General features: G+C 49.0%; 3 protein-coding genes and 1 non-coding gene across 5 annotated transcripts; 1 reads left to right on the top strand and 3 right to left on the bottom strand.

Annotated features, from left to right (window-relative positions):
- Positions 1–1,026: 1,026 nt before the first annotated feature.
- Positions 1,027–9,199, top strand: LOC100730084 (beta-1,3-N-acetylglucosaminyltransferase lunatic fringe). 2 transcript variants are annotated; one of them, XM_063234119.1, is made up of 8 exons: positions 1,027–1,497; positions 5,751–5,925; positions 6,218–6,317; positions 6,415–6,568; positions 6,648–6,733; positions 7,151–7,316; positions 7,909–7,994; positions 8,140–9,199. In XM_063234119.1, the coding sequence occupies exons 1-8, from the start codon at positions 1,084–1,086 to the stop codon at positions 8,204–8,206; spliced, it is 1,248 nt and encodes a 415-aa protein (XP_063090189.1). In that variant the 5' UTR covers positions 1,027–1,083; the 3' UTR covers positions 8,207–9,199. The 2 variants fall into 2 exon arrangements, with proteins under 2 accessions (XP_063090189.1, XP_003470093.1); XM_003470045.4 differs by having other exon boundaries at positions 5,771–5,819.
- Positions 9,200–16,192: 6,993 nt separating this feature from the next.
- Positions 16,193–24,251, bottom strand: LOC101788415 (protein tweety homolog 3-like). Its single transcript, XM_023565135.2, has 8 exons — positions 22,790–24,251; positions 21,729–21,801; positions 21,398–21,472; positions 20,395–20,450; positions 19,664–19,756; positions 18,033–18,125; positions 17,584–17,720; positions 16,193–16,491 (listed from the first exon to the last, which is right to left on the bottom strand). Exons 1-8 carry the CDS (start codon positions 22,796–22,798, stop codon positions 16,296–16,298), a joined length of 732 nt encoding a protein of 243 aa, XP_023420903.2. The 5' UTR covers positions 22,799–24,251; the 3' UTR covers positions 16,193–16,295.
- A 6,064-nt stretch (positions 24,252–30,315) lies between these two features.
- Positions 30,316–59,151, bottom strand: LOC111756912 (WD repeat domain phosphoinositide-interacting protein 2-like). The gene is made up of 7 exons (XM_063233609.1): positions 59,101–59,151; positions 58,822–58,946; positions 33,939–33,945; positions 33,666–33,884; positions 31,968–32,052; positions 31,280–31,377; positions 30,316–30,712 (listed from the first exon to the last, which is right to left on the bottom strand). The coding sequence occupies exons 1-7, from the start codon at positions 59,149–59,151 to the stop codon at positions 30,506–30,508; spliced, it is 792 nt and encodes a 263-aa protein (XP_063089679.1). The 3' UTR covers positions 30,316–30,505.
- On the bottom strand, positions 56,308–56,443 carry LOC111756948 (small nucleolar RNA SNORA2/SNORA34 family). Its single transcript, XR_002791342.1, has one exon. It is a non-coding gene; the product is annotated as a small nucleolar RNA SNORA2/SNORA34 family (small nucleolar RNA).
- Positions 59,152–69,801: the final 10,650 nt, after the last annotated feature.

The raw sequence follows: 69,801 nt of genomic DNA on the forward strand, positions 1-69,801 counted from the left end.
CCAAGAGATCGCGGCTGTCCTGCCTCTTTGACATGCAGGGGAGGGCCCATAACTGGGCAAAGGGATGAGCGCTGTGGACATATAGAGGCCAGCAGGCAGGATGATTGGGGGCTGGGCCCTGGAAGGGCCGGTGGGTGCACAGGGTCTCCTTAGTGTGGGCGCAGGACCTCGGCGCAGCCAAGCGGAGAGCCACCCCCTCTTGGAAGAGAAGGGAAGGGGGCTCAGACCCTGTGCCCGCTCAGGGGGACCCTGGGCCACTTCCGGCCCCGTAGTGCCTTACCCGCTCCAGGAGCGCATTCCTGCCGCCACCGCTCGTGCAGGGGGTCGGCCTGGGCCCGTGGGAAGCGCCAGGGTTGGGGGCCATGTGCTGGAAGGCGGGGCAGAGCGGTGCACAGCTGGGTCACATCTGACCCAAGCGAGGAGGGACCAAATGGGACAGAAGGCGGCCTTTCATCCCTCGAGGGATAGGGCGGCCTTAACTTCTTGCCACTGGGTGCTTAAGAACTTCGGGGGACACAGCACTCCAGGAAGTAGCCGGGCGAGGGGTGGAGTTTGGGACAGGTGTTCTCGCTGGAACGAGGGGATAGACTTCTGTCTGTCCCGTTGCCTTGTCCCGGGAGGAGGAAGCTGGGCTCCGGAGGGAAGTCAGGACATCCCCTGCGGGGAGCCGGAGCCGGAGCTGAGTCCCAACACCCAGCCCAGACGCGGAGGGCGCGCCCTTGCGCGTGCCAGTCGCCGAGTGCGGCCCAGGCCCGCGCTGGTCAGCCTAGGTGTCCCCTTTTGGCGCATCCGGCGCGGGCCCGACCCGAGCCCCAACCACTCCCCTGCCCCCTGGTGGCTCCCGGGGACGACCCCGGGCAGGGCGGGGCGTGCACGTGTGCCGGCTGGAGGGGCGACCGAGGTTCCCAGCCCCCCGCAGCGGCCCCACGTGGGCGATGCTCCGCCCCCTGAGGGCCAGAGCCAATCAGCATGCAGAGGCGTGACCGGGAGCGCGTTTAAGAGCGCTGGGGCCGGGTGGCGCGCTGTTAGACGGCGCGGGACCCAGAAGTTGGGTAGTTCGTGCGCTCGCCGGCCGCGCCCACCATGCTCAAGCGCTGCGGCCGGCGATTACTGCTAGGACTGGCGGGCGCGCTGCTCGCTTGCCTTCTGGTGCTCACCGCTGACCCACCACCCGCTCCGGTGCCCGCCGAGCGCGGCCGGCGCGCGCTGCACAGCTTAGTGCCCCCAGCGCTTGGTTTGGAGGCAGCGGCGGCGCCCCGAGTGCTAGCCCGCGAGGTGCACAGCCTGTCCGAGTACTTCAGCCTGCTGACTCGCGCGCGCAGGGACGCGGGGCCGCCGCCCGATGGCAACCCCCGTCCCGCCGACGGCCACCCGCGGACCCCGGCCGAGCCACTGGTCCCCCGCGATGTCTTCATCGCGGTCAAGACCACCAGGAAGTTTCATCGTGCGCGCCTAGACCTGTTGCTGGAAACTTGGATCTCGCGCCACAAGGAGATGGTGAGTCCCGGCGGTCTGGCCAGGCAGGTGGGGTTGGCGCGCGCCGCCTTGTCCAGCGGCGGGGGGAGTTCCCGCTGGGGGCCAGCTATATCCTGTCACCTACGTTGCTGCCCGGTGCCACCGATTCAGCTCCTTTGAGCCCTGTTTACCTCCTGGGGCCACTATCCCTACAGTTTTGGAAATGTTGGGTGAGGGGACATCTCCGCCAGGCTCCAGAGGCCCGGGGGCCACACCGACCCTACAGCAGTCTTTGCGTTTGGGGTTGGTGCTTGTGATGTTGCTCTCCAAACTGCAGATAGCAGTGGGCCTTTATTTTCCCCAAACGTCCCCATCATATTCTGCTCCAGCCCATTGAGAGACACCCTCTCCCCGCCCACCCCTCACCCCCACCCCCGTCAACCCTTCCGGGGAGGAAGGCACATGTCTTGGAAGTGAAGGGAGAATGTAGGACCTCTGGGTACGGGACTGGGTCCCTTACCCATTTTAGTTTGCTGTGGTGTGGGGTCAAGGCACTGCTGGCAGGTGGGCCCTGGGAAGTGTATGCTGAAAGAAAGACGGTGGGTTTGGGGGTCTGTAGAGATCTGCTCTCCTCCTGCTGGAGACCCTGAGGCCTCATCTTTGCACTTCACTCCTCCAGTTGGGCATCACGTTCCTAGACGGAATGAAGACACACCCCACTTTGAAATCGCCCCTGAGGCTACAGTAGAACGGTTGGGCTGGGGCGGGAAGGGGCAGAGGGCGGAGCCTATAGGAGCAGTGGGGAAGCCGCCCCAGGTCTGATGGCTCAGGGGTATCTGGGGTCACGATGGGAGCCCACCACCAACCCCACATCTCTAACCCCTGATCCAGGCCCCCAGACCCGGGAGTTATAGCCTCATCGAGCTCCTTTCATGGCAAAGTGGGGGTTAGGATACAAAGTGGGGGTTAGGATACAAGGAAGGTCCTACTGATCTCTGGAATGGGGCTGGGGAGCAGTGTCCTATCTGGCCCTGGCTGGAGAGGGGTCTGGGAACCCCATGGCAGCCTCCTGGGAACTATGCATCCCTTCCCAGAGGCTTAGGAGGCCGGTGGAAGGGGTGGTGGGGGGCCCACGGGTTTTGTTTGGCGACTGGGGCCGTTAGGATTCCCAGCGCTGGTCGGCTCTCACGCTGGCCCCATGGGCAAGGTAACAAAGCCCCTTTCTCCTGGGAGAAAGGCGTCGGGCCTCTTGTGCGCAGCTCTGTGCTCCATGGGAACCGCTACTGCCGTGCTGGCCACTCAGGTTGCCTGGCGATGAGGGGGCCTGCCCCCCACCCCTGAAAACTCTAGTGGGGCACCATCCCTGAGCCAGGGACACCCCCTCCCCCAGCACTTGGCCTTCCCTCTGTGTGACCTAGGACAGCATTCAGCCCTCTCGACTGCCACCAACCAGCTCTGATCACCTCTTATCCTGGAGTTTGGGGCTTTTTCCAGCAGAGAGGACGTGGTCAGGGGGTCTTAGTTCTCTCAGCTGCGTTGAATAATCTTGAGCAAACCTAGGGCTTCTCTGACTCACATTTTGAATCTCTACAATGGGAAAAACATTGCCTTCCCAACAGAGTGTTTTAAAAAGAGGGCCAGCAAAACTTGGAGGTCTTGGGGGCACCATATCCAATACCTACTAGGTATTCAGGGTCGGGGCCATCACTGCACTGGGCCTTGATGACCCTGCTGAAAGGTTGCCCCATTAGGAGAAGCTGAATCTGCTTCCACCATCAGCTCAGATGCGCACAGCAAGCATAGCCCGTCTTTTGTGGGCAGGGGTCTCTGGAACTTGTAGTGCAGAGCCTGCTTTCCTAGCCTGTGCCGTGCAACTAGGCCTAGTTTCAGTGGGGGACACTGGAGAGGCTGTGAGGTCCAACGGGCATTTGCCTGCAGGGTGGGGTAGGCAGGCTTCTTGATGGAGGTGCCCTCTGCACCCACTGAGTCAGGGGTGCCTTGGAAAGGCAATCTGGGAATCTGGGGCATGAGCCCTAGGCCCCAGTGACTGTGCTGGAAGGTTCTCACCACTGGAAAGGTGGGGGTTAGGCGGTCTGGTCAGCAAGGCCTTGAGGTCAGGGTGAAGAGCCTGGCTCCAGGCCTGCTGCTCCTCCCCCACCTCCCAGGAGCACGCCAGGCAGCAGCGGCTGCCACCACAGCAGCCACAATGGTTGGGGGAGAACTTGGCATCCTGTGTTTCTTTGAATCAAGGCTCTAGGAACAATGCTGCTTCCTGTGGGTGCCTCCCCCTCAGTCCTCATCCAGTCCTGCTGCCCTCACTACCCTGATTCTCCTCCTTCGGGAAGTTGGGGGGTATACATTCCTAGGAGGCCCTAAGTAAGGTGTGACCATGGCCTCGGTTTCCCCGATTGTGTACTTGGGGTGGTGATGATGATAGCTCGGGAAAGGACAGTCTGTCCTCAGTGCTTTGCCTAACATAGATGAGCACTATTGAGCCCATTTACAGAGGCAGAAACTGAGTCTGGGTGAAGGAGGGTGGCCTGCAGCTGCAGCCCCTGCTGTTTTTCTTCTGGTGACTGTGTTGGAGAGATGGAGGCTCCACGCCCGGGCCCTCCCAGCACTTCTCTGGGAGGCCTCCTGCTCCTGAGCTGAACAAAGGTGACTTTAATCTCCTGTAGCCCTGGGCTGGGTTTTTAGGATACCACCAAAGCGAGGGAGAACAGGCCTCGCTTGATCTCATTAAGAAAGCATTTTCCTTTTAATCCAGCAGCGCACTGGAGCGTCTGCACGGGCTGGCCTTCTCCGCCTCCCACGGCATTCCTGGACTGGAGTGCTGGGGCGCAAGTTGGGGACTGGGTGCGAGTCTGTGCCTGTCCAGGGTTGGGTTCATGGAGAAGGTATAGATGACATCCGTATATCCTTGAGCTTGTGGCCTGTGACCTGCACCCCAGGAGCTTCACCCATGGGTATGTCCAGGCCCAAGGTCCTGCTGGACCAAGAGCTGGGACTGTCCAGGTGTGCGAGGTTGCTGCCTTCTGGCCTGCAGGGATCCCTGATTGCTGGGGGTGTGATGCACTGCAGGCCCACAAGCCCTGGAGCCTCCCTTGGAGCTGTGTGTACACAAAAGGAAATTAAGGCTTGGTGGGTATGGGAGCCCCCCACTGTCTGCGCAGAGCACCCCCGCTCGCCCCAGGCTGGCGCTCAGTCCTGTGGGGCATGGCAGGCGGCACGCGCTGGGCGGGGCCCGCAGAGGAAGGCACATACCTCCCCGTGTGCCAACGGGCCCAGGCCAGCACCGGCAGCTCCTCACCCCACCCCAGCGGCCCCCTCCTCTTCTGCAGAGCAATCCTGGCAGGGTGCAGGATGGCTGTGTGCCGGCACAGGTGGAGCTTTGCTGTGGCCTTGGGTAGGGCACAGTCCTCTGCCAATGAGCCATTACCTTGCCTGAACAACAGGAGGGGGTCTGGGACCTCAACTGGGGACTGGGGTGGGGTGAGGAGGCCCTTTCCTGCCACCACCACACTGACCAACACCATCTCACAGAACCTTGGGGACAGCTTTGGCAGAGGGTAACCAATCACACTGGTCACACACTGGGGAATCTGCTCAATGGCGCAGCCTTGGGCTGCAGTGCTGGTGGCCACACCCCTGCCAAGGACCTCTTGCCCAGCCTGGCCCAGTTAACCAAGCCAGCTGTATGGTAATGACGCATGGCCACTCCTGCTTAACTCTCCTCCAAGTTAAGGCCTCCTGCACCCCTGCCACTAGGCCCAGGACAAAGCCAGCCGACAATGCCTGGTGATTCATCCTCCCTCTGGGCCCTTTGTCTGCCAGGGCTTGGCAGCCACCCAACAGAGGCCTTTGTCCCCGACCCAAGTGACTGAGACTTGGCTTCCCAAAGCTCTTGCCTGCCCCCTCCCCCCCGCCTGTCCCTTACCCACTCCTGTGACCCTGAAGCCCATAGGCAGGCACTGTGTCAATAAGGGTGTGTGCCACCAGGTGCACAGGGCGAGCTGGTGAGGAGCCGTTTACCTGGTGGGGCACCCACCTGGCTCGTGCCTCCCAGCTGCCTAGGGGACCTTGGGCCCAGCTGTCAAGGTTAGAGAGTGAGGCCCCATCCAGCTGCCACTCACCCTGGGTACTTGAGCACTGTTTCTTGCAGGAGGGGAAAGCGGTACGGGCAGAGGGGCAGAGGTGGGGAGGGGATGTCCAGAGCTGCAGCTGCAACTCCAGGGGACCCAGCACTGCCCACCACCCCACCGTGGCCCAGGGGCAGACACTAAGTTGCAGCTCAGGGTCGTGTCTTTTCTTCTAGACATTCATCTTCACCGACGGGGAGGATGAAGTGCTGGCTAGGCACACGGGTGAGCCCTGGGCTTGGGGGGCTTGGGGCAAGGAGGGGGTGCCTTCTTTCAGAGCAAATGTCCCTCCTTCCTCTTCTACAGTGGCCAAGGGGTCAGGGGCCGAGAGGTAGGAGGGCAGTTTACTCAAGGGTTTGCTCAACGCTCCGCCCCACCACTCGGGGGCCCCCAATTCTCATGCAAACAAGGCCCTTTCAGCCCCCAAGGTCCCTTTGAGCCTGGCCAGCGGCAACAGGTGGCGGGTGCTGGGAAAAAGCTGGCTGAATGGGCAGGGGCGGGGCGTCCTGGGGAGGGGGCGGGCTGAGGGAGGGTCCATGGGCCTCAGCCTTGCACTAGGGTGAGGGGGGCCCCTGGGGGACCCTGCTGGTGCCCAGGCCCTCACAGCACCCCCACCCCTGCAGGCAATGTGGTCAACACCAACTGCTCAGCTGCTCACAGCCGCCAGGCGCTGTCCTGCAAGATGGCTGTGGAGTATGACCACTTCATTGAGTCCGGGAGGAAGTGAGTTGGCCCCAGGAGCTTCTCCTGCCCTGCCCACGCCCACCAGCACCTTCCCCTGTCTGAAGGTGCCCTCCTCATAGCCTTGCCTTGCCCTCAGATGGTTCTGCCATGTGGATGATGACAACTATGTCAACCTGCGCGCCCTGCTGAGGCTGCTGGCCAGCTACCCACATACCCAAGACATCTACATTGGCAAGCCCAGCCTGGACCGGCCCATCCAGGCCACCGAGCGTGTCAGTGAGAACAGGGTGGTGAGTTCCATGAGCCTGGGGTGGGTTGGAGCTGGTCTCTATCCTGTCCTGCGACCTCATGACAATTTCCTGTCCCCAGCGTCCTGTTCACTTCTGGTTTGCCACTGGTGGGGCTGGCTTCTGCATTAGCCGAGGGCTGGCGCTGAAAATGAGCCCATGGGCCAGGTGAGTGCGCTGTGGAACTGCGGGGCCTGCCTTGGTTAGTCCTCCCTGCAGTGGGGTCCTGGCCTGTGTGTTGGCTCTGCCTGCCTCCTGCCCTCTCCTTCCCCAGGATTCAGGGGCAGCTGCACTCAGGGCCACTTCTTCCACAGCGGCCCTGCCCAGAACAGGCACCAGGGGCAGTACACGCCATGTCCCATTGGACAGGGCCTCTTCCTCTGTTAGAAACCGCCACGCACACTCAGAACCAAGGAGCCTCAGAACTGGTGTGGAGGAGGAAGTGGCACCAGGGCAGGAGACTCAGCATGTTCTTCACCCTGCCCCGCAGACGCGTCTGCCTCTTCTCTGCCCGGTCTGTGGAGCCCTCCCAGACCCCTCACAGGCAGCTGCCCCTGCTTACTGTCCCCACCCTTCCCCCTGCAGCGGAGGCCACTTCATGAGCACTGCGGAGCGCATCCGGCTGCCAGACGACTGCACTGTGGGCTACATTGTGGAAGCTCTGCTGGGCGTGCCCCTCATTCGCAGTGGCCTCTTCCACTCGCACCTGGAGAACCTGCAGCAGGTGCCTGCCTCTGAGCTCCATGAGCAGGTGTGCGTCCCTGGGCCTGGCCAGGACTGAATGAGCGCAGGAAGGGCTGAGCACAGAACCTGGAGGGACTTGGGTGAGGGGTGAGGGGTAGAGCCCAGAGGGCACGAGTTGGGATGGCTCTATTTTAAAGAAAAGATCAAGCCAGGTGGTGCATGACTACAATCCCAGCAGTCTGGAAGGCTGAAGCAGGAGTGATAGTTCATGAGTCTGAACCCAGCCCAGGCAATTTAGTGATTTAGAAAGACCTTGTCTCAAAATAAAAATTAAAAAGGGCTGGTGATGTAGTTCAGTGCTAACTAAGGTGCTGGGTTCAATCCCCAGAACCACAAGAAAAGTAAATCAAGGAAGTCAGGGAGAGCCCCATTACTGGCTGCCACTGGGCCAGGGTCTCCGCCAGTGCCATCCCTTCCTCTTCCACCTTTGGGGGATCCCATGTACTCTGGGCCTTTCATTCAGAGTCAGTAGATACTCCCCTGCAGCCCCCACTCTGGACTCCATTCCTCCATTCCTGAGCAGCCAGTCAGGGTGTCACCCTGTCTAGGGCCCAGGCACTGTTGGGCCCCTCCAGCATCACCTGACCCTTCCCACACAGGTGACCCTGAGCTATGGCATGTTTGAAAACAAGCGGAATGCTGTCCATGTGAAGGGCCCCTTCTCAGTAGAGGCTGACCCATCCAGGTGAGGAGACTGGGGTCCCAGCAGGACCACGGCTACTGTCTTCAGCTCTTTTCTTGGGGGTGGGGGGTTCTTAGGTGCTGCAGGACTGCAAGTGGCACTTGGCACCGTGCCCTACATGGACCAGCCCTCCACTCTGTCCCTGCAGGTTCCGCTCCATCCACTGTCACCTGTACCCGGACACACCCTGGTGTCCCCGCACCGCCATCTTCTAGCAGCCATGGCTGAGACCCCTGTCCCTGGGTGCCCCTGGTATCCAGAGGACCCAGGGACCTCTGTTGTGCTGCCCTGGCCTTGGCTCTAAAGCCCCCAGGGTCTCACTCCTGTGTGTGTGTCACATGCTCACCAGGCAGCAGGCTGCCGACCAGTTCTGCTCCTTGAGGTTCCCTCTGGGCAGCTCTGTGTTGTTATGAGGTTTGGATCTCTGTTGCTCAGGGCTTCTCTGCAAGGATATGGGTTCCCCTCCTAACTGAGCATGGGCCCTGGAGTCTTGAGCCATGCTTGGAGCAGAGGAAGCTGATTTGGGGGTGAGGCCTGCACCCCTTCTGGTAGTTCAGGCACTGCATGTGGCTCTGAGTAACAGGAGCCACTGCCCATCCCAGTGACCCCAGGAGTCCCCTGGTGGTTGTGCAGTTAGTGAACAGCCCTCTTGGGCTGGGGGCCTTCCCAGCCCCCTGAGATCCTGCTTTGTCTCCCCTGATTGGGGGAGTCAGAGCTGAGTATTTTATCTCCTCTCCAAAGTAGAGAGAATGTCGCCCACAGTGGGCGTGCCTGTAAATATTGTGACAGTATTTTTTTACTGTGCTGTTTTTGACAGAGGGTGGGTTAAGGGGAGGGTGTTGCATGTTTTTTCGGGGTGGGGAGGGTCTTATTTTATGTTTTCTGTGGATCAGAAAAAGCAGAAGCCAAACTTGGGATCCCTTTGTTTGTAAAGCTGACCGGGGAATGTCTAACCTGCTCTGTATTTATGTGTTCCAGTATCTGGAATCGCCCTCCCCTTTCCTCCCCAGACCACCTGGCTCAGTGTGGCTCACCTGGCCTTAGGGTGTGTCCTGCGTTCTGTGTTCTGTTTGCAAAGACATAGCTAGGAAAGTGGAGGATAAGGGAGAAGCTCTCAGGGAATTGGAGTGTTGTTGCCATGGTGATGTCCTGTTGCTGTGAATAAAGGTGCTCTTTGCAGCAGCCCAGGCTCTGGGTCCTGGCTTGAAGTTGCGTCCAGGTCCATCTGTTGGTTCCAGGGGGCCAAGAGGTAAAGGAAGGGAAGACGTGGTTTGCTTCACAGTGTGTAGGCAAGTGGAAAACCCAGCTGGGGGTGCATCTTGTAACCCTAGCACACTGGGAGCAGGGGTGAGGGCTGCAATTTCAAGCCCAGTCTGGGCCATTTATTGAGATCCTGTCTCACAAAGTAAAAAGGTCTGAGGATGTAGCTCGGCACAAAGTCCCTGGGTTCAAGCCCCAGTTCCCAAAACACAGAAGACCTACAAGCCAAGTACTTTGGAAGGAAATTTGGGATTCAAAGAGGACATGGTGGTGCACGCCTGTAATCCCAGCACTCAGAAGGCCGAGGCAGGAAAACTGCTGAGTTTGAGGCCAGTTTGTGCTACCTGAGAATTCCAGGCCATCCTGTACTGCATAGCAAAACCCTGCCTCAAACATGCACATACATGTGTACGTACGTACGCAAGTAAATATCTGCTGGCTGGACCTGACAGGATTGACCAGCCCAGTGCAGGGTGGTCACTGGTGGGCAGGCATCAGGGGCTATAGACCCCACCAAGGGAGCAGCCTTAGGCTCTGAAGTCCATTTCATTCTGTAAGAGGATCAGTGACTACCACTGTGGCTGAGCCAGGCACCTCCCTGGCCACCTTCATCACAAGCCCACAGAGTCCATTCTATAGATGAGAAAACTGAGGCCCAGTGCAGACAATGCCCAAGATCAGGCATTGGAGCTGCTGACATTTAGATCCACTCTCTCTCCTCATGTGGAGTTTGGAGAGACCCTCCTAGGATGGCAGTGCCCAAATGTCTGCTGCTGACTGACCTGCCCTGACCTTCGAAAGTCCCAGGAACTGGGCCTCATCTAAGGACAGCAGCTCTGCATCAGCCTTTCTTCCTCAAATCTAGCATTTGAGGGACATCTAGCCTCCATCTGGGGAATCCCCTCCCCACCCCCCTTCCTGCTGCCTCACTTCCTCCTCTTCAAGACTGAGCTGCCCCCTCCCCACCCTCTGCTCCCCCCACACGCAGGTGCCTACCCCCAGGGCCCCCATTTTACTGTGCTTCTGCGGCTTACTGTTCCAGGCAGAGCTCTTTGGTTTTTTTGTTTTGTTTTTTGGTATCGGGGATCGAACTCCTTACCTCATGCTTACCAGGCAAAATCCTGAGCTAAATCCTCAGCCAGGCGGAGCTCTCTGAAAGATACCTGCCCATCCCTGACACCGGAGACCTTCACTCGCCCCTTCCTCTGCCCTGCCAGACACGTGCCCATGGGCACAGCACCCTCAACTGGGCTCTTCCTCTTAGCTTCTGCTAGTGGCTGCTGTGGCTGAGGCTTGGGCATGGAGAGGCCTGAGTCAGCAACACGGTGTGGTTTCTAAAGGCTGTGGCACTGTGGGGTGTGGGCAGTGGCTAAGTCAGAGTGGAAGGAAAGCACAGCCTCACACCCCTATTGTCCTGACCTCTGGTGCAGGCACCCCCAGACTTTGCTGCTATTGTCCCTGGTAGGAAGAGTGCAGGGCCTGGCAGAGATGATGGCCATGTACTCTTGGATGGTTCAATAGTCTTTTGGACAAGGAAGTTGACACTTGGGTGGGCGGGGGTGTCACAGCGGAACAGGCTGTGGGCACAGCCCAGGGGCCTGTTTCCTGCATGGGTGAGTCAGAGGCGGGGTGCTCTCCGCCTGGTCCCCCACATGGCCTCAGCAACTTCCCTGAAAGAGCTGTAGACAGGAGGGCGATGGAGAAGCAAGGTGTGGCAGGACATAGTGGCCAAGACAGCTCTGTGGACACCTGGGACAAGTGGACTGTCAGCACTGGAACCAGTCTGTCCATCGTCGCAGCTGGCTGTATGGCCCCAAATAGGAACAGCAGTGTGCAGGGTGCCCTGCCCTCCCCAGCCTGGGCCTCATCAGAAATGGTAGCTGGTGGGGAGGGTTTTGGGAGGGACACACACCGGCAGCCTCGGGCCTTTCCTGTCCCAGGGAGAAGCTCAGTAGGGAAGTTGCTCCTGTCAGAAGGGGAAGCCAGTTAAGGAGGGGGGCCCTAGTTGGGCAGGCCCCTCAGGGTGAGGAAGGGGCTCTTGAGCCACCCAGGCATGAGAGGAACTGTGTGTCCCCTCAGGCAGGTTCCCGGGATGGCCCCCCCACCCCCACACACACTGGCATCCCAGGCTGGGGCCAGTCAGGAGTCCTGGCTGGCTCCTTCCAAAACTGCCCACCATTTGTGAAACTGGAAAGTAAAACTACAGGTTGCTGGGTCCTCAAGGAGGGGGAAAGACAGCCTCCAACCTCAGCTTCCACTTTCCAGGTGAGTTGGGTGGGAGGGGTGTGTGCCGTGGCCTGCAGTCTGGGGTACACAGACTCCCCTTGTGGTCCCCAAAGCTGACATCCTTGAGAACGCATCTCTTGGCTGCAGTGGGAAGGCTTTGTGAAGTGGGGAGAGCTGGGCATTCCCCTTGGCATGGACCAGGGAAAGGTGTAGCGGGGGCACTGGCTGGAGGCCTGGAAGGCTGGCAGGCAGGATGGCAGTGGAGCCGGGATCCCAGGTCCTCCTGCCGCACCTCCTCCACTCCAAGTAGCAAGCAGGAGGCAGACCAGGCCTGCTGGGTGGCTTCTCCAAGCCCCTTCTCTGGACCTGTCAGAGGGAAGCAGGGGTTCAGGCCTAGACCCTGCCCCTGTGAGTGAGACAAAGTGGCTAGACCCCTGCCACCCAGAGGACCATCTGCCACCCCAGACCAGCCTTACTGGCATTCTTGGAGGTGACCCCTCCTAAGTCTACTTTCTGAGCCCAGCACCAACCTCCCCAGAAGGCACTTGGGGCATTCTCAGGAGGGACTCAGGGTCCAGGAGTCCCCTCACCTGGACCCCTAGATGTTGCCTAGAATAAAGGGGGCCCAGAGTTGTAGCTGTTCCCCCCCAGATAGCCTAGCACCCAGTTTCCAGCCTCTACACCCGCACTACAACCAGTCACAGTCCTTGGGCGCCGTCTGGCGGCAACGGTGGCATCTCCCGTCTGAATCCTGCCATTTCTGAGACTGGCCTGGCCCTAGGTGTGCAGGCCAAGGGGAGGAAAGAAGTGACCACTACAGCTTGAGTTTGCTCTTCGAAGCCACTGCACACACCGTTTCAATGACACGGAGCATATTTACCTGCATCTGCCATGCGGAATGGGGAGTGCTTAGCCTTGGAGCAGAACCAGCGGCCCCAGGGAGCCCGACTCTTCCTGCTGTCTTAAACCAGAGGTGCCTGACAGCGTCCTCACAGGGGGACCGTGCCCTCCTCTCCAGCAGGCTGCCTGCCAGCTGAGCGGCACAGCACCTCTGGGTCCCTGTGGGGATGCTGATCGCCGGACTCCAGGGCTGGGACCCGGTGGAGTTCTCCCACCCCCGCTGCCAATTGCTGCCGAGGACCCAGCGCCCCCTGCTGGCACCTGCCGGTCCCTGCACCTCTCCGGTTTTCAATCCCTGCTCCCCTGGAGTATTCACAGGCTCCTTGCTCAGGGATTTCAAGTCCTGGCTCCTGGCTCCTGGCTCCTGGCTCCTGGCTCCTGGCTCCTGGCTCCTGGCTCCTGGCTCTTGCACACCTTGTCCCATCCAGCCTTGAGTCCTGGCGTAGCCGCTCTCCCCCTTCCACCCCGCCCCCACAGCCTCCGCCCTCCCTGCCGCCCCATCTGCTCTGCCTCCACCTGCTGGCCAGCCCTCCAGGTGTCCCCTGACCTTAAGGAGTCTTTCACTCCCATCACCCCTTCCACGGTTTGTTCTCGCCTGGCTGAAATCTCAGGCACTGCAGGCTTGAGCTCACCTTCCACTCCCATTGCTGCTTTTCTCTCCTGTGGGCCAGGCTAGCGCCCGGGACCTGGTCACAGGAGCCGGCCGCCTGCTCTAGGGGCTCCATGTGACTGGAGAAAAATGACTACTGCCCCTGGCTAGTCTCATTTTGTTCCAGACTCTGGACCTCACTATTGAGGGGGCCCTCAGTAGTGCTTCCCAACCCCTCTCCTGCACACCTACCCCCTCTCCAGTCTCTAACCACCTTGCTGCCTATTTCACCGGCCTGTGCCAACCCACCGCCCAGCCCCCATGCCAGGGATGGTCACATGTGTCTGTAGCCAGGCCTCCCCTGGCTCCCAGCCCTCCTTGACTACTGAAGAAATCCTGTTCGGGTGGGGTGCCACACACGTATAATCCCAGCAGGTGACAGGAGCAGGGCCACCACTTCCAGGTGAAGTGGAAGGATTGAAAAGCCTGGGCGATTTAGCAAGACCTTGTGTCAGAAGTGGATGGGGTGCGAGGGGCTGCGGAAGTAGCTCAGTGTAAAGGTCCTGAGGTCAAACCACAGTGCTGGGGAAAAAATAGTTTACCAATTACTTTTCCCCTGCTCCCGGACAGTCGCTTTCTTTTCTGTGCTGGGCGGGCCCCATCAGCCCTACCAGTGAGCACTCATCTCCCACCTTCACACACACGCACACACACACACACAGCCCCTCTCTGCCCTGCCCCGCAAACAGCGTCACTGTTTCTCTGCTTTGTAGCTCACTTCCTCAGAAGGCTGGTTGCCTCTGTCTTCCAGTTGCTCCTCTCCCCAGCTGCTACCCAGCACCCGCTGTTGGGCTTCGTCAGCCCTGTCTGGGACCACTCAGCATCCAGGTCACTGAATCTGCCATCGCTGACCATCAGTCTCATTTGACGTGTGCTTCATTCCCCTTGACGTGCTGTCCTCACGTGGCACCCAGCACACCTGCACCCGAGCTTCCTCCAGACACCAACAGGGCTCTTCCCTGAGCCCTCATCCCTGCATGCTGATGTCAGAAGACCTCTGACTCAGTATGGGCACAGCTGGACCTCTGGCCTGTTGGGCTGTCAAACCCGTGCCCTCAGTTTATGACAATCCTGCCCCAACTGCTTGACCCAAACCCCACTTCCTTAGCTGCCCTGCTAGGAAGAGCTGTTAGCATACCTTCCTTCCAGAAGCCAGCGTGATTGTCAGTCCCAGCTCTGCCCCAGCCCTGCTGCCATCGGCTCTGACCTGCACCATGACAGGAGCCTCCTAACTGGTCAGCGGCTTCTGCTTTGTCCCCTTCCCCCTCAGCAGCCAGGATGATCCTGTTAAAATGGACATCACTCTGCTCAGACCTGCCATAGCTCCCTCAAGATAAATGTCAAAGTCCTCACAAGACCCACAAGCTCTTTGTAATCCTCCAACTCCTAGCTACTCTCTTCTCTCCAGCCACTTTTATTTTAGTCAAAGCACCTCAGCAGGCTCTGCCTCAGGGCCTTTGCCCTGGCTGCTCTGCCTGCCTGGAACCCTGTTTGCTTACATAGCCCTAAGGCAAGTTTCTGTGGTGGACAGAATAGCCCCCAAAGATATTCACATCCTATTCTAGAAACTTGTGATCATGTGACCTTACATGGCAAAAGGAATCTTGAGATTACTGTAGATTAATCAGGTAGGCTGGATGGAACCACAAGGAGCCTGCACTATAAAAGGGAGGCAAGAGGGGAGGGGCATTGTCAGAATGCTGCTGACTTTGAGGATGGAGGCAAAGGCTCAGGGCCAAGGAATGTGGGCACCTCTGGAAGCTGGAAAGGGCAGGAGGCCATCTTCCTAGGCTTTTTCCCCTGGAGGCCCCAGGAAAGGCGACACAGCCCTATGAACACCTTGAGTCAGAGCTCAAAGGAGCTTCTGACCTCCAGAACTGTATGGTAATACAGCTGCTTTAAACCCGCTGAGTTCGTAGTGAGCTGTAGCAGCAGCAGTGGGGCTTCACGGGAGCCCTCACCTCCAGTCTCTTTGGGACCCCTGCAGGTACAGGGAGGCTTCCCTGACTGTCAAAAGCTCGCCTGCCCTGCCTGCCCCAAAGAGCCAGGGCTCTTTGTCCTGCAGCACTTATGCTTTCACACCGGTTCTGTCACCTTCTGACTATTTTCTGCTCCCACTGGAGTATCAGTGGGGCAGAGCTGTGCTCCACTGCTACACAGGGCACCCAGAACAGTGCCAAGCCTAACACCTTCGGGGTGAGCAGATCACCCCTTACTAGGTACCAGGATGTTTTATTTTTCCTCTGATCCAGGGGACTGAACTCAGTACCTTTGCCCTGAGCCACATCCCAAGTTTCTTTTTTTTATTTTTAATTATTTAATTTTGAGACAGAGTCTCACTAAATCACTAAGTTGCCTTGGCTGGAGTTTAATCTGTGATCCTCCTGCCTCAGCCTCTGAGTCCTGGGATTACAGGTGTGCACCGTCACACCCAGCTGCACAGTCAATCTTAAAAGTTCTGGTAGAGGCTGTTGGTGATCTCCTCCTGGTGTCCACATGAGCCCAAGCTGGGAGCCAGGGCCCAGGTGTCTTCCAAGGCTCCAAACACTGATGGCCAAAGGCCCTACCTTCATGGATCTGATGTCTCCCTGGGCGATAGGTGCTGCCACCTCACGACTGTCTACTGCATGGCCTGGGGAGCAGCTGCCTCATGCGCTGGAACCTGCTTTTCTTAGGAAAACAGAAAGCCATTCTCCCCACAGCGGTGGAGGACTCATTGCAGTGCAGGTGCTGCTTCTGGAAGGATGAAGAGACTAGTGGACTTCCCCGGGCTCCGTCCTGGTCCTCAGCTCTTCCACCAAGCCTGTGCTGTGTCAGGGCAGTCACCTTTGCTAGGGGCCTCTCACAGCCTCCCAGCAGTCCCTCCCCATCCTACACCCGGGGGTAAGACTGGAAAGCCAGGCTCTCCAGATCTATGACCACACCGCCATGCCCACTGCAACCCCTGGGGCCAGCTGCAGGCCTGCAAGGCCCCATCTACCCAGGGACCCACCATCTTCACTGCGGCCACAGCCCTCACCCAGGCCTGGTGCCTTCCTGGGGCTCATCAGGTCTTCTCCCTGACTCCTCAGTCCTGTTGGTCTGTCCCCACCCAGCTGAGTCCCCTGCCTCACCCTACAAGGGGCCTAGAGAGAGAGACCTTCCTGACAAACTCAGAAGTCACCTGTTCATTAAAATGTTTATTTTAAAACATGAAACCCAAGCTGAATAGAAACCACAGAAATTACATTGAGAAGATTTTTAGTATTTGCCAAGAAAAATAAAATATCTCAGGACTCCTGAGATAACAGGCTCACGGCCACATCCAGGCAGCGGCCACCTCTCATGCTATATACATTCACCTTGTGTGTGGCTCTTGGCCACTGGCAGCGCTTGTGCTTCTGAGCAGGTCCCGCAGCTCTGCCCTCCGGCCCCAAGGTCAGAAACACGCCAGCAGCAGGCCGAGCAGGTCTCCATGGCCCCCACCTGGAGCAGGACAGTCCCTTCCGCTGAGGTTTGATCACACTGGGGGGCTCAAACACTGAGGATGGAGGCCCAGGGTCTGCCACCGCCCCTGCCCATCCCTTTTGGTCCCAACACCAGCATAAAAAAGGGGTTTGGAGGACGGGCAGGCTGAAGGTCACCCCAGGAGGGGAGGGTGATTCTGGGCAGGCAGCTGTCTGCTGCTCCAGGAGGGAGAAAACAGCCATCCAGTTCAAGTGCTGTGCTCTTAGCCATTCCACTAGAGCTGCTATCTTTATTACCACAGCCTCCATCACCACCAGCACTACCACACCACCATAATTATCACTGCCGCAGCATCACTGTCATTGTCACCCCTTCACCATCACCATGATGAACACCATCATCACCACCACTAACCATCACTGTCACCACCACTATCATCACCACCTTCACCCTCACCATAGCCACCAATGTCTATCACCACCAGCAACATCGTCATCATCACAAGAGAAAATAACAAAAATCCAGGCAAAGGGAATAAATCAGATCTGAGCTACCTGCCATCCAAGCTGGGCACCAAGAAGCAGCCGCAGCCCAAATGGGAGGAGAGGCAGCAGGTTCGGGAGATGGACCACGGGGCTTCTGTAAGGGAAGGAGCTCGACGCCCTCCAACCAGAATTGACGCCCACTCAACCCAGGATTAAATGAGGAACCTGAGGCAGGGGCTGCCAGGAACCCCACCTCAAAGATACAGACAGAGTGGCTCCATGGGAGCTGCATCTGGCCGATCCTGGTCGCCCAGCAGAGGCCACAGCCACCTGAACTGCCCCTTCAGGAGATCACATAGCCGAGATCCATCCACCATTCTGTACCCCTGCACCCGAGGACCTGGCCTTTAGGAATAGTGACCTGTGAGCACGCTCCTCAGCATGGGGGAACAGGGCCAAGCCAAGGGCACAGGAGACTCTGGTGCCCCTCCTTGGCTGAGCTCCTCTGTGGAATGGGAGCACTCAGCTGGAGCAGAGACCTGCACCTCTGGGGCCATGAGCTGGAGTCTCCAGGACCCCGTCCCAAAGACAGCTGGGCCACATTTCAGGACCTGCTCAGGCTCACCTCTTCTGCTGCCAGGTGTGTGGGACGCTGCAGACGATGGAACTGAACATGAGGGCTGTGACGAAGGAGAACAGCGCCAGGTAGATGAGGCCCTCGATGCCGTCATAGCAGAAGCCCGTCAGTGCCTGCACGTAGTCCTGAGCCAGCAGAGACGAGACACAGGGAGAGGGAACAGGGACACAGAGTCAAGGGCAGAAAGTGTGAGATGGACGGGCCAGGCAAGCTTCAGCTATAGCAGCCTGGATGCCCTGATGCCAGGCTGGGCTGAGGCCCCCATCACCTACTGAGTCTGCTGTTCTCAAGGGCCACTCCTGCCCTCTCCCCAGCTCCCCTCTACCCTTAGCTCCCAGCTCCCCTGACCTCTTCCCTGCCCCACAGTTCCCCTCAAACCCACAAGGCTGCTCTGACTCCTGACCTCCTCGGCACCCTCTGCCCGCTGTGGCCCTCACCAGGTGCAGGCTGCGGCAGTCTACCAGGGCGGTGAGGTGCTGCAGATTCACTTCCGTGCCGTTCAGCACCTCCTGGACACGGAGCAGGGGGTCCTGGGAGCAAGTGAAACTCAAGGTCAACACTGCACTATGCGGAGACCCAGGCTGAGAGCCTCCCAACCTGCCCCAGAAACCACCTTTGACCACTCCACCTTGGCACAGGCCCTGAGGACCCCAGCTTTTAGCACGTGTGATCTTGGAGTCTGCCCTGGACTTGCAGGCACAGGCGACATATGGATACCTGTCCATTGTCATTACTATATGAAGACAGATCTCCCTTATCATGAGAGAACAGACAGCTACTGCATGCCACCGAAGAGGACAGGCTAAGCTTTGAAAAATTCTACTTCAAGTAGCCAAGCCTGGTGACACTCACCTGCAATCTCAGGTACTTGGGAAGCTGAGGCAGCAAGACGATATGTTCAAGCCCAGTGTGGGCAACTTAGCAAGAAGCTGTCTTGAAAACCAAAATGACTGTGGATACAGCTCAGTGCAAAGGCTCTGGGTTCAGCCCCCAGTGCTAAAAGGTAAAGTCCTAGTTAAGGAACAGTGGAAGACAAAGGAAAGTCCTCACACTACCTCAAGTGACAAAACTGTACAAAAAACTGCACAGAGACAGCCTGACTCTGTTACACACCCGTGACAGCGTCCCATGTGTTCTATGTGCACACGTGCACAGACACCTCCAGCCCTGTCTCACACACGGGGACATGGCCAAGCAGAAACACCTGCAGGTGGACTGTGGCTCCTCCAGATCACCAGCTTGACCCTGCACTGCTTCCTGTCACATATTTTCTTCCCTTCTTTTTTTCTTTTTGTGGTACCGGGGATTGAACCCAGGGCCTTTGCACTGAGCTACATCCCCATGGCTTTGTTTATTTTGAGATGAGGTCTTGCTAAGTCACTAAGTTGCCCAGGCTGGGCTTGAATTTGTGCTCATTCTGCTTCAGCTTCCCTGAGTGCCAGGATTGCAGCTGTAACACTTTCTCTAAGGACCCGCTGGGATCCTGAGAAAAGAGAACCTGTTGTGGGCTGCATTGTGTCCCCTAAAACTCCTGTGCTGAGGTCCCACCCAGAACCTCAGATCACTGTGCTTACAGAAAGGGCATTAGACATGAGGTCACCAGGGGTTAGGTGCTGGCCCACTATGCCTGGTGTCATACAGAGACACACAGAGAGGAATGACCCCGTGAGGACTTGGGGAGAAGACAGGATCTATAATCCAAGGAAGGCAGCCTCCAGCAGGATCGGCCCAGCCATACCTTGACCCTGGGCTTGCAGCCTAACCTCTGGGAATATGAGGTACAAATGTCAGTCTGGTGTCTTCCTGTGGCGCTGGGTATGGCCTTACACATGGTGGGCAAGTGCTCTGCCACTGAGCTATGTCCCTAGTCCCCATTTCTTTTAACAGAAAGAGTTTCTATTACTTTGAAAATAAAGAACATAATTATTTTTTAAAATTCTATCAAAATCCCCAAGGAAAAGGAAAAAAAATGGAAGGAGAAGAGGAAAAGAAAGACCATTTGAACAGGTGTAGGAAACAGGACTCCTACAGTCCCCCAGAGCCCCTCTTGGGCTCTGTAGCCCCTCACCTTGGTGGCGGGATGCTCCCGGGGGACGTTCCTCAGAAGCTCGGCCACAATGTCCTGCATCTCCACCAGTGCCTTGTGGCTGCCTGACAGCTTCTGCTCCACAGAGAGGCGTAAGTTCCAGCAGCTGGACAGCCCATCCTCCCCACCCACCCCAGGCAGCCTGCAAAGTCCCAGGTGGCCAGCTCTGCCCTCAGGCTCCAGGACTCATCCTGCTCTCCAGCTGCCTACACACCCAGGGGCCAAACAGCCCAACACGGTGATGGGAACCCTGTGCCCACTCTAGAGAACAAAGTCCTGAGGCAGACAGCGCTCAGGACTGAGAGTCATGCCATCCCGTATAGCAACTGGCAGCAGGGAAAGGGTTTGAGCAGTGGTGCTTACCCCCAAATCTCACCACCAGGATACCCAAATGGACAGCCTGTCCCCTGCCCCCTAGGAGTTGCCCTGGACAGCCCACGGAGTGAAAGGAGTCCAGGGCAGTGGTGGCATTAAGCAGCTCACAAGAAAAGGTTTGTGCCAGGGGGACAGTGTGGCAGTCCCAGGGCAGCAAGTGAGGCCAACCCAGCATTCACCTGGCTGCTCTGCTCTGCCTCTGTGGAGCCTGTGGGCCGTGGATGTGTGGGCTACAAAGGCCAGAACAGGGTCTGCTCAGCCTCTCCATAGACACTGTGCCCTGGGCTCTCCCCACCCCTGCACCTGGCCCAGCCTCTCAGGACAGGGCTGGCTCTCACCTGCTGGAAGGGGTTGGCAGCATAGGGCGAGCAGGCCAGGTAGTACTGCAGAATGTCTGCGGAGAGAGGGCAAGGTGGGCTGAGGTGGCAGACTGTGCGAGTCTGTGTAAGGTGTCTGTGTGTGTGCACACGTCTTCAAGTGTGTGCCTGCATGTGTCCACATGTGTATACTTGGGTGCTATGTCTGTGTGCACATGTGTGTGTGGTGCAAATGTGTGCATACACATGTATGCATGTGCACACATGTATATATGTGATTGTATACACATACATGTGTGAGCTGTGGCCTCCAGAGAGATCCTTCAGGGCCCCCACCTATGTGGACTGGGGCTGGTGTAGTGACAGCACCTGCACTCAGCCCTGGGATCTGTGCTCCAATCTGAGCCTCCAGGAACTCAAAGCCTGTCAGACCCAATGTAGAAGCTGTACAGCTCATCAGGAAGTCCCACCAGCCTCACCCCCAAAGCGCACCCCTGTCCATGCCCCATCCTACTTATTCAAGCCACTCCTGTCTTTAGGAGTCCAAAAGCCATGCCCCAGGTCCTTGTCATCCCAAGAGCCCAAAGAAGCTTTGAAGAGGCTACTCCATCATGACTCACATCTCTCTTCTGCCCTTCCAGAATAAAGCCCAGTCTCCTACCTGTGGCCTGGTCCTGCTAGCCTCTCTCTACCCTCTCCTCTCCCAGGAAGTCCAGGGCTGTCTAGTATTTGTGCCTCTGGCCTTTGCACAAGATACAGCCTCATCTGGCTCAACTTCAGTGCCACCTGTTGGAGGCCTTCCATTCCCAGACTGCCCACTCTCAAGCAGCACTGGGCTCCCAGCTCCAGGAAGGTGGCCAAGGTAGTCCTGTTGGCTCCCTAGCTTCCTGGCCTAGCACCAGCTTCTCAAAGACCGAGGGCTATGAAGGCAGGGACACCTCTCTGTACACACCAGCCCTGTTTACCTGGCTCTCCCAGTTCAGTCCAGCCAGGAGGACCAACTCTGACAGGGCCACGGACTCACCCCCATTTCGCACTGAGTGCTCTTCCACCATCTTGGTCACGTAGGTGTCAGGGTCCACACAGAAGTCGCTGGAACCTTGAGTGGGCGCAGGCAAGAAAGGGAGTTAGCTGGGCCTTCCCTGAGGCGGTACCCTGGGCCCTCAGTGGGTAGAACCTACCCCAGGGTCCACTTTTGGCTCAAGAAGGTGGAGTACGAATCGGGGGGTATGGATATGCTGTGTACACATGGTAAGGACCCAGTGACCTGGCACAAGGTGGGAGAGGACAGACTGGCTTCCTTCACCTCCCACCCAGGCTCAGCAGATGGGGACTGCTGGTCTTCCACCACTCACCACAGATACAGCTAGCTCCAAAGCCAGGGCACCCCAGCTGATGACCAGGGCCAACACTCCCAGCAAGCAGACCCTTGGGACAAAGAAAGTCAGTCAGCATCTCCCAGGCTAGGGACTAGGTCATGCCACTCACTGGGCTATGGATGGAGGGCAAAACCCAGGTACACCTGAGGACATGACCTCTGGCTGAGACCAGGCCCTCTCAAGGCCCAGGGCCTGGACAGGTTCCCCTTTCACCTTGACTAAAGAACAGGAGGTTTCCTGGGCTTTGCCTTTCCTGTCGCTAGGCCTGTCACCAGAACGCTTTCTTTAGCAGATGAGTCTCTGCTTTCCTTCTCTCTCTCTCTCTCTCTCTCTCTCTCTCTCTCTCTCTCTCTCTCTCTCTCTCTCTCTTTTTTTTCTTTATAGTGCTGGAAATGGAATCCAAGGCCTTGTGCAGGCTGGCAAATCTTCCATCACTGGCCACCCCCACCCCACCCCGTCCCAGTGTCTGCCTCACAGAGCAGGATGAAGGTCCTGCTAGCCTCGGTCAGACCAGGCCCTGCCAAGCTTCATCCCCAGGGGCAGCCCTCTGAGCACCGTGGGCGGGTGGGCTCTTGCCTGCAGGGCTGGACCTCCCGCACTGACCTCTCCTGGCTCCCACACTGTGTTCACTCCCAACCTGCAGGCCTGTGTGCTGTCCAAGCCTGGGCCTCCACTCCACCACCCCCACGCTCATGAACCCTGGATGCCAGGTGCACGCAGCCCTGCTACCTGACCAGGCTTTGCGTCTCCCCAGTTCTCATTACCTGTGACCTTCATTTTACTTATTTGTCCCTCTTAGGCCTAGGAGTGCCACTGGGCAGGAGCTGGAGAGTCCTCTGGACCCTTCCTGCACAAGGTGCATACAGGAGCTGGGATGTGGCTATGCAATTACTCAGGGAGGGACACTAACATCACCTCAGAGCCACCCTAAGGGCAAGCTGTCACTCTTTCTATTTCTGGGCCAAGGGGAGTGACTGGTAGCTGATACAACACCTGCCTAAGGCCACCAGCCTGGTAAATAATGAAGCCAACCAAACCTCCTCCATGTCCACGGGCAGAGGTCACAGGAGCTCCGGCCTGATCTCCTGGTTTCCCCAGCACTTGGGGACCTAGGCAGGTGGCTCCAGCTCTCTTGACTTTTCTGAGGCAACCCAGACTGGGCATCTTGGAGCAGGCTCGGGTAGACCTCGGGCAGACCATGGGCAGGCCTCTGAGTCCCACACAGACCCATGATGGGGAGACAGTACCTCAGGTGCTCAACCCATCCCTCCCACAAGTACACCTCACCTCCAGACTCACTTGACCAGGATGCCCTTGGAGCTGCGGATGAGGCCCACCAGCACGAGGAGGCAGATGATGATACTGAGTAGCAGCAGGTCCAGGTAGCCCCGCCACCTGTGGGTGCATGTGGGTGTGGGCCAGGCACAAACAGGGATGGGGTCCAGAGAGGGGCAGGAGGGGCAGTCAAGAGCTTGGCTCCCAGGAGAGGCAGCCACAGGCAGCTGAAGACTTGGAATGAGCTGCTGGGGAAGGGAGAGAAGCCACTGGGTACCTACCTCCTAACGCAGGACAAGCAGGGACAGCCTGTCACAGAACAGAAAGGTGGGAGCCACAGGCAGAAGGAAAACAACAAGAAGGCACATTTAAACCACTCATCAAAAATCACAGCCACACCAAACCAAGAGGAAGGCACACAGGTTCTTTGGAGGTAAATGTACTTGCTTCTTGCAGAGAAAACTGCCCTGCACTTAGGTGGACACTAACTCAGCAGTTTTCTGGGATGGGTTGTGAAGTCCCTGCCATAGACACTGAGCCCATGGCTTGCTTAGAAAGGACACTGTTCAGGGAAACAGCCATTGGTGCTGGGATGTGTGGCTGCTTAGAGTGGGCTCTGGTTCAACTGCACTCTTTTTTACGTTTCTGCCTTGTGCATAGGGGCCTCTGCTATGAGGAGCAGGAGGGAGACCAGGGAGCTGCCAGGCGGGCTGGGGGCTGTGGACAGGGCACACACAGCAGGCTCACCCAGCTTCAGGAGCCAGCCTTCCCCATCAAGTTAAAGAACATTTATATCAGATCTTTCCCATCATCGTCTGGGATCTTAAAGGGTTCATTCTTAATACTTTCATATAAGTTCTGTAAGGGTAAAATAGCACCAAATTTTAAAAAATGCACAGAGTTGAAGCAACTGTTTTTTCTGTTGTCTCTTCCACTACAGACTAAGCATAAAGAGTAGCAGAACTTGTAAGCCAGACACACTTGAGAGATGCACTTACAATAAATAAGCCAGCTGGGCCTGGTGGCGCACTCCTGTAATCCCAGAAATCTGGGAGGCAGAGGCAGAAGGAGTTCCACCAAGGAATCCCACCAGTTGAGACCCTGTCTTAAAGTTAAAAAATAATAATCATATAAAAAGAGCTGGGGAAGTGGCTGAGTGGGAGAGTGCCCCTGAATTGATTCCCCATACTGCAAAGGGGGAAAAAAAAAAAAAAAAACAGTGAATGAACCAGCACTGCCATCTGCAGAGAACTTGGGGCGTTTCAAAATGTCCCCAGTTAAGAAGGAAGAGGAACAGCGCCACCATGAGGAGGCTCAGCAGCTCAGTCCCACAGACTCACCCTTAGCAGCTCCTCAGGGAGGTCGTCCCCCTCGTTGATACCACGGTTCATGGTGATGAACCGCTCCACAGTGGGTTTGTCACACACATTGTGGTTGTGCAGGCTGGTGTTCAGCATGATGATGGCGAATGACAGCACACAGTATGTGTTTGCAACAAGGCAGAGGACAGTGAGGGACTCAGCAGCCTGAGCTCTGCTGAGGTTTGGACATGGAGTGTGGGGGCCACAGGGAAGAGCAAAGCAGAAACCTGTGCACAGTGGCTCCCTGCACCTCAGGCAAGACTATGCTGGCACAGGCAAAGAAGGTCCCAGGAATACAGTGCCCTGTGCCACAGGCCTTTGTCCTGAAGCAGAGCTGAGGTCAGGCTGTGAGCCGGCTCACTGACCTGTGGACTGGAAGACGCCTGGGTTGCACAGGCAGTAGCGAGAAGCGAAGGCCTCCATCATGCGATCAATCTTCTGAGCCTCTCCAGGCAGTCTGAAGCTCCACAGGAACTGCCTGCAGACCTCTCACCGAGTGACCAGGCCACAGCAAGGATGCAACCCCCTCAGCCTGCATGCCACCCTGATAGGGGAATGCGGACCTCAGAACCAACAAAGAGACTCAGTTTCCTTCCACTCAATAATTCAGGGGACAGTTTTACCAACTGCTCCTCTTTCGTGTGACTATAACTAACTCTTCAGCAAGGTCTGCTGCCCCTGCCATTGGCCTGGCCAGGGTCCCAAGACATCTTGTCCCCACTGGCATGGTCTCCTGCATTCGACCTGATGATTTCTAGAGCCCTATGACATCCCATGGCTGCCACAGTCCTGACAGTGCACATGAGGTCACATCATCCTCTCAGGACCACACCCAGGGCACAAGGGCAGACTCAGCAGGATGCATCCAGGGCCCAGCCTCACCTCAGGCCACAGTCAGCGGCTGCTACATCCCTGGGGCAGGGGACTGGGCCTAGGTGAGCAGATGCCGCTGTCCTTAGATGGCCCTTCTCACAGGTTTCTCCCACATGCAGGTTAGCACAGCGCCTCCTTTTTGCACAGGACAGCATCTCTCATTGTTCTTTTCTGGAACTCAAAAGTTAAATCTGCTTCGTGGGCAAGCCAACATTCCTCCAATCAGCTAGCGCGCTTTCATGAAAGTGCCATCTACCTGCCCTGATCAGAGTGACTCTGAACGTTGGTCAGTTATCCCGGTGGGTAGAATATGGCTTTGTATTTAAGCAGAATTTCCCAACTGTTCTTTCAAGTTATACTTGTGGGTCACAGATAACTGAAACCAAAATCCAGTTACAACTTCCAGAGTCAGCCCAGGGAATTACATACTTTACCTCTTTTTTCCTCTCCAAAATGCAGAAAGTTTTTGTTCCTCTGAGTGGAAAATACCTTAATCATGGTCTCCTGCAACAGGGAAAGAAAAAAGGCAGACTTTAAGCTGAGCAAACAGACCTTTTCTATTTCTTTTGCATCAGATAACAATGAACCTTGTGGTCCATTTCCAGCAACAGAACCTTCCTGGGAGAAGTGTAGGGCCTTCTCCTCCATGCCCAGTCCTAGGTCAAGCCCACAGCCCCACAGGCTGACCTGGGCTTCCCCATACCATGGCATGTACCCAGCAGCCCACCTGTCTCTGTCAGCCTACTTCAATTTATTGTTATTCAAAACAGAACAGCCTGGAAGCCTTATGTGCAGTGTAAGACATCTGAACTGTTAGAATTTGCTAGTGGAAATTTTACTTGGCTGCCTTAGAAGAAGTACATTAAAATGTAGCAAATTGCTAAGACATATTAAACTTTCACAAAGAGAAAAAATATGAATACTTGGAAAGCTGCAGCATTTCCCTGCTTTACAGTGAACAGCCTAGGAGCATGGCTTTCTCCACGTCTCCTATCTCCCTTCCCTCAAGCAAGTTAACAGGGCTATGCATGGGTGAGACAGAATGTGAACACAAGCAAGAATGAGCATGAGTCAGAAGCCAAGAGGAGAAGTGAACAGGACTTCCAACGCGAGACTATCAAAATGTTCAGTTAAATGCTGGCATTAAAGGAGCACAAAAAGAAATAGACGGGCAAACGGAACGGAAACCTTTCAACAGCCCACATTTCAGATTTGTGAGTAGGAAGAATTATTCAACCTTCAACCTCACACCACAGTTTAGAAGGTTTAGACTGCTGCATATAAAAATGGTTAGGGCAACCTTGCATGTTTATAAATAGCCAGAAAGGTGCAGACCACTGAAGCACGGCACAGAAAGGAGCTGTTTATCTAACTCGCAGTGGGCCGAGGAGGGGACACAGTGCAGGTGGTTAGGAAGCAGACTGTGGCGGGCGAGGCAGGTCATTTCTGGACATGGAGTTGGAGAGCAGTGGTTCCCTCTGGATGCAATGCAAGGACACCACTGAGTGAGCAGCTCTAAGTGTCACAGGGACACGATGTTTTACGCATGCACACACAAAAACAAGGCGAAGGGCTTCTCCTTTACAGGTCAAGCCCAGGGCCTTTGCACTGAGCTACATCCCTGGCCCTTTTTTACTTTGAGACAAGGAGTCATTAAATTGACCCTAAATTTGTGATCCTCCTGACTCAGTCTCCCAGAGTGCTGGGCTTAGAGGTGTAGGCCACCAACAGCAATTCACTCTGTCATACTAATTAAGGGCTGCAAGGGGACATGATACCAAGTTCCTTGAAAGTGGGATTAAGTTACATGTGGCCTGGACCCAGAACAAGCCCAGTGATATTATCCCACAGACTGGATTCTGTTTAAATGCAAATTAAGCAGTTTTCTTTTTCTTTTTTTTTTTTTTTTCTTGGTACTGGGGATCAAACTCATGACCTTGCACCTGCCAGGCAGGCACTTAAGCCATTGAGCTAAATCCCCAGCTGTATGAAGCAGATTTCTTTAACCTGGAAAAAAATATTCTACTTTTAGTGTCTCTGAAATTCCAAGTGCTTGAAGTACTAAGAGCTAAGAAGAAACATAACAGCAAGATTTTGATTAAGGGGTAAGGACTTCACACTCCCAGAGGAGCTGGGCAAGGGGACGTGTGGGCTGGTCTAGCACACAGGTGCCCAACTTTGGGCTTGCCTGGACTGCACTGAGTGAAGAGGAACTTGTACTACATGTGAAACACATAATATAGTTAATGTAAACAGGTAATAAAGTGTCCTTTGTAAAACATTTTAACTTACTAAATTAGCTTGATGAAATAACCCAAGCCGAGGTTGAGTAAGAAAACCTACATATCTGCGTAATAAGACCTGACACAGGCGCACAAGTGCAGGCAGGCTGAAATATAATTGAAAGGCAGCTGTGTTTCACATGCCCAGGGGCACAAGAGCTTCAGGGGACCACTGTGCTGCAGGGCACAGGATGTGGAGTTTGCGCTGCTCTGGTCCCTGTCAAGTGCCCTTGATGCCCACACAGTCCCTGCAGGAGTTAGCTGAGCACCAGGATTATGATCTGTGGGCCATGGATGGGATATACCTGGCTACTAGCACAATCAGAGGCTTGGAGTCCAAACCTGACAGTGAGCAATGGGAGGAGCCCAGGCAGCTGCTCTGATCCCTCGGCATGAAATGAGAGAATGCTATGCTGTGATCAGGTGGCACAAGGAATACAAGTCCCTGGGAAGTGGGACTGAGGGAGGCGCAGACTCAGGAGGGGAGGACGATTTAGAACTTCAGGGAGAAGAAAATGAAAATCCAAGTGCAGCTGGCAAGTGCACAGAGGACTGGTGCTCCGAAAAGAACAATGACAAGAAAACAAACACAATCTCCAAGAGACAGAAGAGAAGGACAGAGCTTTGGAGGGAAAGCAGGACCAACATGGCAGATGAGGTGGGGGTCCAGGCCTGGAAGACCAGGAGAGCCTGCTAGAGTCACGCTGACATCTGGCAGCATGCTGCTCTGTTCTGGGCGTGGAGGTATTTAAAGAAGGCCGTGTGGAGCCTGGTGGATGGTGCATGTCTACAGTCCCAGGACTCAGTGGGGTTGAGGCAGAAAGAGCCCCTGAGCCTTCGAGTTCCTGGCCGGCAACTGTGGAAATAACCTACTGTAAAAGCAAAGAAAAGAGGCCACAGGCCAAATCTGTGATCATCCCCCTCAGAGAAAACAGCAATTTCTTAATCACATCTGGTTTTCAAACCCCTGTAGCAGCTATGGATGCTTGGGGTCACCTAACGCTGATAAAATGAAGCACGACTCAAAGGGTGTCTTGAGTTAGGATTTGGGATGCACAGCATGGGGACAGAGCTGAGAGGTGTTACCACGAGGGCATTCCAATGGATGCCACCACTGGCTTGTGAGCACACAGGACTCTGTTTACACACGTGGGTCTACTACTCACAGAACAGAGACAAACAGATGGCCATCAAGCTTGTTATGGAAGACGAGGATTCCAGGGGACACAGACTTCCCAGAGCACCACAGTGGGGCAACTCATCAATGTGGGTTTCCAGGAGGAGATGGCTGTGTGCAGTGCTCAGAATGTACTTGAAACACAGACTGTGACAGCAAAGCACCCCTAAGCCCTGAGTGCATGTGAGGAGAGCCACTGCTCTACCCTCACTAGAGTGAGACAGCTGGATGCAGCGTAAATGAAGGGGTCTGTGAGCCTTTCCGGGAAATTCCTTTCTCAGGTCTGCTGACATGGCTGTGTATGTGTTCTCAGTAACACATATATACTGTGGGCTAAATAATGCAAGTGTTTATAAAATCACTCAATTATATTAAACTAGCCTGTGCTCCTTTATTGCTGGTCCTTAGCCTGAAGAGAAATGACTTCAACACTGGTTTGTAGCTGGGCATGGTGGTTGATGGCTGTAATCCCAGCACTCAGGGGGCAGAGGCAGGAGGATCACTGTGAGTTTGAGGTCAGCCTGAATTACACAGCGAGATCCTGTACCCAAAACAAAAACCCTCCTCCTCAAAACAAACAAACAAACAAAAAAAAACAAAACGAGCTGGTTTGTAGAAACCACCTGGACATACTTTGCTTGGAATAGTACTTCAACCATCCTATATGTGAACTCAGGCCCTACAGATGGCCCCCAGCAGCATCATACCCTAGGCAGGCTCACCTCCAGTAAAGTTCATGTTGTGCATATCTTGATGAAAACTAAACGTTAAATACATTGCAATACTTAAAAGACAAAAGACAGCCAGGTGTGATGGCTCCTACATGTAGTCCCAGCTACTCAGGGGGCTGAGGCAAGAGTACTGCTTGAAGAGTCTGAGACCAGCTTGGGCAACATAGTAACACTCTGTCTCAAAAATAAAGAACAGGGGCTGGAGGTTTAGCTCAGCGGCCTAAGTGCCTGCTTTGCAAGCAGGCAGTTGTGAGTTTGATCCCTGGTACCGATAAAAAGGAAAAAAGACACACACACACACAAAAAAGAACAAAAACCAAACCTTCCTACACCCCTCAAAAAAAGCCAAAAAGATCACTTTCCCCCTCTTCAGTACTGGAAATTGAACCTAGGGCCACTGTAGGAACCTACAGCCTTGGCCCTTTTTATTTTGGAACGTGGTTTCAATAACTCACTCAACTGTCTAGGACAGGCTTGAATTTGAGGTTGTCCAACCTCAGCCTCCTAGAGTTCTGGGATTACAGGCTTGAGCCACCACCCCTGGCTAGGCCACAGCATCTCAACCCAGACATTCTTACTGGCCTCTCTCTGACTTTTACACTTTTCCTTATTTTCTAAACTCTCCCCCACAGAACGTGAACATCACAGTTTGAAGACACACTGGGGACAGCGGCCTGGCTAGAAATGCAGTTGCATCTGCTCTGTGCCTTTCCGTGTTTTCCACAACAAGTGTGTATCCTCTTGTCAGACAATGACACAGTGTCACAGTCAGGACAGTAAACATCCCCAAGGCCCTGAGCTGGCTGAGGGCGGTGCTGCTGCTGAGCGTAGGAGTTTAAGAAGTGAGGCCTGGTGGGGAGAAGTGAGACCAGTGCCTGGTCCCCACCTCCCCAGGCTGTCCTGAGGTGAGCAGCTGGGCCCTGCCCTGCAGCCTGTGCTTAGCTGTTCTGTGCCTGGGACAAAGTGCCAGTGAGCCCAGGCCTTCCTCCTTAGAAGACAGACTGTGGCTGGGACAGAAAGTGGACTCGCTCACGTTTCCCTTACTCCCCGGCAGCTACCAGCGTGGCCGCATGGCTTCTCTGCAAGGCAGCATTACTAAAACCTGTCTGCGTGCACAGAGCTGGAACTGAGGCCTTCGACCCACTTCTTCCTGGGCCACAGCACCTACCTTCTCAGAAGCAGTGGCAAGTTTGGTTCCACTTGCATCAAAAGCCAGTGCCGCTAAAGGACTGTCGTGGGCTGGGATCATGTTTGCAGCTCTCTGAAATGGGAAACCAACAAAACATGGCTGCCATGCATGAAAGCCTGTGCCTTGTGCTACTGTCTGTCAGCAGACCGAAATGCCACCAATGAGCCACCATTTGGCCAATACAACATCAAGTCCACCTGACTGACTGGGGTGGGGCTACGCAAGTGCTGCTCAGACTCTAAGACACACAGCACTTTCTCCCTGAAGGTCTCCACACTGCCTGGGCCACCCCCACTGCAGGAGCTCAGCACTCGGGGACCCGCAGAGGCAGCTTCAACCAGCCCTGCTCCACCTTTGAGAGGAGTGATAACTGTGCAGTTGGGCTAAAGATTCCAGGGTTGAAACATGCTTGACTGTCCCATCGGGGCACTGGTGTCACTGCTGCTACACATGGATCTAATCACTTTTATCCATCTTTTTGCTAATAAAATGAGACAGTCACACGTGTACCACCTTACCACCTATAAGCTGGCGGGAACCTAACATGTCCACATCAGAGGCGCCCAGCAGTGGGACATATGAATTATGGCCCCACTGTTAATGTGTTAAAGAGTTAACCAAATACAAAAGGGCCCTCACCAAGTTAATGGTGTCGAAGACCTGCACCTCTCCGATGGTGGCACTCCCTGGGTACGCCAAGTAGCAGTTGTCACTGTTTATTGAGAGGGCACACAAGCCTGTAGTAACACACGGACAGCAGGTTCAAGTCAAGTCTGAAAGTGTGCCTTTCTAGTTGTAATTTAGCATTTATTTTTAAAATTACAAATAAAATACCATTTTGATAAGCTAACAACAGCATTTTTAAAATTTGGTATCCCCAACCCAACTTAGGTGATGTCAACACTATAAAAAGGCCTTTGCTTTGAAATGATCAGTAACCTCAAAAGCCAGCAACAGTTATGTACTGAATGTTGAGCAAACCAAAGAGCTGGTACTGCCCACTGACCAACTTTAGCAGAAAGCTGACTGGTTTAAAACCACAATTTTAAAAATCAGCCTCATCCATGGAACCTACATAAAGAAACAAAAATCTCTCACCTATAGGTATAATTAAGAAAGTTTTTTAGCAGGCTCAGACATAGCCAAGTATTCAGAGAAGAGGTCCCTGTCTTGTTAAGTCATTAAGTTGTCCAGGCTGGCCAAAAATTGCAGTCTTCCTGCCTTAGCCTCCCAGAGCGCTGGGATTACAGGTGTGTGGTATCGCACCCAGCATCCTAAAGCTGATCTCACAAGGCAAAATCAGAAAGATTCTCACAAACAAGTTTACCTGCAGGGTTTGGGGGGGTCTCCCTGATGGTGTGCAGTAAAATGTTGTGTATGTAGAGAGACTCCTCCAGGCACACAATGAGCCTCTAGAGAGAACACAGAAAACCTACCATGAAGAAACACTTGCTATGGCACATGTCCCTGGTTCTCTATTAGCCAAGTCCTGGTTAAGACGCTCTCCATTCCTTACTCATCCATCCACACAGGCTGGATGTTCAAGGTTTGGGATGCAGAAGGCTTCTTATTGCCAGAGGTGGGCACAGGAGCACTGGAATTCTAACTAATGTAACTTGCTATCATGCTGAACTACATGGAAAGCGGGCTTTGGAAACATTTGCTAAAGGCAGTTGCTTTTAAGAATTGATACTAGGCTGAGCATGGTGGTACATGCACCCCTGTGATTCCAGCACTTGGGAGGCTGGACAAGAGGAGCAGCTGGGCCCTGCCCTGCAGCCTGTGAGTTTTAAGCCTAGCCTGAGTTACATATTGAGTTCCAGGCCAGCCTGAACTACACACAGAGACTCTGTCTCAAAAAACAAAAAAGAAAAGAAAAAAAAAAGACACCTAAAAACTGGTATTAAGTTAGGTGTGAGGGCACATGTTTGTAATTCCAGCACTCAGGAACCTGAGGCAGGAGGATCACTGTAAGTTTGAACCCAGCCTAAACTACCTAACAAAACACTTGTCTCCAAAACAAACAAAAATTTAAAAATCCATAAAAATACAAAGCTTATTTTGCTGCAAGTTCTTGCCCATTTGCAGAAAATGCACGCAGACTTACAGGATCCACTGAGGGAATGATTCAGACAAGAAAGACAACCTGGCATGCACACAATTCTTTGTTGGGACAGGAAGGAACATTTATGTATCTTAGATTTTTAAAATCTTCAAGCTATTACATGCTATGATTTCTCAGTTTAACCGATTTTGTCACTTAACAGACCAAACCGGTGCTAACGAGGCTTAAGTGAGAGGGCTGCCTTCATCCAGTTCCAACCAGAAGCCAGCTCCAGCTGTAGCTCGCACTCTGTCCTGGGGGCCAAGTCAGCCCTCCCTTCAGGGTGTGCGGTGCTGCCGGAGCTGGGAGACACAGGGGAGCTAATGGGCAGAGCTGGACCGTGTGCTAACCTGAGCCAGGGGAGGCTGCTGAACAAACCCAAGAGCTACTCACCAACTCTGCTGGGTTTTGGGGAATAGACAAGTCAAACTGACAACTTAATGGAAGGAAAAAAGGGTCTGAAACATTTTTAAAAAGTAACATTCATAAAAGCAAAAGATACATAAACACCTGGACATCTCTGGACAATTAAATGTATTTTTTTTAATACCAGAGATTGAACTCATGACCTCACACTTGCCAAGCAGGAGCTTGTGCCGCTGAGCTAAATCCCCAACCCATGATAAGCAAATAGACAGACAGTAAGTTGTTAAGACTTGTGTCTTAAAGAACGGGTGAAACAGCCTGGCAGGGGAAGGCAGTGTCATGAATGTGATGGTTGGGACAAAGCTGCTGAGGAGACAGCAGAGCAGTCAGCCTCTGGCCAACGTGTGCCCAGCACGGGGATGGCTGGCTGGTGGGAGCTGCATGGTGCCACCCTCTGCTCCACCCTGGAGGCCCTGGAGGAGACAACCATACCAGGCTGGAAGCAGAGGGACAGGGAGCAATGTACACTAAAATCCATACCAGAGCCTCACTCACCTGCCTGTTCAGTTTCACGGCCAGAATCGTGTTGGAGTAGCTATAATTACAGATCTCAGTCCCCTTCTTAAAGTGGCAAACCTTCAGCTTCCTGGGAGCTTTGAGGCTAACGATGGCCACTAAGCTGCTGGAGAACAATCTTTCTACAATGCACACATCTTCAGTGTCAGCTGAAACCAGAAAAAAAAAGAAAAACACGTGGATCTTGGAGTCAACAGGCTAAATCCACCCGACACAAACGCACTCCAAACACACACTTAAGGCAGAGACTACCGGGCCCCTGGTGTACCAGGACAGCCCAAGGGGGTGGAAATTCCGATTTTTCTGGAGTCCCAGGAAAGCTGCCACTATGGATATAGATATCATCCCTCTATGTGAAGACAGATCACAGAATTACTTAAAAGAATTCCTTTAATAAGCTCTGTTGCTGGATTTAGATCAGAGGACTTAAAAATACACTAATTCAGAAAACCAAACTAGTAGATGAAGTGACAAAACAAGATACAAGAACCTATTTTATTAAGACATGAACTGCAGAAGGTTTTACAATTATCATGTTCTACCTTACAATTTTTAAACTGTATGACGGTACCAAAGTGACAGCATTTGGGAGAAACTGTACTTCTGATTCTGAGTTTGCATCTTTTCTTGGACTGGTGATATGACCCCCAGTCATCCCCAAGACCACCAGGAGAATAATCTGCACTCTGTAGGCTCTGGTTGTACCCCATAGGGCTGTGCTGCTGGGGGTGGCATTCAGGTCACGTATGGTAAATGTGATTCCATTTTTTGTATTTTCAAGCCAGGATGGGTCTGTTGAGATGCAACCCCACTGTAAGTGGAGGAGTATTTCTAAGCAAGTACAGGGTAGCAATCTATTCATGGATTTGACAAGCAAACAGCTGAACACCAGCCTAGGTACTGGCAACGTAATGATGTGAACTGAAGAGTCAGACACAGCCTAACTGCCACAGCACATATTTGTTTAAAACAAAAACAACTAAAAAAGCCATGTCCCAGCATTTGGGAGGCTGAGGCAGGAAGATCTGTGTGAGTTTGAGACCAGTCTAGACTACAAAGTGAGTTCAAGTCTACCCTGAACCAGAAAGGGAGATCCTGTCTCAAAAAAAAAAAAAAAAAAAAACAAAAAAAACAAAGCTATTATTCAGAATGGAAAAGGTTGATTCTAAGCTTTTTTTTTTTTTTTTTTTTTTTTTTTTTTTTTGTCTTTTTCTTTTTTATTGGTACCGGGGATCAAACTCACGACCACACACTTGCAAGGCAGGCGCTTATGCCACTGAGCTAAATCCCCAGCCCCGATTCTAAGCTTTTCAGTTTATTCAGTTACTTTTACCTATTTATAGATCAAATCGGGTTCTCTTCTTTCCTACAGCAGTGCACAAACCTTTATTTCAAGGATCAAAAAGCAAATGGTTTAGAAAGTGGCCAGGGTGCCTGATGGCATCCGGAGCAGGTGCTGCCTCCCCGTGAAGGAGCGGAGGTCTCGGGGCATGGCCCCGACAAGGCAGGATCTGAAGAAATGGACGTTGGACTAGCATGTCAACTACATGTGGCTCGAAGAACCTTGCTAAGAGCCAGACATAGGTTCTCTGATGCCCCTTGCACTGGAAACTCATGAGGTTGTGATAAGAAGCCTGAGGGGGGGGCAGGGTATCAGGAGAGCTGGGAGCTGGTCCCCACCCCTGGGCCACTGCAGGGCTATGAGACTGGCCCTTCTTCATCACTGCTGGCCACCTCCACAAGCTGCCCTCCACCCCTCTTGGCGAGCCTGCTTTATCTCTGTTGTTTCCCAAGTGTTAGCTGAGCTGCATCTCATGCCCTCACCCTGCCAGTCAGTAGCTCCCATGGCGCATCCAGTTCCACTGATGGTAAACTTTTAGAGCTTTCAATGATATAAACAGCCCACCGTGGCATGTGTGCCATTGATTTGCCACCACTGATCTACGCGCAGGGCCCCTGCTGGGACAGAGCCATGCCTGGCTGTCCCTTCATCTAACACTGCCCAGCAGGAAGGGGGCAGCTCCACAGACCCTGGTGCTGGAGAGAGACTCGGTGGTTGGATTCTGGATGTTCTGTAAATGCTTCAAACACTACTTTAGAGACCAATCTCTTAAACTGCAATGTTACTTAAACACAGGCCACTTTTGTGAGGTGTGGTTTTGCTCATGAAGCCCCATTATCCCCAGATGCTGCATCTAAGGAGCAGAACAGTTTAGGCTAAATTTCAACTGCTTTCACTCTGATACCTGCACTGGGAAGGCGACAGTACAGGGTGCCTCTCTGTGTCCTGGGAGTGCAATGGTGACCCAGAGGAGTGCCTGGGAAAAACCAGTTTAAAAATCAGACTCTGCAGTAACTGGCTGTCAGGCCTGGCATTAATTATCTCAACGGTGAAGTAGGAAGGTGCTGGACTCATAGCTTTTTAATTCTAAGACTAGGAAAACATGGTGCATACAAAACCAACTGTTTATTAACAGCAAAAATTTTTTTTTTTGTCTTTTTTCCTTTTTATCGGTACCAGGGATTGAACTCACGACTGCCTGCTTCCAAGGCAGGCGCTTATGCCGCTGAGCTAAATCCCCAGCCCCTTAACAGTAAATTTTTTAAAAATTCATGGATCTCCTAAAATTAAATGAGTGGTGAAAAGATCTTATTTCCAAATACGTTGATCTTCTTTATTCAGATTCTGTATTTGTGAATCTGTCATCTTTGCTGAAGTTTACTTGTAACCCCAAAATCAATATTTATGGGTTTTTACAGCCATTTGTATCACAGGCAGAACGCTAACAGATGGGAGGTCTCCTCACTGCATACTCAAGTCCAGGGCTGAACCATCAAGAGAAGGCGAGGAAGTCAGGAGAATGCAGGGAGGAGACTGCCGAGGGCACCCTGGGGAGGAGCAGGTCCCTACCGAGGGGCTGCAGGCCATCTGCAGGACTGGGAAGACCCTCATCAGCCAGAGAACAATCAGACCAGTTCAACAGAAGCAGACTACTCATGACAAGATTCAATGCTCTTTCTAGTAAGAATTCTTTACAGATCTATGAATAGGAGGCAACTTCGTCAGTGGATCAGGGGCATTTATGAAAAGTCTATAGCTAATGCTATACACACGGTTCTTCCTTTTGAGACCCAGGGAGGGAGTCAGGGTGTCTGCTTCCCTCACTCTGTGCTGGAGGTGTCTCTCATACTGCAACAGGGCCAGAGTAAGGAAACAAAACACAGGGCCCAAAAGGAAGCCGTTCAGCTATCCCTACTGCAATCTTAAGGTGCCTACAGAAGCAGCTATTAGCAAGGCAAAGCATACAAGATGAAACCACAAAAATGAGGCTGGTGTGTAGCTCAGTTTTAGAACACTTGTCTAGTGTGTCGAAGGCTTTGAATCCCCCCCTACAAACCACCTCCCCCTAAAAAGGGGGACTATTCTTATACACCAGCAGCAAATAACTAGGAAATGAAATTTAAAAACTAACATAACACTGACAACTCCCAAATTATAACATATTTGAATTTAATAAAAGATACAAGACCCCCATATCAAAATGAAAACTGAAGAACGGTTAAATTAATGGAGAGATATACCAGGTTCATGCATTGGAAACTCAATATTATTTAGTTTATCAATTCTCCTCATATTGATCTCTAGGTCCAATACAAACCTTGAACTCTCGCCAAATTTTTATAGTCACTGCACGCTGATTCAAAATTGTATATAGAAAAGCAAAGGACCTAGGATATCTAAGATTACCTCAAAAAGAACAAAGTCAAAGACTGACAAATAGATCAAGGGATGAGAACAAAAGAATTCAAAAGCAAATTCACCTACAGGACTGCTTTTAAGCACAAAAACAATCTTCAAAAGGGAAGCAGATCTTTTCAATACAGAGTGATGGAATAGGAATTTGTAAGGAAACTACCCTTGATTTATACCTTACAACACACACACACACACACACACACACACACACACACACACAAATTTGAAGTGTATCACTGGCCTAAACATGAAAGAGCTTTTATGTATAGTATAACTACAAAGCTTTCCAAAAATGCAAAAGAAAATAGCTCCATGATTTGAGAGTTGGCAATGGTTTCCTAGACAGGACATAGGAAGTAAAAATCATTAAAAGAAAAAGACAAATCAGACTACATCACAATAAAAAGTATCTACTTAAAACACAGAAAATTAAGAAAACAAGCCAGACTAGGAAAAAGTAGAGTCAGACAACAGACACATGAGAACAATCAGCATCACTAGTCACCAGGGAAATGCCAATTAAATCATAATAAGGGATGAGGGTGTGTGTGAGGTCCAGGTTCCAGCCTCAGCACTGTGTATGTGCACGGACACACACACATGTGCAAGCCATGATGGTGGGAACACAAACCTCCAAGCCACTAGAGGAGGTCTGGGGGCTTTCTGTAAGCTGAGTATGTGCAATCCAATAATGCTGTAGGAGTGCTACTCAAGACACATGCAAACATGCACACAAAACTTCCACAAGAACGTCCACACAGATCCCTCAGGAGCAGATATGCGTGGTCACACAGTATGTGCTGGCACTGACACAATGCCGATGTGCTTCCAGAAAATAGGCCGAGTGAAAAATCTGAAGTTCTAGTTGGCACAGGTAAACTATAGTAGAAAAAAGGTGGACCTTGGTTGCCTCTGAGGGTGGTAGGAGCCTGAAGAGCTCTGTAGAATGATGGTGAGCTTTGAGCCAGGGTACCCCCTAGATATGTGGGTGCTTCTCAAAACTCACTGTGTGTTCCACTGTGCATAAACTTTACCTTATTAAAAAAAAATGAAAACTCTCAACCCTATTCAGTTATGCTTGAGGTAAGATTTTGGGACTTTGCCCCGGGGTCTGCAATGTCTTCTGGAACCTGCACAGAGTGAGGTGGTTGGTGGGCAGGTGATGAGAGCAGAGCTAATGAAATATTAGCAACACATTCTGAGTGGTAGGAAGGTGGATGTGAGCTGAAAAGTGCTTTTGACTTTCATTTGTGCTTAGAAATTTCCATTAACAAAACTTCCATTAATAAACCTCAATGCAGGCACAGAGAAGGCAAACAATCAATGGATTAGAGCAGTGGTGGCAAACCTTTGGCACAAGTACCACAGTGGGCTGACTGTTATGACGGAGAGCTCTAAAAGGTTCACCATCACGAGTTAGTGTCTGCTCATCCATCCTACCCTGCATGGTCTTTAAGCTGGCTTTCCTGAAATTTTTAATGAAAGAAGTAGAATAGATTTATTTCAGACTTAAAAAAAAATGGGGCATGATGTAGAGGCAGAAAACCTTTTTTTTAAAACTATAATTATTCACAGAACAATGAAATGAATTTCCTTATACACACAACTGAGATTTCACAAACACTAAATTCTGACATTTAGTGTCAATGAAAAGCTCATTCTGACCGGCCTGGGCTACATAGTGAGAATCTGTTCCAAAAATAAAAGTTCATCTTCAATCACTCTTAATACACCAGTAAGTAAATAAGGCCATGAGACAGATGTCTTTTCCAGACATGGGGTGAAAGTGAATGATTTCTTACATCAGACTGAAGGTGGATGTGTTTTACATTTCACGTAAGTAGAACACAACACTGAAAAACGATTTAACATGGGATAGAAAAAGCATTCCGTCCTAAGAATCCTTACATAAGACTGATATGATTGAATATATATAAATTCAAAACCAAACTAGGTGTGGTGGTACACACCTGTAATTCCACCACTCCACAGGCTGAGGCAGGAGGAACCCTATTAGTTCAAGGCCAACTGGGTTTACACAGTGAGTTTGAGTCCCACCTAGAATACAAGAGCAAGGTTTTGCCTCAAAAACAACAAACAACAAAACAAAAAAATTAAGATTTCAGATTGATAAGAAAGGCAAAAAAACCAAATGATGACTCAGAAAAAAATATTCGAAACTCTTTAACAAATGGCTAATTTGTGCCTGCATGCCTGCTTTCTGTTTTGAGACAGGGGTTTCGCTATAGTGTTCAGGCTGGCCTTCAACTCAGTGTGTAATCCTACCTGGCCTCAAACTTACACTTATCATGCTGCCTCAGCCTCCCAAGTTCTGTGATTATAGGTAGCTAATTTGTTATAGATCAGTAAGAGACACGTAATCCAACAGAAAACCAGGCAAAGGAAATAAAATGGTCAGTTTAAAAAATAGAAATAAAAAGGCCCCTAACTGTGCACAAAAAATTCAATTTCAGTTGATTCAAGGATTACCAATCATCAAGGCAAATGGACATTTAAAACAGTCACACATCTTTAAACAGGAAAATGTAAGTAGCACTTAGAGGGCTTGAGGAAGGCAGCTTGCTCACTCCCCCACCTCGGGAACCCAAGCTGGCCCTGCCTCTGTCAAGGGGCAAAGTGGAAGCATCTATTGATTTTAAAACGTGGTTATCTTTTATGCATGCATTTCTCCACTGTAGGAAGCTGCCTTTCAGTAGCACACACACATGGGCAAAACAAAGATGCACACTCGGCATTTCCAATCCCAAGGTACTAAATATCCACATAGGAACTCGTACATCAAAGTTCACAGCAGCCCCCAAATGTCAAAGACCCAGAAGCTATTTAGCAAGACACAGAAATGAAGTACTGACACACCATGGCAGGGAAGAACCATGAAAGCATCTATGTGAAAGAGCCAGCCAAACATGATTCCATTTATCTGAAACGTCCAGACAGCAAATCTATGGAAGCAGAAAGTAGATTGGTGGGCTTGGGGTGGGAGGAGGAAACAGGGAGTGACTGCTAATGGACTTAGGCTTGCTTTTGAGGATTATAGAAACATTTCAAAATTAATTATGGTACACTTCACAAGCCAGCATAGATGTACTAAACCCACTGAATTGTATGCTTTAAAAAGATTTATTTACCTTATGAGATAAAAAAAATTTTATCTCCAAAAGGTTTTTAGAAGCCACAATAAAGACCAGCTTAGGCAGCCTACTACAGAAATCTGAACTCTGGCTGATATATTAAAGATGTGACCCAAGAAGCAGGGATGATGGACATCAAGATGCGCTGCAACCATGAGACAGGAAAAAACAGTGTCAGGGCAGGCCCTCCCAGAGGGCATGAGTCCACAGACCACAGGAGGTACACGGATAGGGGTCAAGGAGGTCTCTAACGCCTCTGAAATCAGAGCTATCTGCAAGTTGCATCAGATGTTCAAAGAAGCCACTAATCCAGGAGAGGACAAAACCCTCTGCCAATGGCAAGGAAGGCTCCCCAAGAACTCCCCAGCAAAGACGCAGCTCTGACATTTCCAATTACACTTCACACTCAATAGAACTTCCAAACACATACAAAGGTGGGAAAATACTGTGTTAAAATAAACAATTTTCTACAGTAAAAGACACATTGACCACAAAAGGGATAGACTTTGAACTGCATCAGGACATCAGGGCAGCCACAACAGCTCAACTAAAGACATTCCTGAAAGAAGACTTCAGAACTGTGTCAAAAAGTAGCATGAATCCGGTGTGTTCAAAGTGAGGTGGAGTACTCTGAAGGGCATTAATGGCAATTTTTTTACTGTAAAAAAAGAAAAACCTTTTAAAATTAAAAATATTTACATTAATAAAATTATACCTTGTACATGGAATCCACATACCCAACAATCATTTCCACTACACTAGGGTACAGACAGCTTAGGCCTCCCAGGAACAACGGTAAACAACAGTCCACACATGGCAGGGGATTTAGCTCAGTGGCACAAGGGCTTGCCTGGTGAATGCAATGTCATGAGTTTGATCCCTCGTATGAAAACAAACAAACAAAGTCCACACTGGTTAAAAAGAAAAAAGGAGATGACAGTCAAATGAAAAGCAAAAAAAACAGGGTGGTATCATTATTCAAGATGGCACACATTACCAGCACACTAGTGCCACAAAGAACTCAGGCTGACACGAACAAAATCTAAGCATAAGCTTCAGTGACCACAAGTGGCAAAGGCCTGGCCTCACTCTAGGAGGCCTCTGCCACAATTTCTGTAAACTTTCTTCTAGAGACTGCCTATCTACGATCTGACCTGAGAAATCAATTAGTTGATTGAAAAAAGAGTGTTTCTTTTGCTTCTGCTGGCATAGTTTATAGCTGGCAATGATAAAGTTCCTAAAGCAGGAAGAGAAGAAGAGAGCCTTTAAATAATTGATAAAAACACACTTCCAGCCTGTCCAATGTCTGGAGCTCTGCAGGGATAGGAATTAAGTCTAATATTCCATTACCACAGGTTCAGGCAAGAGAGGCAACCAGTTTCTCCATTACTATAAATCTCACTGAAATTAATATTCAGACTGGTGAGTGGCCTGTCAAGTAGGAACGATGTCAGAAAATACCATTTCTCAGACCTTAAGATGTTGATGATAGCCAGTAAAATAAATGGTGATTGGTTTCTTGGCCAAGCAATAGGTTGATAAAAGGTGTTAGGAGACGATGGATGATGTGTGTATCTGACGATGGATGATGTGTATATGGAGCTTCAGTCACTTGCTGAGCTGGGAACATTTTGCTCACGTAGTATCCTAGAACCACACACTTCATGAGTGATGCTTCCTGGCTTAGAAAATGCTAAGGTATAAAGAAAAGGCACAATGTAGAATCTAAACAAGCCAGCTCCTAAACTTTTGTGATATTTTACACCTTCTATTACACCTCCTATTCATTTTGGAGGACATTACTATAGTAGCATTTTAAGGTGGAGAGACTACATTTGCATACAGTGTGTCTTCAAACAACAAGAACTGGCCTGCAGAGGAAGGAGAAAAGACACAGGACTCATGTGGACAAGTGGCGAGGTGTGCCCAGTTCATGTACCTTCTAAGTTTGAAATGACAACAGAGACAGTAAAAACCTTACAGTGCTGTGGGGGTAAAGGCCTTGGGTCTTTTTAATTAAAGAAATGAAATAAGCAGTTGTCAATCTTGTTTTCCTCCTGGGACAAACTCTGGCTCATTTGTTCTGTAACAGCAAGAGACAGATAGCAAAGTTCTCATTTTATGATGGATGCTAAAAGTTAGAAGGCTGTGAGCCAATACCCAGCATGCTAGGAAGTGAGATTGTTTGCTAGCTCCACCCACAGAAAAATGCTAAGAAGCAACCTGGACATTCACTCAGAGGCTACCCTGGTTCCCAAGAGACTCTCTTTTATCTACTCAAAGAAAGTACGTGAGCGAGGAAAGGTAGACAGTACTCTAGGACAGAACAGTGAAACAGCTGCAGTTTAAAGTATTAACCCTGAAACTATTCTTGGCCCATTTCATCATCTATTTTTAAGGATTGAAGTTCACTAAGAGGAAGACAAATCATTGTTGTCACTAAAGTGTCTCCTTAAAGACTAGCTGTCTAAACACACATTTGATTCCACTGAAGCCTTTGACAAATGGTGCCAAAAGCCAGTCAGCCAAGTTTACATTGCCGAAGAGGCAAAACTAGGTTTTGGTATTCTTTTTCCCTTCTCTAAGCCCCTGGCCTTCAAACAGGGAAGGAGATTCTGTGGGTTTCAAACAGACAAGAGGCAACAATAGGACAAATCAGAGGCTTTCTTTTGGCTGCAGATTTAATTTAATGAACGTGTCAGCCATTTATCAAAGCCACAGGAATCCTGTTGCAGGGACAGGGCTATGGTTCCAGAGGAAAGGTCCTGAGGGGAGATCTCCAGGAATAGTGGCTCTGGTTCACACCTCTTTTATCTAGATCACATCTTCAGTTACTCAAGACTTGGTAAGCACCAGGAGACCAGCCTAAGGACAAAAGAGGAGTGAAATCTGAGCCAGCCAGCAGGAACCATGGGTCAAGGAACCTAGTCCAAGAAGCCTAGTGCTGCTCTCCCCCTCTCAAGGGCTGGGTGTTCACCTTCAGAGCAGGGACAGCTTCCACTGAGGGGGCCTTCAACAGGGTTGGGGGCAGGGGAACACCGTAATTCCAAGCAAGTGGCACAAAGAAGCCCTGTTGTCTTTGCTTTATCCTGGGACAGGAGCTGTTATTCACGTCTGTGCTTGCCACTGTGCCCCCAGCCCAGCCTGACGCAAATGTATTTACTTTTTTTCTTTTTAAAGTACTGGGGGTTGAACCCAGAGTGTCTGCATAGAACTATATTCCCAGCTCTTTTTATTTTTCGAGACCAGGCCTAAGTCACGAAATAGCTTGGCGACCCTTCTGTGTCAGCCTCCTTCTCCGAGTACTGGGATCACAGGTCTGTGCCACCACGCCTGGCTAACATGTCAGCTCTCAGTCTTCTTCCAGTTAGACACCAGTGTCGTGAGGGCAGGAATGCTGTCCCTCTTCCTCTTCCTCTCCAGCAACCAGAACAGGCTGGCACAAGGCAGATCCTAAAGATTAAAATGTGCTACACCAGTGGATGTGAGAGTGACAGGAGATGTCCATTCACATTGAAAGAGTTTTGGCCCAAGAGGGACACATAGCTGGTAAAGCCTCAAGCAGAAGCAAGGAGCTCTATCTTCCCCACCCGTAGGAATTTGCTTTGGTGAGAAATGAATACCAATGAGATACCTGTGCATCCCTAATGCCCCTCAGGCACCACCCCCAACCTAAGCTACATATATGTCCCCACTCCATGTGTCCCACGGAGAGATCACGACCCGGGGAGATGCCGCACCCCAGGGGGTGGGGGGCATTCTTAAAATAAAGGTCATTTATATTTCATACTTCTTATCTTTTCAGCCGCCGCCACAATTCTATCACACATTACCTGGCAGAACCTCTCATTCTTGGGATTAGTGGAAAAGATGGAATTCAAAATGGACTCTGAAGTACAGAGAAAGCTAAGCTGGCAATATCAGAACACTCGGAAAGAAACACTGGCATTTCTAATATGCAAGAAACCTGATTTCCAAAACTTTATGCTCACTGGATGTGGCAGCAGCGTGCCTGTAAGCCTAGCCTTAGGGAGGCTGAGGCAGGAGGATCACTGTGAGTTTGAGGCCAGCCTAGCCTTCATGGTGAGTTCATGGCCTATTTAAATTACCCAGTGAGACCTTGGTCTCAGGAAAAAACCCAAAGATCAAAAAAACCAAAAATACTTTATGCTCATGTAGCTCTCAAAATGGTAAGTCTCTTTCTGAATCCATATCCCAGTGGACAAATCACAAACTATGAATACTATGCTCCTTATGAGCTAGCTCCTCATAAGGATCCTTAGGTTCCAGCCACAGGCAAGTTCAGGTCTACTCTAAGTGTTACACACAAAGTGGGTGGAAATAATTACAAACCACACACCAATAATGACTGGTATCTATAGCACAGAAAGAATTCACAAAATGGCATTAAAAAACCAAACAATCCAATTACAAAGCGGGCAAACACAGGAACAAATGATTCACCACAGAGGATATACAGACAGCAATAAACACACACAAAGATGTTGAACACAGTCAGTGGCAAAGGAACACAAAACCACAATGAGATAGCACTGCACACGCTTATCAGAGTGACAGAAATATACAGTGATAGCATCGGCAAGGGTGCAGAGAAACTCAGGCACTTATTACTGGTTGGAGCGTAAATGCTACAGCCAGCCTGGAAAACAATGTGCAGTTTCTCAAACAATCTGTGCACACAACTACTCTACCACCCAGCAACTGCACCTTTGAGCATTTACCTCCAAAAAATGAAAACCTGTGCACATACAAAACTCTAACACAAACGCTTGTAACAGATCTTTCTCCTTTCTACTCCCATTTCCACTTATTTTTGGTCAGTACTGGGGATTGAAACCAGGGACACACTACTCGGATTCCCCTCCCCCTTTCTGAGACAAGGTCTTGCCAAGTTGCACAGTATGGGTTTGTGATCCTCCTGCTGCAGCCTCCTGAGTAGCTGGAAGTACAAGTGTGCACTACCACACCTGGACACACGACAGCTTAACTTGTAACAGCCAAAAATCAGAATCAGCCCACAGATACTTTAATAGGAAAATGGTTATAATGAGGCGTGTTCAAACCATGGGATACTATTTGTTAGTAAAAGGAATGACCGACCATATGCAACCTGGATGAATTCCTCATCACAGAACGTTACATCCTTCTGCTATGGTCTGCATGACCCCATAGGTGTGTGGGCTCAGCTTGGCCCACTGGGTGCCACTCCTGGGGTATGGTGGAACCTCTAAGAGAAGGGTCCTAACAAGAGGTCTTCAGGTCACTGGGGTTTGTCCTCCTTCATAAGTGATTAACACAGACCCCTGTAAATTGATCTTCTGCATATCTTTATCTCTGCAAATTACAGAGATGCCATTCTTGCACCTGGCCAGCCAGCTCAAGTTACTCAGTAATCCCCAACATCCTCACTATCACTCATCCCTGAGCCACCCCCCTTTCTTCACAAGATAATAAATGCTGGGAGAGGGGCTGGAAATTTAGCTCAGTGGTTCAAGTGCTTGCCTTGTAAGCACAAGGTCATAAGTTTGATCCCTGGTACCAAAAAATAAATAAGTAAAAAATAAATAAATGCTGAGAGAGGCCTACCATCCAGGCCTTTGTCTACATGTCCTCATGAGGACTGGACTTAGGACTCCTTGGCTGCCCTTAACTTGGAACATGTCTTGCTGTCTTTACTCTCACCATGGGTTGGATTGTTGATGGTAGATTGGAATTAACTTGCTAGGATTCCAATAACGTCTCAATGGGATTACAAATTTAACTTTTTGGATTGTGAGGAAAACTAGAAAGAGGATTACAATGCTTGGATGATTGAACTCGATATTTGGGTTTACAATAGCAAGTCTAGCCTCACGAGCTCTCTTTGGTTTCCAGGTATCACTACCTGCTCTCATGGACATAATAAACATGGGGAGGGGGGCAGAGATGTGCTTCACCAGAACTAAGCATAGGCAGCAGGCACTGTGTTCTTGAACCTCCAAATGATAACTAAATAAACTTAGCTTGCTTCAGGTATTTTGTTACAGTGATAAAAACTGACAACTTCCGAACTTGAGAAATGGAGGACAGATTAGAGGCAGCTAGGGACCAGGGACAGGTGTGGGTGCAGTGCAGGGAGGCAGGTACAGTTATAAAGGGTAACCTGAAGGGTCTTTGTGGAATTGCTCAGTATTTTGATTGTAGATACAGGAATCTCCTCAGGTGTGAAACTGTAGAAAACTCAGAGACACATCAGTAAAACTACAGTGACATGAACAAGAGAGATGGATGTGGGTATTCTGGTTGCGGTACTTTGCAGTTTTGTTTTACCACTGGGGGAAACTGGACAAAGGGGACAAAGTACACCTGCCAGCGAATCTAAATTTCAAAAATTATGTTCATGGGAAGAACGAAAGCTTCCCCTGCCATCTCATGGTGGAGCTGTGCCTACACTGCCATTTGTTCATTACCTCTAATCCTGACAGCATCTCATAGGCAGGCGTTAGTTGTTTTGCCAAAAGTAAAAGGAAACTGAGGCCCAGAAATGAAGTAATCCATCTAAAGCCACACGACAAATGACTGAGCAAGAAGCCAAAGCTTATGACCATTCTGCTACTCCACGCTGACTCTCTGACAAATCGCTGTTCAAAAGCTGCAAATGACAACTCAAGAAAACAAACCGTTTTTAAAGGAACTGTTTCCATTTCAAACAAACATGTATCCCACTGTTCTTGCTATGTTATGAAGCAGTTCTGGATGTCTTCTGTATCTTTCCAAAGAGTGATTAAAAAAATTCAGTGAATACTACCACTGCACACACACACACACACACACACACACACACACACACTCACACACACATACACACACGCGCACGCGCGTGCGCGCGCGCTCGTAATCCCAGCATTTGGAGGGTTGAGGCAGAGGACTGCTGCAACTTTGAGGTCAGTATGAACTACACAGTGAGACCATGTCTCAAAAAGGTGGGGAGGAGGGGTTGGGCTAGGTATATAGCTCAGTGTGAAGGCCCTGGATTCAATCCCCAGTAAAACACACACACACACACACACACACACACACACACACACACACACACACACAAATGTGAACAAGATCTCTCTCCTAACTTCCTCGTCTTTACCCTGTTCCCAATCATCAGTCAATAAAGTCACTCCTTCTCATTACCTTCTTGATGATTATGCAGTTAAGAGGGAACAGGCCAACACTGTAAACAGGAAGAAGCCTGCATATTGCTGCAAAGTTCTGGCAGCCTCACTGAGGACCACAGCCACCATGAGTTTTTGGTGGACAGCTCTTCCTCCAACTCACATCTCCACCCTGACCTGCATCTGCATGGTCCAAAGGCCTTTCAGGCTCATGAGTACCCAAGCTGAGCTCTTTCCCTCATTAATTATTTTTGTTGTTCTTTTCTTTTCTCTCTTGAGACAGGGTCTTGTTATGTAACTTAGTGATCTTCCTGCTTCAGCTTCCCAACTACTGGGCTTACAGGCCCAGTGCAGCACTACACCTGGCTCCTTCACTGATTTTTTTTCTGAGGTGCTGTCATCACTCACAGAAACCACAGTAGAAACCGGAAGTCAGCAGCTTCTCCCCTGCATGCATTAACACATCACTATCCCTGCCACTGGCCACTGCTGTTGGGCAGTGTCCTTCTCAACCATATCCTCTGCACAGCAGGCAGAATGGCCAGCTTTAAGGCTGAAGGAGCCTCAAAAACCATCTTCAACTTATAGATGAGGACAAAGAAAACAGTATCTCCCAGAATGGTAATAGTCACCTGGAAACAAGAAACACAGTGGATAAAGCAACCAATACCTCCAGACAGTTCATAACATCAATTCTTCAAACACAAGGCTTGAGAAGGCATAGCCTTTTCTTTAAGCTATCTCTTTTGGAAATATCAATTAAAACAGACATAGCCACAGGAAAAATTTAGTTCCTGATATTTCCACTGAAGAGTCAAGTGACCACCTGCCACTTATTCACTGGTAAATTCACTTCAAAGAGCCGAAGGCCTCCATTGTAAGCCTTCTACAGTGTTACTTCCGGGGGGGGGGGGGACACGACGATACGACACGACTAACCAGGTAAACGAGGACGTCTGTGACCAGCTGCTCCTGCTTTCCTTTTCATTCTTCTAGTTGAAAAAACAAAAACAAAACAAATGGTAAAAAGCAAATAAAACTTAATCATACTTTTAGGATAAGAACCATGATGACAAACTTGAGATCATATTACAAGAAAGGTAAGACAAATATAGCTTGGTTTTCAATGAATACTGTGTTGCTAAACATGTTAATGACAAAAAACAAACAAGTAAAACTGCTGTATAGCTTAAATAGACTTGAGTGAAACGGTCTGCAAGCGTCCCTAAGTACAGTACATGTGGATTCTAGCTCACCATTCTTGGCCTTACCAAAAATCATCTTCCTTTACAGTACTAACATTAACTTAGAGTGGGGAAGAAGAGAGGGAAACACATGAACTACAGGAACATTTACATTTCCTTCAAGGGTAAGCAAAAGTGCTATAAAGTTTGAGGCCAGCTTGGACTACATAATGAATTCAAAGCCAGCCTGAACTACATAGCAAGACCCTATCTCAAGAAACTTAAAAAACAAAAAAAGAAAGATATATATATATATATATATAGATATAGATATATATATATATATATATTTGTCAAACTGGTATGAAGTAATACTCAATATTCAATATTCAGGGCAAGAGAATACTAATTGGGAACTCAAATAATCTCTCTGTGTTGTAGATATATTTAACTATTAAAATGCAAAAGTGTGGGGGGGTTCTTTATGGTTAAAATTCTTAGTTCTCCAGAGGATAATATGAGATGTTTTTTTAAGCTTTACACAATTTGGGAAACACTGACATAGCACTCAGAAAAATAACTACCCAGGCATAGTGGCAAATGTCTACAATGCCAGTACTCTGGGAGTCTGAAGCAGGAAGACTGAGAGTTCCATCCCAGGCATGGTGACTTCCTTAGTGAAAGCCTGTCTGAAAATACAAAATACAAAAAGGGAGACAGGATTGGCTGGGGCTGCAGTTCAGCGCAAAGGCCCTGTGTTCAACCTAAGTACCACCATCATCCCATCAAAAACCAAACCAACCAAACCAAACCAGGCAAAACCAAACCCAGAATTGTCTTAGTCTAATAAATTTTGAGTATAATTCTAACTTACAATTCCTCTTAACTTACAATTCCTCTCAATTTGTTCATTCTCCGTCAAGGTCTCTTGGGCAAGTCAAGATTATGACACAGAGGCCATGGTGGTAGTGCACACACCTGTAATTCCACTACTTGAGAGGCCAGCCTGGGTTACACAGTGAATTCAAGACCAGCCTAAACTGTATAGTGAGACCTCTCAAAAAACAAAACAAAACTAACAAACAAAAAACTCCACAGAAATTTCTTGCATTAATAACTTTAATACTGAGTAGTAACATATGATTCCCAAAACTGAAAAGGTTCTATTTCAGGCCAGAGTGACATTTTAGCATATGAGGAACGTGGCAGCCCACTTAAAAATAAAATAACAACAGCTAGGTATGGTAGTGCACTCCTGTAATCCCAGCACTAGAGAAGCTAAGGCAGGAGGTTCGATGTGAGTTTGAGGCCAGCCTGAACTGCAGTGAAACCCTGTCTCAAAAAGAAAAAAAAAAGGGAGAAAGAGAGAATATTTTTTTTTTATTTAAAGAAAGACAAAACAAAACGGAAAATGGGTAGAAATAGTACATACTTTCAAAGAAAAAATAACAGTAATAAGTCACTTGTTGATGTTTACATATTGTCCTCTTACAAATAATTGTTCAAGATACAAAAGTGGAACATATAAATGGGAATTCAAACAGGGAGACTGCAAATAGTTCTGTTCAACTATCTAATAAAAACTTAGTAGTATGGTGATCAATCCTATACACTATCCAGGAGATTATCACTGGCTATCATAATGTCTCTTATTTTCTTTTAAATAGTTGTCCATATCTTCACATACAATGAATTCATACAAAACAAAATAGTATTAAACTGATGAGGACAGAATGATGAAGGCATTACAGGCCCTCAAAACCAGGCAATAGGAAAATCAACAATGGCTCCCATAATGTCACTTGTTCTCTTCAAAATAGCTGTCCATACCTTCAAGTATGTTGAGCAACTTTACTGAACTCACAACCTTGCCCTTGCAAGGCAGGCTCTTGTGTCACTGCGCTAAATCCCCAATCCCTTCATGTATGTTGAAATTAAACAATACAAAACAGGCTAAAATCACTCTGAACAAATAATAATAGTATTGCTGGATTTCACAGCATGACACTACAGAATCAGCCCTGGATACTATAGTGTCTCTTTTTCTTCAAAGTAGCTGTTCATTTCATCATGCACTATATAATCAATTCTCATAAACTGTTTAGGGGAAGTTCTAGGCATGTATGAGTGTTTACATGTATACCTATCCTTTCTGTATTAGAGGGAAAAACAAAACAAATTCCTAGAAAAACACAAAACAAAAAATATAAGTAAATAAAAATAGCAAAGAACCCAAAACACTGACAATACAAGCCTTCCAAACAAGGTGGTAGGAGCATAACTAGGGTTATTTTACATAATGATCTTCAAGAGTTCCTCACATCACCATACAATAATACAATTGTTCCAATGCTATGAATGTTAACTTTTTGTTCCAAGAACTTACAGAATTTGTAGTACAATCATCTGAGCTATCCTAAGTGTGTTTATATAATTTTAGATATTTTTTCTTTTCCTTTTTTTTTCATTTTCTCTGAGATATTATTTTTCCCCTGTAAGTAGACTCTTATCCTTTCACTGTATATACTGAGTATTTTGCATCCTATGTCCTCTTGTCATTTATTACACTAGGGAGACTATATGGTATTTACACATATGATTTATTTCACTTATGAGTATGGTCTTGAGTTTCATCCATTTACTTATAAATATTTCAGTGTGATCATTTTTTTTTATCGGTAGCAGGGATTGAACTCACGACTGCCTGCTTACAAGGCAGGTGCTTATGCCGCTGAGCTAAATCCCCAGCCCCTAGTGTGATCATTTTTTATAGCTGAGTAGTACTCCATTGTATAAAAATACATCTTTTTTATCCATTTTTCAGTTGATGGGCATTTAGGTTGTTTCCAAGATCTGGCTATTACAAATCATGCTGCTATAAACATAGGTGCACATATATCACTGTGTGTGATGTTTTCAGTTCTTCTAGGAATGTGCTCAGAAGTAGAATGGCTGGGTCAAATGGGACTTCTAATCCCGGCTTTTTGAGGAATCTCCACAGTTGTTGCACCAGTCTGCACTCCTACCAACAGTGCAAAAGAGTTCCTTTTTCCCTGCAGCCTCTCCAGCATTTGTTGTTGATAGTTTTTTTTTGTCCTGCCATTCTTTCTGGAGGGAGACAGAATGTCAATGTAATTTTAATTTGCACTTCTCTAATGACCAATGATGCTGAACATTTTTTTCATGTTTTTACTTGCCATTTGCATTTCTTCATCTGAGAACTGTGTATTCATCTCAGATGCCCATTTTTGGATTGGGTCTTTGAATTTTGGGGGTCTGATTTTTAAAAATTCTTTATATGTTCTAGACAGAAGTCCTTTGTCTAAAGGACAATTGACTAAGGTTTTTTTTTCTCAATTTTTGATCATGCTGGGAGTTTCTTTCAACATGCAAAAACTCTTTAATAGGACGTGATCCCAATTATTGATTCTGTGAAGTATTTGGCATGCAGTTTGATTCTTGTTCATCAATTCTCTATCTAACTCTGTCTTCAAGATTTCTACCTACTTTGTCTTCCAGAAGATTTAGTGTTTCTGTTTTAACATTTAGATCTTTGGTCCATTTTGACTTTAGCTTAGTACATGGTGATACGCACGTGTATAGTTTTAGTTTTTGGCATATGGAGAGCCAATTTTTCCAGCACCACTTATTAAGGAGACTATCTTTCTTCCAGCGAACATGTCTGGCACCTTTATCAAAGATACGGTGGCCGAGTGTGTTTATAGTTGTATCTTCTAATCTATTCCATTGATCTTCAGGTCTGTTTTTATTCAAGTACCATGCTGATTTTATTACAGTAGCTTTGTAGTGTAACTTCAAGTCAGGGATTATTCTCCTGCCTTGCCTTTGTTGCTTAGAATTGCCTTTGCTATTGTAGTTCTCTTCTGGTTCCAGATGAATTTTAGGAGTGATTTCTCTAGGTCTGTGAGGTATGCTAGTGGTATTTTGATTGGGATTGCATTAAGTCTGTATAACATTTTTTGGGGGAATGGCCATTTTCATGTTTGTTCTTCCTATCCATGAACAAGGGATGTCTTTCCATTTTCTGAGATCCTCTTTGATTTGTTTTTTCATAGTAGTATAATTTTCAATGAATAGATCTTTTACTTCTTTCACTAGATTGATTACTATTTCATTTTTTTGCATGCTATTGTGGCTTCTTTTATGTCTCTCTCAGTGTTTTTGTTGTTAGTGTACAGGAATGCTATTGATCTTTGAGTGCTGACTTTGTATCCAGCTACATTAATGAATTTATTTATTATACCTAGGAGTCTTTCAATGAAGTTTTGGGGGTCTTCTATGTAGAGTATCATGTCATCTGCAAATAATAACTTCTTCTTTTCCTATCCTTACTTTTTAAAATTTCTCTCTTATCTAATTGCTCTGGCTAGTATTTCCAGTACTATATTGAATAGGAGTGGTGATAATGGACATCTTTGTCTTATTCCTGATTTTAGGGTAAAGGCTTTCAGTTTTGGGCCACTTAATATGATGTGGCTGTTGGTCTGTCATAGATGGCTTTCATCATATTGAGATAAAGACCATCTATTCCAATTTTCTGTAAGGTTCTTACCATGGATAAGTGTTGGACCTTATCAAAAGCTTTTTTTGCACCTATAGAGATGATCATGTAATTCTAATTTTTGGCTCTATTGATATGGTAAATTACATTTATTGATTTGCGTACGTTCAGCCAACCTTGCATTCCTGGGATGAACCCCACCTGGTCATGGTGTATAATCTTCTTGATAATTTGCTGCATTCTGTTTGCCAATATTTTATTGAGAATTTTTACATCTATGTTCATTAGGGAGATTGGCCTCTAGTTCATTTTTTGGTTGGGTCTTGCTTCCAGGAATGAGTTAGGGAGAATTGCTTCCCTTCTCTACACCTCAAACATCTAGAAAAAGAAGAACAAGTCAAGCCAAAAGCCAAAAGAGGGGAGGAAATTATAAAGATCAGAGGAGAAATTAATGCAACAGAGACTAAGAAAATAATACAAAGAATAAATGAATCAAAGAGTTGGTTCTTTGAAAGAGTAAATAAAATTGATAAGCCCCTAGCCAAATCTTATTTTAAAAAAGAAAAAACTCAAATTTATGTAATAAGGTATGAAAATGGTGAAATCCCTACAAACTCTGTGGAAATACAGAGGACCATCAACACCTATTTCTAAAACCTCTACTCTCGTAAGTTCAAAAACACAGAAGAAATGGACAGATTCCTAGAAACATATGAATTACCAAAGCTGGGTCAAGAAGATGTAAAACTGCTGAATAACCCAATTTCAGTTAATGAAACTGAAAATGTAATTAAATCCTTACCAACAAAAAAAAGCCCAGGCCCAGACAGATTCACTGCAGAATCCTACAAGAAATTCAAAGATTTAATGTCGACATTCCTCAAATTTTTCAATGAAATTGAAAGGGAAGCAATTCTTCCTAACTCATTCCTGGAAGCAAATATTACTCTAGTACCAAAAGTCAACTGACTGCTCAGGAGTATATTATTCAATTTTCCTTGTTTTTGTGGGGTTTTTGCAGTTTCTTTTATCATTAATCCCTAGTTTCATGGCACTATGATTTGATAACATGCATGGGATTTCAATTCTTTTGCACTTACTTATGTTCTGTGGACTAGTATACAGTCTGTTTTAGAGAATGTCCCATGCACTGTTGAGAAGAATATATATTCTGATGTTGTTGGGTGGAACACTCTGTACACGTACATCAAGTCCATTTGTTCACAGATGTGAACAAGTCCATTTGCTCACAGGTGTTCAGTTATTTCTTTGCTGATTTTCTGTGTGATTGATCTGTCCCTTTGTGTCAATGGCACATTAAGGTCTCCTGTTATAATTGTGTTATTGTTTATTTGATTTTTCATTTCTGTTATTATTTGTTTTGTATAGCTGGTATAGGTGCTCTTGAGTTTGGTGCATATATATTTGAAATTGTTATCTCTTCCTCCTGAAATTTTCCCCTACCTAGTACTTAGTGGCCTTCTTTATTTTTTTTTTTTAATTTTTTATTTTGTCTTTTTCATTTTTATTGGTTCCGGGGATCAAACTCATGACCACCTACTTGCAAGGCAGGTGCTTATGCCGTTGAGCTAAATCCCCAGCCCCACCTTCTTTATTTCTATCATTCTTGGTTGAGGTTCACATTGTCTGCAAACAGAATAGCTACCCTGCTTTTGCGGGGGGGGGGGGTTCCTGTTGCATAAAGTATTGTTTTTCATCCTTTGACTTTCAGTTTATGTGTTTCCTTTCGGGTTAGATGGATTCTTGTATTCAGCATATGGTTGGATGCTGTTTCTTGATCCATTCTTTCAGTCTGTTTCTTTTAATTGGTGAATTGAGGCCATTTACATTAGTGGTTATAACTGATATATATTCGCTTTTTTGACGTTATCTTTCTGCTGTTGCTTCTTTACCTTTCCACTGTTTGTTTGCCTTGTTTAGTGGTTTTTTTCCTATGTCTATCTAGAGTGTCTTTCAGTATTTTTTGCAGGGTTGGTTTGGTGGTCATGAAGTTCTTCAGCTGTTCTTGGTTGTGGAAGTATCTTTATTTCTCTATGCATTTTGGAGGATAGTTTTTCAGGGTAAATCAGTCTGGGTTGGAAGTTGTTTTCCTTTAGGATCTGAAATACTTCACTCCATGGTCTTCTTGACTTCACTGTTTGTGTTCAGAAGTCTGCTGTGATTCTCAGAGGCTTTCCTTATAGGTGATCTGTCTCTTCTCTCTAGCAGCTTTTAAAATTTTTTAAAAATTTTTACTTTAAAGGGGGTAAAATTAAACACAACAGAACAACATAGGATATAAGATAAAAATTTCAAAGCTAGACAACCTGAGATCTTCACTGTCTTATCATATTATCTCTAGTTTTCTTCAAAATAGTTTTCCATGTTTTCACATACAGAAAATTCATACAAAACAGCATAGTATAAAACTGATCTGAACAGAATGAGGAAGGTGATTTAGGTCTTCAAAACCAGACAACAGAGAAGTCACTAATGGCTGTTGTAGAGCCTCTGGTTCTCTTCAAAATAGCTGTCCATACTCTCATGTATATTGAAGTTCAACAAAACAAAACAGGCGAGGGGGAGGGGTTGCTTGGTTTCCTGGCACTCCAGGTCCCAGCATGGCACGGCTCCAGTAAATGCCGAAGGCTCCCGTCCTCGGCTACCGGAGCCTGCCACATTCACAGCTGCTTATGGGGGCAGGGGGTTGCTTGGTTTCCCAGCGTTCCAAGTCCCAGCATGGAGCAGGTCACATTAAACACCAGTGGCTCCTATTCTGGGCCACTACAGCTTGCCACGCTCACAGCCACTCATGGGGTGTGTGTAGTGGGGTTGCTTCAAGTTGTTTCTTTCTAATGAATTGACCATTTCACCGCCCAAGGTTTGAAATGGCCAACAGATCATAGAAGACATTTCTTTAGGCTCCTGCTTGAAACCAACAGTGTCAGGAAGCTGCCAGCCTTGATTCAGGGCCAGTCTAGCAGTTTTTAATATTCTGTTATGTTGGACACTGTATTGGACGTTATGCTGGATTTCTGGGATATTATTATATGCTTGGGTGTAGTTTTATTTTGGTTATGGTTATTTGGAGTTCTATATGCTTCACCAATCTGTCAGTTTACATTATCATGTTTGGGAAATTTTTAGTTATTACTTCTGTAAATAGTCTCTTGATATCATTTGTGTTGTCCCTTTCGTTTTCATTTATCCCTATCAATCTTACGTTGTTTTTCTTTGCATCATCTTACAGCTGTTTAATTATTTCCTGATTCCTTGTTATTTCTAAAACATCTTTGCTTTCCTGTTCACTAGCTGCAATCTTGTCTTTGAGGTCTGAAATTCTATCTTCACTTTTGTGGAGGTGGTTTTGCCAACTTTCGATGGAACTTTTGATTTGCTGTATATCTCTTTGAATCTGCTTCATGAATTGTTTGTTTCTTGCACTGTTCATTCAGGGTTACCATCTTTTTGCATTGTTCCTCATTGTTCTTTAGATGTGTTCAGCATTTCTTTCATTACACTTACCATTTCTTCTTTTACCTGGGAGATTATTTCTGATCTGAGTTCTTTTACAGCTTCCAGGAATAGTTCCTTTATTTCAGTTGTTATCATTTCAGGAATTTCAGGTGTATGACTTGCATTTTCTCCTATGTCCAAGTCTCCCTAGGCTTGCTAAAGTTGGACTAGAAGTTTGAGATTGCATTTTGCTCTTTCAACATTTTACTATACTTCCAAGTTTTGAGCAATGTTTCAAAGCTTCCTCCATGCTCTGGGAGCCAACTTGTGCATGTTTGGCTCCTGGGACTGGGTTTAGCCTCTACTAGGCACATGGAGGTCACTGGGTGTGAGCCAGTTAGGTCTACAGAAACCTGTTGCGCATCCTCTGTGATTTGGGACACTGGGCATGGTCTTAGCAGCTGGGAGCAATGCTGCAACCCCTCCTCCCCACCTGCCCCCCTCCTCCCCATGGCTGGGAATCCAGTCCTGCAGGTTCGGCTCCCAGGACTCTCTAAAGGTTTTAAATAAAATCAGAATGATTCAAAGTTTCCTACTCTCTCCCCAGATTATCTAGTTGATCCCAACTACAACAAACTGCAACAGACTGTCTGGATTGTTTGTTGTGTTGGCTTTTTGGTCACACACAATATTACAGTATTTGCTAGCCTTAACCTCTATAGATTACTACATCATTAATTCTAAACTGTCTTCAGAATTCTGCTCTGGAGATATGAAAAATAAAAGTGAAAACAAAAAACAAGCATGACAGTGAAAAGAGCACTGCCAGGGAACTCAGGAGACAAGATTCTGTGCCTGCCCCCATGCCATGGTTAACCAACTATTGACCCTCTTTCTAGGTTCAAGTTTTCTCAGGTGTCATTTGGGCCCCGGGGTGGGCACTGAATCCCCATAGCTGCACAACTCTCTTTGACAACCACACAACTTTGAGAAGGTGCTGTTGAGAGGGCACGTGCTGCACACTTCCAACCTGGTGTTTGCCACTCTGCAGTTTACTTTTAATTAGGAAAAAAAAATCTCATTTTCTACTTTGTTCATTCCATTCTGCCACTAACAACCAAGGACTTCAAATGATGCCAAGTGATTCACTCCTTCTCCTCCTCCTCTTACATCACTTCCTCTTACTTCCCAAGATGGCTCTTCTCCCTTCCAGCCCCATTAACTCATCCTTCCTTCTCCAGAAAACTTATCTATTAACTCCCCTCAAGACCCATCAGAGGCAGCCCTGAAGAGGCCACTTCCGACCCCTATCATATGGAGCTAATAAGCTCGGGTTCGAACCCCTAACTGACATTACGGTCTCTCTTGCCCACGGATGTCCCATGCCCTGCACCCTGAGATCCCTAGGGCCAGTTCCTGTACTGCTCTAGGCTCAGTTTCTCCTGGGCCAAGGCCAATATATTGCTAAGGTTGTTTGTTGTCTGGAGGAGACAGTTACCTGGCAAAGAAAACAGCGTAAAAAGAAGATGAGCGAGAGAAGGGGCCATGGGATGCGAGGGCAACGAGGAAGAGGCCGGAAGGGGAAAAGCAGGGCAAAGGCAGAGCCTGGAGGCGGAGGTGGGGGACAAGTCCACGCCACGGGGCAGCCAGGACCGCGAGTCAAGCCGCAAAGTTCCACTGTAACATGGGGAGAAGCGGGGTCCAAGCCCGAGCCGCCAGCAAGCCTCCTTGAGCCACTCCCTTCCCGCAGCGCCTCAGCAGTGGCTAGGGAAGTCCAAGCCGTGACCCTTCCGACCCTTCCGACCCCTCCGAACCGGCGCGAGGCAGTCGCCCTAGGCCCGCTAAGAACTCTGACCCCTGACCTCTGGCCCCGACCCCGGCTGCAGCCCGGGCCTTACGTGTTATCGGGGTTGAAGTTGCCGAACAGCAGCTGGCTAGCGCCAGCTTTGATGCACTGACTTGCGAGGTTCATGGCTGCGCGCGCGGCGGGTTGGCCAAAGTGGTGGCCAAGCGGCCGCGCGCTCTTGGGGTACGATCAAGATGCACTCAGGGTCGGTGCTGGATCTTACTCGCCACCGCTGGCTGCTCCAGGCTCAAACGTTGCCTCGTCCCAGCCCTACTCTTGTTTATGCTCAGGGGCCTGGGCACCCTGCACGCCTGCGCAGCCACGCCCCCACGACAGGAAGTCCCTCAAAGTGCAGGCGCAGGGTAAGTTCCTGCCCCTCCATCGCGGGTCAGAAGTTTGGTTCCAGGGAGCTCTTACAAGTGACAGGGCCGTATGCGTGCTGCGGGGCGCGTGCGTGTGAGAAAAAGGTGGGCGGTGTCTGTCTACTTTTGGCGGGCCCTCTCTGGTAATGAGTTTGTGTGTAGCTGGAGATTTAGCTAAGTGGTGTAAGCGCTTGCCTGGTAAGTACAAGGTTCTGAGTTTGATCCCCAGTATCAACCCCCCCCCCAAACCCCCAAAATCCCAAAGTCAGTGTGCTGGGCATTGGACCAATTACAAATGCACACCTTTTTTTGGAGTGAGTGTTGAGGGATTGAACCCTGGGTCTTCCCACTGAGCTACATCCAAAACTACATTTTTTTTTAAGGTGGGTGTTGCTGGGTTAGGTGGCTTGTGCCTGTAATCCCTGCACTTGGGAGCCTGCTGCAGGAAGATCATTTGGAGTTCAAAATCAGCCTGAACTACAAAATGAGCTCAATGCCAGCCTGAGCTGCACGCACAATGAGACCCTGTCTCAAAAAGTTAAAAAAAAAAAAAAAAAAAAAGAAACTCCCTGCCATCTACACCCCTACACCCTCTCACACATCCACACACACACACACACACACACACACACCATGGTTTTTGTTTTGTTATCTGTTTTCTTCCTCTCTGAGACAGGGCCTCACTATGTAGTTTAGGATGGCGTTGAACTTGTGGCAGTCCTGCCTTGGCCTCCAGAGACGTGGACTACCATGCTTGACTTCTTTTATATTTTAATATCGAACCTATCACCTTCCGGTGTGCATTAGGATGTCCTCTGTTGACCAGACTGTGAGCTCCAGGAAGGCACGGTTTCTGTCTATGTCACTCATTCTGAGTTCCTGTCACCCAGACCCTGGCCTGAAGAACCCCAGCCTCCTCCCCAGATTCCGCCTGACCTGTGGCCAACGTGGCTGGGGCTAAGAGTGGCTGCCCAGGCCTGTGCTTTAATTCACTATTTATCAGCTCGAGATGGGGAGCCAGGGACTGGGGTGTGGAGAAGAGGCCTGCGTTCAGCCAGGGACCTAGTCATGTGTGACTCAGTGATGTGGTGCGTCCTGCTAGCTCACCTGGGGACAGCAGGCACTAACATTCCTGGTGGCAAGGAGAGCAGCATGGATACCTGGGAGCTGCCACCGTTCCTTCAGGATTCCTCCAGGGGACTGGTCTGACACCTGGGACTCACCTCCTGCCTGTCAGTCCTCAGCCCTGCTTCCAGCTGGCATAGCCAGGTACTGGACTGTTCCTTAGCCTTCCTCCCACAGGCGAGTCCAGAATAAACTCAGTGTCAGCAGCTGATCTGGAGAAGGAGAATTAGCTTCAAGGGGAGGCACTGTGTGGGAGGGCCCTGAAAGTAGATGGACCTTCAGGGGTTCAAATCTGGGATTGGGTTTTAGGGTGTTTGTGTCCTTACCAAAGTCACCTGACCTCACTGACCATCAGTTTCTGCAGTAAAAACAAGGGCTAAAATAACACTTCCTGAGAGGAGAATTGCCATGAATTCGAGGCCAGCTTGGCCTACAAAGTGAGTTTCAAGTCAGCCTGAACTGCATAGTGAGACTCTGTCTCAAAAAAAAAAAAAAAAATTGAATAGAGGGCTGAGCATGGTGGCACAGTCCTGTGATCCCAGTGAAATAGGACTGTCAGATATAGGGAAAATAAATGTAACTCCCAACCTGCTAGATGTCCCATATGCAGAGTTCCTGTTCCCCAAAATTGAATAATAAATTCTATTTATTTGGTTTCTTTTTGAGACAGGGTCTTGCTGTGTAAATGCAGGCTTGTCTTGAACTCACTGTATAGCCCATGCTGCCCTCAAACTTGCAGTGATCCTCCTGCCTCAGCCTCCTAAGTGCTGGGCTTACGGGCATGTGCCAACATGGCTGCTTGAGGAATGAATTAATTCTAAGGAATGATGGAGATTAAGAGTAGGAAATTCTATTGAGAGACAACTCTTGAGAGAGACAGGAGACCCAAATGGCTTGCCACAGGGCCGACTTTCTAGAGGAACTTTTATAGAGCAAAATCATGAGGTGGGTACAATTTGGGACAAAACTATGATCAACCAATAGAGTTGCAGGGATGCCACTCAGGTATCACTGTTCCAATGGGAAAGCAAGCCATGCAGCAAGTGCACATGGAAAGAACGAGGAACTTTCCAGAAAGGGATGGATCTGAGGGTCTTGGTCACACACTGAGGTGACTGATGTCTATCTACTTTATTGAACCAGGTGTTGCCACTATCTTATCCCTTGGGGAGGCTGGTAAGCCTGGTTATTCTATCTTTATCTTGAGGCCTGAGCTCTAAAAGATGAATCTCTAGGCACAGTTGTAATGGGCTTGCTTGCTTTTTGTTTTGTCTTTTTGAGACAAGGTCTCTCTATGCAGTTCAGGCTGGCCTTGAAGTCACTTTGTAGCCCAGGCTGGTCTTGAACTTGCAATAATCCTCCTGCCTCAGCCTCCAGAGTGCTGGGATTGAAGGTATATGCCACCACACTCAGCTTGTTTTCATCTTTTGTATTGACTCTCTTGAGAGCCTAGTCCTGTCTGACTGCCTAGAATATTCCTACCTAACTCAGCTGTGTATGATACCAGCACACTGGAGGCTGAGGCAGGAAGAGTACTTCAAGTTCACAGCTGCCCTGGGCTACATAGTGAGTTCAAGGCCATCCTGAATTACAGAGCAAGACACTGTCTCAAAACAACAACCAAAAGGTAAAGAAGATTGAGCAGAGCTGTAAACCTCAGTACTTGGGAGACTGAGGCAGGGGGATCACTTGAGACCAGGATTTCAACATAGCCTGGGCAACATAGTGAGATTCCATCTTTAAAAATTAAAAAGAAAAAGGATGTGAGGTAGCAATTCCAGAATAGTGAACGGTGAAGTGAGAATCTGTGAACTCCCTACTCTTCCACCAAAACAGAGAGGGCTGAGAAAACATGTCAAATCCAACCTTTCCTGAGCTCTGCAAAGTACCCCAAAGCTCTCATCAATCCAAAGAGAATGGATTCAAATAAAGCAGCTGATTCCCAGGAAAATACGGATCTCTGTGGCACTTGAATTTGTCTCAGGGCCGCCCCTCTCAATCACATTCCCAGCAGCCTTAAAGAACAGCAGGACCTCGAGACCATGGCAGCTTGGGAAATAAGCACTGTTGTAGTCGGGGGTTGTAAGGAGAACAATCCGAATCAGGACATGGAATTTATAATATTATTTTAATAATCACCCAGAGTTAACACAAGAAAATGCAGGAAACCTATCCACAACACTAAAGACATAGAATATTTAGCGAAGGGCCTGAATCCCACAGCAATGTCCCACATGAGTCCAGATGAAGACCCAGAGCCCATGACAATGCCTCCCATGAGTCAACTGGAGGTCTAGAGCCCACAAGAAGGACTCACACCAGTCTCTTTTATGGATCCGTGCTGGGAAGGCTCAAAGGTCAGTGGTGGAAACCAGAAAATCCATGCCAGCGGGGGTGAGAGTTCTATGCTGGAGCCGGGAAGTCATGCTAAAAACAAAGACCAGGGCTGTCCTGAAAAACACCACAGCCATCCTCAGGGACACAGAGGCCCCAAGAGCTCCTCTGACGATAAGCACAGGCGAGTACATGCCAGGAAGCCAGTGTGACAAGATCATCCTGGTGATTAAGCAGCACACATTTTCCCCTCTGGAGCCAGGAAGCTTCTCCAGAAGAACCAACGGCTCAGACAGCAACATGAAGGAGAATCCACAATGCCACAGTGCCTCAGCACCTCTCTTCTTCTCCACATCTCTATGCTGGCAACTTTCCTCAGGTAAAACATCCATGCTCAGCACTGCTGATTTAATTCCTCTGGCGTTAAGTTGACCACCAGTTTTTAATCTACAACAAGCACTTTCCTGGCACTCTGGTCAGGCCAATTGGGCTTGGAGGACCCAGGAGCTCCATCCTCCAAGCATTGTCACTGTCTGAAAAACCAGTCGGAGCCAACCAGAGATCCACAAACAAAGCAAAGCAAAGCACAACAGAGAAAATGAAACAAACAATATAAACCAAAACTCTCAAAAGGAGTCTGGGTGTAGCCGTGCATCTGGGTGTGGCTGAGCAGGAGGATTGTAAACTACCCCCCCAAAAAAACCCCAAAAGTCGAAAAGAATAACTGTGGAATGGGATGTCCCTTGGAAAGCTGTGAAGACTTTCCTGTGTGTTCCCAAGAGTCCAGCGGGCAGCAGTGTGTCTGCAGGGCGGTGCCCTTTGCTGGGAAGCACCTGGCATGGTGGTCTGGGACCCTGTTCTAGAGAAGGGGTCTCTTTGTAGGCAGGTGGTAAATCCTCAGCAGAGCTGCTAGCTGCTTGCTGGGCTCTGGAGGGGGCCCCAGGCTGTAGCACTGAGCCTTTCTAAGGTGCTAAAATCCCATCCAGTTATCACCTAATTACAGAGATAACCAAAGAGACTTTGGCCTGGGGTGGTGGTGCACCCCTGTAATCCTAGCACTCAGGAGGCTGAGGCAGAGAGGATGACTTTGAAGGCAGAGCCAGACTGAGATACATACTGAGATCTTGTGTGTGTGTGTGTGTGTGTGTGTGTGTGTGTGTGTGTGAAAGCAGACTGCACAAAATTAGGCCAGAAAAATCAGCAAACAAATAATAACCACCATAATAAACAGCAATGTAAGACTCTGGGATGAGCAGGTGTGGTGATGCACACCTATAATCTCATAATTCAGGAGGCTGAGTCAGGAGGATCGTTGCACGTTAGAGACCAGCCTGGGCTACAGAGTTAGTTCAGGGCCAGTCTGAACTACAGGCGTAGTAGTCAAAACAACTCACTGGAGAGGCTCGACAGCAGATTTGAATGAGAAGAAACACTCATTTCCATGCAGCATCTTCAGTCTTTTTTTTCCTTTTTTCTTTTTCAGGACAAGTCTCATAGTGAGAAATCTCTCCATTTTCTTTGTCTGGTGATGTCTTAATATCTCCTTTTCAGAGGAATGGGGGTGATGGGTCAATTGAGAATATTTAGGCTGAGAAACAGAAAATAAAAATTAGCAGGCTTCAGAGACCTGTGATATGCTGTCAAACTCATCAATATATGCCCCAGAAGGAAGGAAAAAGAAACAGGAAATAATACTTGTAGAGATAAAAGAAGAAAAGTTCCCCAGTTTGATTTAAAATACAATTAGTTCAATGAACTACAAATAGGATAAACTCAGAGATGCACTGGGTCATAGTCAAGTTATAAAGAATCAGAGACAATTGTGAAGGCAGCAAGAAAAAGATAACTCACCACATGCAAGGGACCTTCAGTAAAAGCAAAACTCAGAAAAGATATTTTATTTTTGGTACTGGGGATCAAACTCATGACTTTGCTCTTGCCAGGGAGGTGCTTATGCTGCTTAGCTAAATCCCCCAGCCCCTTGTTTTGTTTTTATGCAACAATGTCTTGATATGTAGTTCATTCTGGACTTGAACTCACTATGTAGCCCAGACTGGCTGTGAACTCTAGGTGACTCTCCTGCACTGAGCTGTAACTCTAACTCTTTTTGAATTTTTTTCGTATGCCCATTTTTTGAGGGGTATTTTCTTTTTTCTTTCTTTCTTTTATATTTCTTTCTTTGATCCCCAGCACTGAAAAAGACAGAAATAAAAGAATGAGAAAATGAGGAAAAAGAGAGAGAGAGAGAGAGAAATGGAGAGAGGGAGGGAGAGGGATATGGAGAGAGGGAGAAAGAAGGGAGGGAAAGAGAAGTGCAGCCTCTGGGAAGTGATTCTGTCACAGGACAGGGCGCACAGGCACATTGCCTTCCAGGAAGGCCCAGGTGGAGGAGGCCCTCTGCCCTTCCCCACTCTGCCGGCGATGGTGGAGCAATCTGGTGCCACGTTGGAAGCAGACAGCAGCCCACAGCAGACGTTGGATGGTGGCACCTTGATCTTGGGCTCCCTGTTAGAGTTTTCTGGTGCAACAGAGTAGTGAAAAGTAAAAAAAGAAAATAGGTTAATTGGGGATGTGGAAAGGAGCACACAACCCAAGGCAGCTGGGCTGTCTCCGTCAACCAGATACAGAGAGGCAGGGGGTTATATGATCTCTGATTGGAAGCAGAGCATGGGGCGGACATTGATGATGTGTGAGGAACTGATTGGAATTTTCTTTCTGCACAAACAGGAAGGGAGTTGCAGTTAGGGCTGAAGAAGGAGGAGGAAGTGGTGAGTGTTTCCACTTTGCCTTCCACCACGTTAGACCACCGCCATAATTGTATAGTAATTTATACCAGGGCAAGAACCTTTCACTCCCCAGGCTCCAAAATGGTTTTGTTTTGTTTTTTTGTTTTGTTTTGTCTTTTTCCTTTTTATCGGTACTGATAGAGTTATTTCCAAAAGATGAAAAATATTAACAAAAGATGAGAAATATAAAATAAAAAGCGGCCTTTATTCTGAGAACATGGAGAGAGATGACCTGCACCACCACCACTGGCGTCCGGCGATCTCTCCGGCGGACACGTGGCGTGGGGGCCTGTAAATAGCCTTGGTTTGGGGTGGAACCTAAGGCAGGCATTAGGGATACACAGGTAGCCCATTGGTCCTAGGTTTGGCGCCATATGTAAATTCCCAGGGGCGGGAAGATGGGGCTTCCTGCTTCCGGTTGTGGCTTTCCTGGCTACAGAGTCCTGTCTGGGCCAAAACCCTTTCATATCCCGTCTTATGATTATTATTATGAAAAGGGGCGAAGATTTCTCTCTTTAACTACTTCCTGCTGGCAAAGGGCGCTGTACTGGAGCCTAGGGGAGTCAACGGGATGAAGGTTGATGCCCAGGTAGACGCTGGTGCCAGGTGTTTTGGCCAGGACAACTTCACTGGTGAATGCACATATGTCAAACTGGAAAAACAAAGAGACAAAATGTTATGAGGAGACATGGCACTGTCATATTTAAGGACCCAGGTGAGGTAGAAGGAAAGGTGCCTTTGATTTAGACATATCATTCTATCAGGACCATGTTGAGGTAGAAACATTTCCATGGTAAGGCAGAATTCTGAAAATTAAACGTGGGGTTAGGAGGAGTGGAGTTATGAGAGGTGATTACTCCCCCATCTGAAAGCATAAAAGTTAAGAGGGTAGGTGTATAAAACTTGTCTCTGGTCCAGGAGTTGAACTGGAAAGAATAGGGAGAGCAGGGAAGGCGGTGGCTGTACCCGTATAGGGAAGGTAAGGGCTTAGGCTTTCAGGGATGTCACGTTTAACCAGACAGCTGAGGGTAGAAAGAACTGCAACTGTTATCATATAGAACATTATGAAGATTATCTTACGCATGATGTGGGAGTCTTTAGGAAAGACTGTCAAGAGTCCTGCTGTAAAAATGATCATTAATAGAATGTAAGAAATTAGGAACCAAAGTGGATAACAAAACATGATTTAGCCTGTTAACTGTGGCTGCGAGGCCTTTGTGAGACGGAGACGGGTAGGCGACAGAAGATGAGATGACCACTCAGAATGATCAGATTTAGGGCTGGGAGGGCACCTCTTAGCCTGAATGATGTGAAACCAGGATGGCAGTCTAGCAACTTTGATTTAGGCATGGGTCACTGTAACCTGGTTGTAGTCCTTGGAATGATTTACTGTAACAGAACTTTAGCAAGTATGAGAAAGGCTTTTATGTATCCTGAAAAAGTATAAACCAAGTGAGAAGACAAAAATGTATCTGTCAGTCTTGACCAGGGTTGTCTGACAAATTGGTGAACAAGAAAGGAAGGGGGTGGTCTATATCACTGAGGGAGGGTCCACCAGCAACAACAGGTGGAAGCTGTTGAGGCCTCAGTGAGTCTAAATCAGCCTGTATAAAAGGCATTTTAAGATTTAGGATTGGGACCTGCACAAAATAGGCCCTGTTTGTAAATGGCATAGGTTGACCATCAATACCCTGTCATAAAGATTGAGGACTTAATATAGCAGCCTGAATACTCAGGAAGAACTCTGTATATATGGCCTCTATGTCCACAAATATAGAGAATGTCTTACCTGAGACTTTAGTGCGACTTGGAATCCGAGACAGACACCCACAAAGGGGGCTGCTGGCCCTGAGTCTTCTCAGTCTTCAGCAGCGATTTTCTGTCGGTGACGAATCTGGCAGTGTCGACATTTCCTGTGAGGGCTATTACTTAGGATGACTTACCCACTCTCTGGTGGCTAGGACAGTCCAGTAGCCCTGGAGTAAGGTCTCAAAGAATGCCAGGATGGGGCATTTTCTTGCCCAATGTCTTCTGCTGCATTTGAGCGTGGTCCATGGAGGGGCCAGGCAGCTCCACCTTGTGTAGGTTTACCTGTCTCAGAACTCCAAGTGTCACAAGTGTTAAAATTATGAAAAACCATATTAAGATCTCTATAAGGTTTGAAGGTCAAGCTTTGCCTTTTTGTTTGGGATTTGGACTATAGTAGAATTAAGTAAGTATGCAGGAATTTAATATTGGCATTTTGGATTAGAGAGCAGGCTTTATCTGGATGGCACATCGCTTTTTTTATAGGGTGACACGTAGAATTAACAAAGCTTTAGTCTGCCAAACAAGGCTTTAATGGAAACATTTTGCAGTAAAGGTTTAGCAATCTTATGAATAAATCAAAACTGATCTAATACTGTCAAATTCTGAACACATTTACTTTTAAAGTTGTTATTTGCAGTAGTATGAACCAAGACAAATAAAATAAAACTTTGAAGAAAACCCTTGTCTTGAAATAGAGCTAGTGGTTCCCAGCAAAAAGGAATTTATAACCTTAGTTGTTAAACAGGAGATTGGTGAAGGCTTTGATTGACAAATAAGGCTGGTAAAATTATCAGGTGGCCAATAACCTTGATTAAATGGTTTGAGAATTGTAATAAAAAAGCATCTTTTGAGCAGAGCCAAATTGTAAAAAAAAGCACGCCTGAGCAGAGCCACTGAGCTGCTGTTTTGCTGCGCTCCAGCAGAGCACACCCAGCAGGTGGGGCAAGCGCTGGGACGTGGCGCGCAGGGGCGGGCTTGGACTGCCCCCGGAAACGTGTAAGATGGCAGCGGTGACGACGGCGCATGGGGGAGGGAGGGGCTGGGACAGCGCATGGGGGAGGGGCTGGGAGGCGGCCCAACACATCGTGCAAAGCTGGAACTGCTTGCAGGGCGCGAGGATTAGAAAGCCAATTTAGGAACACAGCTGGGTTGTGATCAGCTTCTTTTTGAGCTGCTTGCCACAGCTGATTCCGTTCTTGTGAGCTGAGAGTGGTATTTAGAATCCCATAAACATCCTTAAAATGTAAATCATAACAATTAGTAATAAATTTAAATTGCTGGATATAATTTTGTGGGTTAACAGAGAGGCTACCTAATTTAAGGGTAATCTGGGATAGATCAGAAAGGGAAAAAGGCACATGGATGTTAACAAGCCCCTTGGGGCCAGCTTGGTCCCGAAGCGGTAGCAGAGCCTGAGGAGATTCCGGAGCAGAGAGCCATTGAGCAGCCATCCTTCCGGTAGGCACATGTGAGCAATCATCTGTAGAGCGGCTACAGAGCTGCTGCCGGTCACCCTGGGAAACAGGAGCAGATGGCGTCTCACTGTGTGCCTTGCAGCTAGAGGACTGCTGTCGGCAGCACAATGAAGCGTCATGTGCACTGCTACAGGGCGGCTCTTGTAGTTCACAAGAGGAGCCACAAGGGGACGCCCGTTGACAGTGAGGGTCCTGGGAACATGGCGGCACCCTGTCACGAGACCCAAAACATGGCAGCGCCTTGTCACCATGTGGCCCTCCTGAACATGGCGGCGCCATGCCACGTGGCAGAGGGTTGCAACATGGCGACTGTTCCCCATGCAAGCTGGAACAATCACGCAGCCTGCTGGAAGGACATAGCGACCGAGACCTAGTATGGTGGGCGGGCGGTGAGAATGCTGTAGGGGATAGAAATTCTCAGGAGAGGAAGTCAGAGACTTCGAGGAAGCGCTAACAGAGGGATCAGAGCCGCTGGGAGAGTTATGGGTCCCTGGAGACGAAGGGAGAGAGGATCGAACATCGGGAGATAACTGCGACACAGAAGGATTAGAGCTGCTGGGAGAGTTATGGGTCCTGGAAGGTGGAGAGGGAGACGATCGCACAGCGGGAGGTATCTGCGACGGAGAGGGATTAGAGCTGCTGAGAGAATCAGGCATAGGGGGAAGGGAGAGCGGCCCGGCGGGAGGTAACGGCAGGGAACGAGTTTGGTGGTAGGCAGGCGGTAGCCGGGAAAACAACGGAGGGCAGGACGGAAAAGTTTGCGGCGCAGTAGACTTAGCTAAAAGTATCTCAGCGGGAGCACAAGACTTAATGAGAGATGGGCGTGTTCTCAGAATAAGAAAGGCTTGGACATAAGGGAGTTCTAATAACTTGTTGCCAGCTTGACAAAAATCGTACAAGTTCCTGAGAATGCAGGGGTCAAATGTTCCTTTTTTGGGCCAAGGCTTGCCGATAAGCGGGTAGGTTGGCCAGACCTCCTGGTAGTAAAAAGTTAGTTGTTTAGTTTTTATGGTACCTTTAATTTTTAGAGTACGTAAATTGGAAATTAGGCATTGTAAAGGCGTCTTTTGGGAGTTAGAAAATACGTTCCCCATAACTGATTCAGGCAAGAAAAAAACCGGAGGTCCAGAACAAGTCGTCA

This window comes from Cavia porcellus, unplaced genomic scaffold, assembly GCF_034190915.1.
Source record: "Cavia porcellus strain 051 isolate PalLab524CR breed Dunkin Hartley unplaced genomic scaffold, mCavPor4.1 scaffold_23, whole genome shotgun sequence".
Lineage (NCBI taxonomy): Eukaryota > Metazoa > Chordata > Mammalia > Rodentia > Caviidae > Cavia > Cavia porcellus.

Bases quoted from the DNA above. Each gene is read 5' to 3' on its own strand.
- LOC100730084 (XM_063234119.1), top strand. From the start codon at position 1,084: ATGCTCAAGCGCTGCGGCCGGCGATTACTGCTAGGACTGGCGGGCGCG. The intron at 7,317-7,908 runs GTGTGCGTCCCT...CTTCCCACACAG, and splicing joins CCTCTGAGCTCCATGAGCAG to GTGACCCTGAGCTATGGCAT. The intron at 7,995-8,139 runs GTGAGGAGACTG...CTGTCCCTGCAG, and splicing joins GTAGAGGCTGACCCATCCAG to GTTCCGCTCCATCCACTGTC.
- LOC101788415 (XM_023565135.2), bottom strand. The intron at 20,451-21,397 runs GTGAGTCCGTGG...CTCTCTCCGCAG, and splicing joins GCACTCAGTGCGAAATGGGG to ACATTCTGCAGTACTACCTG. The intron at 19,757-20,394 runs GTGAGAGCCAGC...TCTGTGGAGCAG, and splicing joins CTGCCAACCCCTTCCAGCAG to AAGCTGTCAGGCAGCCACAA.
- LOC111756912 (XM_063233609.1), bottom strand. From the start codon at position 59,151: ATGGAGGGGCAGGAACTTACCCTGCGCCTGCACTTTGAGGGACTTCCT. The intron at 32,053-33,665 runs GTGAGTGAGGCT...TGTTCTCTCTAG, and splicing joins CCGTGAAACTGAACAGGCAG to AGGCTCATTGTGTGCCTGGA. The intron at 30,713-31,279 runs GTGAGGGCCCTT...TTCCCATTTCAG, and splicing joins TCTTCGACACCATTAACTTG to AGAGCTGCAAACATGATCCC.